We start from the raw sequence: 72,089 nt of genomic DNA on the forward strand, positions 1-72,089 counted from the left end.
TCAGTGTTCTTTCTGTGTTTAGAATTATAATTTGATCTAATGTGCATCTATCACATGTATTTGTCTATCATCTATGTCATTTATCTATATCATCTATTGTCTGTTATCTATCACTATGCATCATCTATCAAATATAGTCTGGGATTTTTCTATCATTTATCTTTCATCTATCACTGATCACTTATTTATTGTCTACAAATCTATCAATCACTTATCTTTATCATCTTTCTTTTGTCCATCATCTGTCTATATCATTTATTTGATATCTATCATTATCTATAAGTACCTATCCATGTATCTATTTATATCTTTGGTCTACCATCATTCTGTTCTCTAGTTCATAGAGATCTGTTTCATATCTATCTAGAGCATATCAATCTAGCTATATGTGGCTATCGTCTTATCTATCCATGCTTGCTGTTTACTATGTCTCATATATAAATTCTTTGTTACATGGCTCTCTATCACTATCTATCTATCTATCTATCTATCTATCTATCTATCTATCTATGATCTATCTATCATTTGTTGGTCTATCTTCCATATGTATAATCCAATACCTGTCATGTCTCTCACCAGTCTTTCCATCATACCACTCATTGATTGGTTGGTTTCCATAACCATTCATCCATAACTTGAACAGGTTAAATATCCCAGGTCTCAGTTTCATAATTCATAAAATGGGTAAGAATGGCTCATGGGGCTGTGAAGAGATTACCAATGTATGTACATGAACACACACACACACACACACACACACACACACACACACACACACACACTATCTAGAATAATTCTTGCTGGGTGGGAAGACTCCATTATTAACCTTCATTTTCTTCATGACCTCTTTTTCTCATTGCTCCTTCTGTTTTCTGTTCATACTAGTAATGCCATGTTGCCTCCCTGGGAACATTTCTCAGACTCGATCTTCAGTGAATTTCAAGCCCTGGCAGGAACAAAGCAGTTCTGCTCCACCCTTTCCATGGCACACTTCTTCCCCGCCTGTGGGGGAGACATGTGGATTCCTTCCATTTATAGTTTTTGTCTTGATTTCCTTCTTCCTTTACTGCTGTGGCTTCATGGACTTGCTGTTCAGGTTCCAAATCTCTGTAGGCTTCCACTCTGCTGGAAGCAGTGTTGAGTGGCTGGGAGGTAGTGGTGTCACATCAGTCATTGAAGGGGCTAGAAAACAAGGAGAGGCTATTGGTAGGTCACTACCTGATTTTTACGGCCTGTCAGCTTCGGATGATTCCCCCTTCCCTTTTTTGAGGGTGTTTGTGTGTGGTATGTGTTGTGGTATGTCAGTATGTGTATGGGGATTTATATGTGGGAGGAAGGCAATCAGTTTTAGGTGTCATTCTTCAGAAGCCACCCTTTCCCTTTGATAGAGTGTCTCAGTAGCCATGGGGCTCACCACTTAGGCTAGGCTGTCTGGCCAGTGAGCCCCAGGGATCTTGTCTCCATCTTCTGGCAACTGGCTCTTTCTCCATGGGTACTGGGGTTCAGGCTTCAATCCCAATGCTTCCAGGCAAGCACTTGTTCTCTAGCCCTTGTCGGATTGCTTCAAAGAAAAATTTTATTTTTCTGTGTAGCCCAGGTTAGTTTCAAACTTGTGATCCTCCTGCCTCAGCTTCCTTAGTGCTGGTAGTATAGGTTGGCACCACCAAGGAATGGCTTAAGCTTTACATTCAAAATTTTAAGATAAATGAAGAATATTTTATAACACATGAAGGTTGCATACAATAATGCTATTCTCCATAAATTTTTATGGGAACACAGCCACACTTCTCTGTTTGCACATCAATGTGGTGTTCTCAAGTGTGACACAGCTGAGTTGAATAGCTTGGACTGAGGCTGTCTGGCCTGCAAACCCCAAGTATTTACTGTCTGCCTTTTTCCAGATGTTTGCTGATTGCTGGCTTGGAATTGTGTTCTAAGTAATCCACTCCACCTCAAAAAATATTAAGACTCTGGATGAGAAGTGGTGTTTGAAGATATTATCTGAAGAATGCTATCTTTTAAAACAGTTTTTAAACATTATTTTATGTCCTGTATGGCTGCTTTGTCCACATGTATGTGATATGTGTGCAGTACCCTTTGAGGTCAGAAGAGGGTGTTGGACTTTCTGGAACTGGAGTTACAGACAGTTGTGAGCCACCTTGTGGGTGCTGGGAATTGAACCCAGGTCATCTGTAAAAGCAGCCAGTGCTCTTAGCCCAGGGACCTTTTCTCCAGCCCCAGGAACACCACCTTTCTCTAGCTGTGGTTGCATGTTTTCAGTATTTCCTGGTCCTTGTTTGTTGCATCTAATGTGTTTGATGGGCAGTGTATTAAGTTAGTTCACATTAAACTTCTGCGTCAATTGTCTGGTTTTGTGGACAGCTGTACAACCCGACATTGTCATCTTGGAGGACCGGGTTTCGTAGGATTCGATTCCTTGTTGGTGGCAAAGGCTTTGTTTCTTTGTGAACCACAGCGGTTTCCCTTAGTTTCTTTCATGGATGTTTGAAACTGGGCCTTTTGTACTGAATATCTTCACACATCTTAAAACAGAGAAACTTTGGGCTTTTCAGCTCTGCACACAGAAGGAGCCCTGGCATTGTCTTTCGCTCAGCGTGATTGACTCATTCCTTAAATAAAACTCCATTCTTTGTTCTCAGGGCCCCACTAACTGCCATATTCAAATTATTTGTTCTTGTCTAACACGACTTCAGTCTGTGCCAGTTATTTTGCAATCTCACCAACAATTAAGCGCAATGTTTACAAAGTAAATTGACACCTATTCTAGAAAAATTCTGCAAAAACAAAGAAGGAAATCCAAATAACAGAGTGGGAGAAACATGCACTCCATCAGGGTATCTTTTGTCTTGTACACATTGTGTTGCTGAAGACTTGCCCAAGAGTAGCACAGTGGATCCCTGCGATGTAAAGTAGGGGCTCTGCTGGCAGACAATTAGAAGCATAGATGTCACAAAAGGCCCAATTCTCATTTGGTGGGGGTCATGCCTTTCTTGGTCCATAAGAGCTAGGGCAGGGATGAGGCAGTGTTTTGGCAGTAGAGGCCCACTTTGCATTGTAGGAACGCTGTGCCAAGATTCTAACCCGAGTCTCTATCAGATGGAGTCCCGAACTTCCACACAAGGATAATGGAGCTATGTTAGGTTTGTGAAATTAAAACAGGGCGGGAATTTTGCTCTATTGTTTTGGGATAAGGTTTCATGTAACCCAGACTGGCCTCAGGAGTGTGTAGCCAAGGACAACCTTGAACTCCTAATTCTTCTGCCTCACCTCTGGAGTGCTGAGATCAAAGGTGTATGCCCCTGCACCCAGTTTACTGAGTGCTGGGGACTGGCTGACCCCAGGGCTTTGTGCATGCTAGGAGACTAATCCACAATCCAGTTGCACCCCAACCCTTCACATTAAGGGAAAAAAATAGAATCTTACATCTTTCTGTTATAGATGGAGCACTCCCCAAATCCGAAACCTTTCCAGCACTCATATAGTGCCTCAAAGGTAAATTCAATACCAGGAAACTTGGTTTTGTGTACAAAATTGTTAAAAATAATATACTTACATACAGGTGGCAGGTAAAAGGAATACATGTGGAATATAAGTAAATGTCATGCTTAGATGTGATTATCAACTCCAAAATATTTCCCTATGTACATGCAAATATACACAAAGCATGCTAGACTGCTAAAGTTTGAGCCAATTTTGTCTCAAGCATTTTGAATGAGTGATACTGAGTCTGTAGTGAGTGGAGCCCACCCCCAACTCTCCCCACCTCCATCCCACCCATACAATTCTTGGAACATGGACTAGTAGAGTGCTTCCTTTCTTCTCTAGACCCTGGTTCTCACCAAGGACCTGTTCACCCTTAGCTGCTTGCCCCTGTGTGGCAGCCAGCATCAGACAATTCCACTATGAGATGTTATGCAAACCTTGTTTTCTATATACATTCCGTTTTGGCATATTAGAGTCATTTACTCACCTGTGTACACACCCCTTGCCTCAGCTCCCCAAGTGCTGGGATTATAAGCATGTGCTGCCACTCTTAGACAAACCAATAAGCTTTTAACATTGTCCATAATAGATGTTTCCTCCCCCAGTAATCCTTACTTGCTAGTCATCAATGAAAGAGAAGTCTAATTTGATTGAACAGCTTAACTAGTTTTTATGGGAACATTTCCCTTAGTTTATTCTTTTAGATTTCTTCCCTTGCTTATGCTCTTTTCCAAGAAGACTTCTGAGCGTGTGCATGTGAGTCATTTGAACTCACACTGATGGTGACAGAGGAGAAAATGGGTCATATATTTGGGGCAGTGTGTGGATGTGAAATTGCAAGGTTTTGTGGCTCCCCTGTCAACAGGGCTTGAGTTTACTACAATGAAAAGTGTGGTCCCTTCTTTCTCATCTTGGCCAAGCCAGGGATCTCCCAGCTGCCCTGTTCTTCCCTAGAACTGACTCCGAGCACCTTACTAGTTCTTGGATTCCCAATCTAGGACATTTCCCCTGAATCCTGTGGCTCTTAGGCTCTCACAGACCCTCTCTCTCTTATCATCTAGACCATCAGGACATCTGGTTCCTTCTACAGGCTTAAGCTAGCAGTCAATATATGCTTCCCTTACAAGGAATGAAGGTTATAGAAAGGTAAACTGAGACACACTGCCTCACCTCCCCTATACCCAGGTTGGGTTCTGGCCAACCCAAATTGGCACTTTGTTGCTATTGAGAGTTTTATGAGACAGAAGCTCTTTCTTCACGTTCATTCCCCACTGAACCTGAGTTTCGTTGTCTCCCCACTCCTCTCGGAGTTCCAGCTGGGAATGGAGGTCAGAACACGCATGTCTCTCTGCAAGCTGTCCTGAAGTCTCCTTGTGTACAAAGGGCAGGGTTTCTCTTTCTTCTAGGAAGTTTCCCTTCATCTAGCCTCCTCCATCCCAGCTGGGAGAACAAAATGGCTGCCAGGGGGACTGTTTCCTGGGAGGCAGACTGAAGATCATGTCATTTACCCCTTTGAAGAAGGTTTTGGATTCAGCAGAGCTTTGGTCTTCGGGGCAGAGGACTTTACCCATGGTGGGTGGTTGTGAGTCCTGCTTAGAGTGGGCAGGGAGCAACCTGGATTGTCAAGAACCACGGCTGGCCTCATTTTTTTGCCGAGGACACAGAATGCTTCTGTCCTTGAATGTACTTTAGAGCCAAACACTCTGGAGCACAGGGAACATTAAGTACTCCTTTGTCAGATGATAACAACAAGACAGTTCTCCATCAAAGGGAATTATTGTGATTGAAGAAAAAGCCAGCCAATTCCTGGGGATTGGTCCTGGGAAAAATCTCATTGTGTACTGAAGTGAAATCAGGTTGGGGTGGATATCCAGGGCGTTGTGAAACACAAACTAGCCACGCAGCTTTGAGCTGAGCAGTAACTGTGAGCTACTGAAGAGATGCACCCTGACGTTTTTTCCTGTGGTGGTGGGGACTTTGGGGACTGGAGAAAAGGTGACTCTTCATTTTCCTTGTTTTTGCTTTCCTCCTTATCTTGGCTACTTAATGCCATTTCTAGTTCTTAATATAGCACAATGTTTTATATAGTGATGACCTACTGTGTGCTAGATTCTGGGTAGGACATGGAGAGAACAAGATTAAGTAAGTCGTGTTCTGTCCAGATGCTTGCTCAAGAGAGCTGGTTTATTGACGCTGAATGTGAAGGAGTGTTATCTTTGGGCACAGAGGTAGGATGATGTCTCCTGATGTCTGTAGACATGGGGCCCTGGGAGGGCAAAGGACAGGGAAATGCTAATATGTCTAGCTGGAAGGACCTGACACAAATGTGGAACATCTGTCTCAAATGCTGGTTTGGATCACAGTCTTCAAGATTAGGCTTAGGGTAACAGGATGACAGAGTCATGAGGTCATGTATGTATAGTGGGGTACCAGCAGGTATCTTTAGGATGAGTGCATCATTTATTATGGTGACTTGAGACACTCACAGTGATGGCCAGTAATGTTGTCCTAGGACATTTTATTGCCTTCTACTGTACATGTGGATAACACTGGACATTTTCACAGAGATAACTTGACTTTTTCATTTATTGTAATTGCCTTGGCAAGGGCGTGCAAGGATTACCTGTCAGTCTGTCAGCTCCGTATGTATTCCAACCCCCTTAGGAAGGCTCTGAAAATGTAACCCAAAGACTCCAGAGCATATTCTCAGCTAACCGTCTGTATAAACCTGACAATTGCTCTGCTTTTGTGAAGCCAGCCTGCTCAGCATGGAAAACTAGAAATACTCACTGACCTCAGAAGCAGCTGTCCAGGGTTCTTCCTTTCCTCTTCCCGGGAGGACTTTGTTCTAGTGATCGTCTCAGTGGTCTCCTAGGCTGGTTTCACCGGTTTTCCATGATTGCGATGGAATACTTGATAAAAATACCTTAGAGGAGGAAAGGCTTGCTTGGCTCCCAATTTCAGCCCATGGCTATCTGGGTGCCATTGCTTTAAAGACATTTAGAGATATCATGGCAGAAGAGTGGGGGAGAAATCCAGGAAGCAGAGAGAGAGAGAGAGAGAGAGAGAGAGAGAGAGAGAGAGAGAGAGAAAGAGAGAGAGAGAGAGAGGGAGAGAGAGAGAGAGAGGATGACACTTATCATTTGAAAGTGCAGTCCCAGCAACCTGCCTCTGCTGATTAGGTCTCACTTTTGAATCCTGTTCATCAGTGGATTGATCAAATGATGAGGTTATTAGCACCCTCATGATCTAGTAGTTACCTCTTACTTAATACTGCTTCCAGCTGGGGTAAAGCCTTTAGCCATGAACTCTTGGGGCCGTTTTTAGACCCTAATAGACTAGTCTTCTAGGCCAGGTATCTGAGCTATTGGCTTTCCTTAAGGACTGGGATTTAAACTGATCTAGTAGGTCAGTAAAACAACACAGGACATTTCTTAGTGTCCCCATGACTTCAGAGATCTCCCATTTATGCCTGACCTACTGCTCCCATGGTTGAAACTGACTTATAAGATCTTGGTGAAGCACACATGGCTTTTGCTTGTAGCTAATGTTTGGACATACATCTCTTCCATTTGGAACAGGAGGGAACTATTACTGGGAACATCTGTCAGCTCCTTCTATAACTCATACTTCATACTTTGCAAATGTCTTTCAAACTCGCTTTGTCTTTTAGCTGACTGGAAGGCATGTAAAGAGTCATTGGGTTCTTTTAGTGTAGAATATTATTCAAGCCCCATATAACCAATGTTTACCATGTATAAATTAAATTGGTGATATGTGAGTTTTTTTTTTTGAGATGACAGTTTCCCTAGGATGTATCCATATAAATGATTTTATTAGTGTCCATAAAAATGACAGAAGATATAATCACATCAAAAATTATTTATTTTATTTCAGTAGGACACTTAAAACTTCAAAATAAAGTGAAGGTGGGAAAAGCAAGATAATGCTTTTCTGGAATAGTCTGGAGTACCATAAATATATTCACAACATACTAAATTCAGGTGAATTCAGACAACGTTTAAACACTCTTATATTGAAAGCACTCGTTGTCAAGTGGTCAGTGCTAAAGATCTGGGTATGTTTCATCCCAGTGTACCATGGCTTTACGGGGTGGGGGCATCTTTCTGCTGTTGCTGAAAGAGGAACTAATAAGAGTTGGGAAATGAGCCAGGTGGTGGTTGCCCACACCTTTAATCCCAGCACTTGGGAGGCAGAGGCAGGCGGATCTCCATGAGTTCAAGGCCAGCCTGGTCTACAGAGAGAGTTCCAGGACAGGCTCCAAAGCTACACAGAGAAACTCTGTCTTGAAAAAACAAGACAAAACAAAACAAAGGAGTTGAGAAATAAAAATGTCATTCAGCCGATGTGTCTAGACTTCTGAGAAGGCACGTGACCATGGTGATTGTAGGCTTAAGTACAAGAAAGAGCTCTTTGAGAAAAGACAAATAGCTTTGAAAAGCAGACAGCACTGGTTTTTTTGGTTTGGGTCATTATCCCAGCACTTTCAGTCTATAGAAATTCTAAGGTTCCTCCTTAGTGATAAATGGATCATGGACACTGGAAGATTATAGTCTTCCAGTGAAACGTATTGCCATTGCCTTGATGATTGACATTCAAAGAGTTAAAACTGAATGGTAGTTCAGGCTTGTGATGGTGTCTTAGTTTTATATAATTGTTATTAGATACCTGAGCAAATTGACTTAAAAGAGAAAGATTAATTTTGACTTGCTGTTCAGAAATGCCAGTCCTGAATTAACTGGATTCATGACTTATGGGCCTGTGTGGGGGTAGAACATAGTAATGAGAGGTTATGGTAGCTCAGAGCTGGGCATCTGAGAGATAGGAAGGGCCTGGGGTCCATTCATCATCTGCAAGGGCATGCCTTCAGTGACTTACTTCCTCCAGCCAAGCTTGGTTGCCTGGTATGCATCACCTCCTGATACCTTCACATAGTGACTCTGTTAATGAATCCATTGAAGTCAAAGCTTTCATGAGTTGGAACAGGCTTTCTTTTTGGGGGGAGGGGCACCAATCAGCTCCCAAATGGTGACACAGAGACTTATTATTAGTTATGAATGTACAACCTTAGCTTAGGCTCATTTCTTGCTAGCTCTTACAACTTAACCTGTTTCTCTTCACCTATGTTTTGCCTCAGGACCCTTTATCTTTTTTTGTACATCTTACTTTCACTGCTTCTTGTGTCTGTCTGGTTGTTGCCTGGCTTCTGGCCCCGGGTGTGTCCCTCCCTTTCTCTCTCTTTTTCTTCTCTTTCTTCTCTCTGGAGCCTAGATTTCTTTTTCTATTCTCTGCCAGCCCTGCCTACCCCTCTCCCACCTAGCTATTGGCCATTCAGCTTTATTAGACCAATTGGGTGCCTTAGGCAGGCAAGGTGAAACAAATGCTACACAATTAAACAAATGCAGCACAAACAAATTTAACACATCTTTACATTGTTAACAAAGGCAGTAGAAACAAATGCAACACACCTTCACATAGTTAAAGGAATATTCCATGGCATAAACAAATGTAACAGATCTTTGCCTCGTTAATATACACAACCATGAGACAGTCTATCTCAAAAGTCCCCTTGGTTGGCAACCCAGTGTTTAACCCGTGACCTTTGGGGGAGAGCACTTCACAGCTAAGCCATAATAAGGGGTGTCAAATCATCCAGACGAAGCTAGATCCCACCATTGTTTTGGGTTGTGCCTACTCATGTGACCCATCCCTCATGGATGACAGACATCTGTCCACTCCTTATTCTGATCTCTCAGAAAGTTCTCTCTCGACACTGGCTCCAATAGAGGCCCCCCAAAAAACTTGTGAACCACAAAAAAGAGTTTCGTGTTTCTGCACTGATGTGACCACTCAGTGCTCCTCATGTTTCATTGGCTAAACTGACTCATGGCCACATCAGAGAAAAAGCCGATGGAGCAATGGGATCCTCTTCCTGGCCTGGAATGTGTCTTGAAATCTGCCAGTAGCTTCACTGATGACTGCAGGCATACTTGAAAACTTTGTTTTCCTTTACTTTAAAGTCCCATCCTATTTAAATACCACCCCCCCCCCAAACCAACCTGCCAAATGACCCATCTGTGTGTTTAGGAATCTCACTTTGAATTGATTGAGCTCACACCCATTCATCCCGTGTTTTCTGCAGTGGGCATTATGTTAAGTGACACCCTCCAGTTACTTGCTGTCTACACAAACATGCAATTGTCCAGTGAGTACTGCCCTGCAGATGGGTTAAATGTGGGATGGGAGTGGTGGAGTACATGACCCAGCATCTGTTTTGGGGACACTCCAGACAGCTCTCTGTCCTGAAGGGAAGTTTCTTGTGTTGTGCAGTCACTCGGTCTCCCTCTTCGGTTCTCATCTTCAAATGAAGCCTTTCATGTACTTGAAATCAATACTATTCTACTGTTTTCTTTCCCATGTACGGGGAGTGTATTTCTTTTCATTTCCATGGGTCCACTTTGTCTTCTTTCATGTTCCTTTTCAATTCCACTTTGCTCCTAGCTTAGATATAGAAAAAGCAGTAACTCAGGAAGTAAGGTCAAAGGCAGCCGTGAGCAATTCAAGGGAATGAAGGAAATGCAAACACAGCTTCTTGATAGCCCAGAGGGAATCTGCCCTTCTCAGACTCGGAAGGGAGGCTGCCCTGAATCCAGTGAGGGTTCTGCCTTTACTTTTTCTGTCTCTCTTCTAGGTGCCCCCTACAAAGATAAAGGGATCCCCTGGCTTACTCCCACTTCTGTACCTTACAGGTGACACAGGTGGGGACACCTTGACTTAAGGCTTTACTTGCCCTGTCTAAGTTAACACAGACAGTCTCCTGGTTTGTTTGGGTTTTGATGGGTGGAGAGTTGCGGAGAGTCAACTTGGAGTCATGCCTTTACCATCAGAAAAACATTTCCAATAATTTCTGAGGGGGCCTTTCCTTCACTGTTCCTCTCCTTCCAGTCGTTACCTGTTCTCTCCCTATGGTCTGCAGAGTCCAGCCCAGAAGGATTTGCTTCATCACTGAATGTGGCAGAACTCACTCTGGGGATGCCTCCTTCTTCATAGCTGATATGTCCTTCCATCAGCTCAGAAGCCTGCTGGTGTCACTGCTAGCCTTCCCCCAACAGAGCTTTAGCTTCTTTATCTTGGGAGTGCTCTTCAATCCAGGAGCTCTTGCTGTTGTAATTTATTTAAAAATGCCTCGAAGAGAAGTCACACCATGCAACAAGGCTCACATAGGAGGTTTATTGGAAAAGGAGAGACAAGAGGCAGAGAAGGAGACAGAGAGGGGAGCAGAGACCAGTCCTTGGGGAAAAGAGTGGTGGAAGAGACAGAGAGAGAGAGAGAGAGAGAGAGAGAGAGAGAGAGAGAGAGAGAGAGAGAGGGAAAGAGATGGGAGGTGGGCAAAGCCCATCTTTTATAAGGGAACATAGCAAATATACACAGGAGGACATGTCCTGTGAGCACCCCAAGGGCAGGCCAGTACAGATGGCTGAATACTAACACTTGCCAACTCCTCATGCTTCAGGGCAAGGTCCACCTACACATCAGACACACATCAGACAGTTCACCCTGAGTGCTGCAATTTACCTTCTTCACCAGCCAAGGTGCTATTTGGCTCTTCTGTTGCTGTATCTCATTTTGTTCAGAAGCTCAGGGAGGAGCAGGCATGTAATCAGTCCTGAGATTACGATGAAGTATCAGAGAGTGGGTGTCAGTAGCACTGTAGCAATGAGGGGCCAAAGGGGCCAGAGAGGCCACTCCAAGCATTCTAAAGTGGTCTCAGAGGTCCCTTAACCATAGAGGCTAACCTTGTTGAAGGCCCCCTAATGAGCTTTTCTAGAGACTCACTTTGGATCTCCTTCTGCCATCTGTTTAAGGCATGGTGGCATCCCATGGAACATCTGGGTATCTTTGTACAATTTCTGTACATTGTTCTAGAGCACAACACAATCTTCATAGTCTTTGTAGAGGTTGAGGGGAATAATTGGGAACACATCTATGTATCTATAGGTTCTTATCTTTCTGTATGTCTTCTATTTAAAATCCCATATGCTCCGTGCAATGTGGTTCTTGATGGGCTGTCAGTGTTCAGTGTTGGGGGAGCACTGCATAATTTTATATTCCATTTCCTGAAGACCCCGAGTTGCTTTGGAAAAGGAACCAGACTTTGTGTTTCTTTTCTTTCACTTGTAAAGAATTGCTTACTCGTTTTCAATAAATGTTAGAATGAATTACTGTAAGGCCACATAGGACTGCTATATTAGTGAGAACTTCTGTCTGTCCCACTGGAGCAGGGGGACTCCTGGCCCATTGTCTTTTCTGTGTGTAAGTCTTTTTTGGACATTTGCTTAGCTCAAGGCATGCTAAGCTTGTGCATTGAGCCCCATCTGTCCTATTGCAACTATACCCCCAGTCTCTTAACACTTACATTCTGACCTAGGATGGAGAGAATTTGTGAACAAAATGGTTTAGCAAAAGTCCTCAAAGGAATGGCCTATTTTCTGGACATTCAATTATGTACTCCATGTATAATGCTGGCACATGAGCAAATAGGAAACAAAACAAAAGAACTCAAAAACTAAAACAACACTGGATAAAAGCTTAAGAAGGACCTTGTTTCAAATTAGCTTATAGGCCAGAAGTTAAATATCAAGAGATGATTATTTTCTGGGCATGGTGCTAGGTGCCTGAGATCCTAGCACTTGGTCAGGGAAGGTACAGGCAGGAGGCTGAGGAGTTTGGAGCCAGCCTGTGCTACATAGTGACGTCCAGTCTCATAAAATAACAACATCAACAGCAGCAGCAGCAACAACAAAACTCTGCTTCCTGAATGAGTTGTGTTTTCTTCATTTTCGCCCTGTGAGGATTTGATTTTTTAAACAACTTAACACACCCTAGAGTCATCTAAGACACAACCTCAGTTGAGAAAAAGTCTCCATTAGCTTGGTTCATAGGCAAGTCTGTGGAACATTTTCTCGATTAATAACTAATACGGGACGCCCCTACTGATGGTGGCCCACTGGGCAGTTGGTAGGTCCTGAGTTGTATAAAAGCTTGAGCTGAGTGAGTCATGAAGAAGGAGCTATTGAACAGCATCCCTGCATGGTCTTTGCTTCAGTTCCTGCCTCCAGGTTCTTGCCCTGCTTGAGTTCCTGCTTCAGCTTTCCTCATGGATGGGGACTAGCAATTATAAGTCAAAGAAACCCTTCCTTCCCCTTGTTGCTTTCAGTCATGATCACTGCAATAGAAAGCAAACTAGGATGACTCTTCTGTTCATAGCTGCATAGTCTTAAGCAATGGATAACTGTAGGGTCTTGATGCCCATTGCCTTGAGCTCATCATGGGTTAGGAATTTTTGGGAAATAGAACTGTATTTTATTTGTTTTTGTTTTCCCCAAATAGTACCAAATAAACTGGAACTTTGTAAGGACTTAGAGGGAGGCTGGGCAAGTTAGGAAGCAGAAACAGATACAGTGAGCAAACACAACTGTTTCAAGGATCCAAAAGAAGCAGACAAAATTACAGAGCTGAAGGCCAAACAAATGGGTTCCTGGTGGTGGGTGTTTGGGCCAGGTCTTTTCACCATTTTGGTGTCTTATTACAGGAATTAAAGGTTCATACAGGTTGAAAAATAGCAAGGAAACTTTATACAAAAGCAAAGCAACAGCACAGATGAGAAAAATGCAGCCAGTGAGCAGTGGGACACTTAAGCAAGAATTTACTCAAGGCCTTGTCATTATTTGGGGCTTCCTATTATGGGATTCAAGAGAGGGAGTTTGACTACTAAGGGGAGTGGCACAAGTGGGTCTCTGTTTTGATTGCTAGACTTCAGTCATGGAGCCCTCTACTGTACATGTCCTTACCCAAATATATCTGATTTTAATCACACATGCCTGAAATCAGTCCAGGCCAGATTGGCCTATTGCCTGTAGTTCCTGGATGCATTCTAGGATGAGTTTGAATGGGAATGGAGGCAGGGGTGTCACCATAGGGTCACTAAGAATGAATAACTCAGTCCATTGTTGGAAGTGGGGTCATACACTCAGCTTGATGCAAATGGGGAGCATCTCAAGTTGTTATGTGCATTGTGCAAGGAGGGATAAGTGGGCACAGTCCTTGGTTGTCAAGTTCATTATTAAACTAGGGGTGTACGCATAGCCCAAGTCAAGTAATGTTCCATATTGCTAAACTATTCCCTATGGTGGTCAGCTTCAAATTGATGCCAAAATGTCCGTCTCTGTGCCTCAAGGAAGGCCCTTTTATAATAAAACTTCCTTCTTCCCATTTCCTCATCTATCCCGCTCACCTCATGGATGCAAGGAGCAATGAGTTGAAAATAATCATTCTTGGTGGGATAGTTTTACAGTAGAAACTTGTGGGATTGCCAATTATTTTATAATTAGGTGTTAGATTAAGTGTGTGAAGGGAAGAAAGTCGAGGGATGAATTTGCAAAGGGCTTGTAGCATCCACACAGGGTGCTGAGAAAGCGGCACCCGGGAATGTTAATGGGCACCCTGGAGACAAGTCTCCCAGGGCCTCACATACTCTGTCTTCCCAAACCACCTCCTTCCAGCTGTCACTTCACTCATTCCCATCTGTTTCTTATGCTCTAATAAACGATAGCACTAATTTATTTAGCACCTTTCATCAGAGCCCCCCAGGGCCGCTCGAGCTCTGTAGGGATCCACAGCCAAAGTGTGATGACTTTGGAGTGGACACATGGCCTGCTGTTTCTGGATGTCAGTACCAGACTCTGAAATAGGGCTTTGCCTTCAGGGAGGCACACCATCAATGGTGTGATTTTTCTGTTGCCCTTTTCAAATCCCTTTAGCCTTGAGAATGGAAAATACGACCCATTTCTCCAGGGCTGTGAATACCATGGGAGTTGCTTGCCATGAAGAGGCTAGAGTGTTTGTAGATATTTTGTGGTTGCTTCTGGAAATGTTTATTGGATTTCCCTTGGGTCTTTTGAATGTGTCCAAAGGGAAGGAGGAGTGTGCAACATTCATTTTCTTTTTCTCTTCTCCTTCTGTGATGCAGAAGATTGAACTCTGGGCTTTGTACACATCAGGCAAAGACACCCCTGCAGAGTTGTATCCTTAGACCTTTTTGAACATTTTATTTTATTTTGAGACAGGGGTTCTCTTTGTAGCCCTGGCTGTCCTGGAACTCACTCTGTAGACCAGGCTAACCTCAAACTTAGAGATCTGCCTGCCTCTGCCTCCTGAGTGACAGGATGAACATTTTACTTGAGACAGGGTTTCACTATATTTCCCAGGCTAGACTTGAACTTGCTCTGTATCCAGGGAGTTCTTGAATCTTCCATCCTCCTGCCTTAGCTTTCCTAGTAGCTGGGATTACAGGATTGCGCTATCTGGCCTGGTTTGTAATATTTTGTACTATTGAGGGTAATGTTAAACTCTGAGCTAGTCACTTGTGCCTCCTTTGATGCTTAGAAGCCTGGGAAGACCTGGGAGCAGGAAGATCAAATTAGCTGCCTTGACTGTGACCAATTGCTTTCAGACTTTGGATTTGTAGGCTGCTGCTCATTTGAATATTGCTCCAATTCAGGAAAGGGCATCTTTTGCAATATTTAAGTGAACTTTTCCATACAGAATTCAGAATACAGTAAGACAGTTGACTCAAGAAGTTAGGAACATGCATTGATTTCTTATAAACTGACACTTTGAATTTAGAGTTTTTGAGCCAAGTGCAATTTGTTGATGTTGACAATTTGTTGAATCCTGGAGAGGCAAATGCCAGAAGCTTTAAGTAACAAGCCAGGGAATCCCAGAAATGAGATAATGAATATGAACAAAGCCCACAGGTTTGAATCAGAGGGATTGGAAAGGTTGTGGGGTGGGATTCACTCCCAGGTACCAACAGGTTTCTAGCTTGCCATGGCTGATCCTTTTCTCTAGTGACAATTGTGAAGTAATTTTGAAAGGAAACACTTCGTGATATTGTTCTGGAGGGTATCAGGAAGAAAACATAGGCTTTATAGTCTTCAGGGATGAGTTGTTTAAGGTATGCCTTCCTCATCTCTGGCATGATGAGACACTGAGAGAGACAGTAAAGTAAAGCTGAAAGGTACCATGTAAGTTCTTCTTTCTTTGGAAGATTCCCAGGGCATAAGAAAGACTGACAGACGCTGATACATCTCACAGGCTCAGCTTTGTTTTATCCCATATTTTCTAAGTTGGTCATTGCCCCATGTTTTCTGTTCATTTCTTGCACAGTAGCTCTGTGCCATTCTTCCCCAGGAAATGATTTTGGAAGAAGTCAATGTACCATCATTGTTTTGGGAGCACATGTACCATGAATGGATGCTTTTCATATCACGTGATTTCTTTGATGCCACCAGAACTACCTGGCATGACCTATCCTTCCCCTTCCATGACTCTTTTTAATCAGAGGAACCACCAAATGACATACTCATTCTTTCCCAGGTTCTGGAGGCAGTGGTTGGTGCTAGCTCCTTTCTCCTCTTGTCTCATCAATTGCAAACCCCTGTCACCCTCTTTTTTGTTTTCACCCTCTTTATATGGGACAATAGCATGCTCCTGTGGAGAAAGCCCAACCCAATGGTTTAAGACTTCCAGGTTTGCACTAGGACAAATCTCTCTCAAGCAACATCAACCCCAGAGGGTCTGTAAGGGAAGGCATCTGCCTTGTCCCAGTATAATTTTAGAGTAACAAGTGGGCAGAATCAGTCCTGGAGGCCTGTGCTTATCAACCCCTTGTCTAGAATCTGATTGGAATCATTGCTATTCTTGGGGTTCTAGCCCCTGTCCCACATTATTTGGAGTCCTTGTTTAGTGCCTTATTGTGAACAAGCTATGTCCCTGCCATCTGTCATTGATGTTGCCTTAAAGACCATGAACCCAGGACAGTACCATATCTTTATCACTTTTCTGTGGAGTTCGCCTTTCTCCCTCCTTGGTTTCATTGCCTGAATTTCTTCCCCCTTTTCTCAAGTCATGGAGCCCTAGCTTGAAGCAAGACCTTAACCTACTGAGGTTTTCCCTGACAACTTGGATTTGACAAAATTTTCTCATTTATGGCTGCTCAGCTATTTGGGCCTTATAGCCTTTGGCTCAAAGTGTCCTGTGTAACTTTATGACTCTTTAGTTATTGTTTGTTTCTTTTACCACGCACCTGGCTCTTTAACGATGGTTTTGCATAGAGCCCAGACCCTGTTGTACTGGAAGTACTCTGTATAAATTTGCATGAATTAACAGTATGGGATTGAAATTCATTCATTCATCCATTCATGACCCAGTTTTCTGTTGAAGAGCTGGCACAAGATCTCTCACTAAAGTAAGGAATAAAAATTAAGTATTGACTGTGCTTCATGGTATCTACAAGAGATGTGATGCCCAGCTATAACTCCCATGGAGATGTGTCTTGCCACATCCATGAACTTTAATCCAAATGTTTGATTTCTTTTAAAATTGAATTTAGCTGCAACTTCCAGGTACAAAGTTTACAATAAATGTCAGTCAGGGATTCTTTTCTACTTGGGGGGCCTTTAATAAATGTGCAGAGCAGAACTCAACTGGACATGAACACCCAAGAGTCAAGCATTCTAACTTTCTTTAGTTTCTTTTTTTTAATTAAAATAAAAAAGCTAGCAAAGGGTGTCTTTTCAAGGACAGCCAACCTGAGAAAAGCTACCAAGTGGAAAATTCTGAGTTAAGATGCAATTGTGTTATTAATTGTGTTTTAGGGCCTTTTACAAAAGTCATAACATGGTGAATTTGAGATGAATAGTGGCTTTTCCTTTGAAAGTGGAACTTGGTGGCTGGCAGAAGCCTAATGTAACTGAACTATCATGCATTTCTGGGCTTTTAGGGAAGAAAGCTCTAGCCCAGGGTGATGAGGTGAATAGAGATTAGAGCCCCAATTCTAGGCTCTCATCCCCAGAAAAAAATAAAACCCAAACAAAAACTGCTTTAAAAGTAATGAGAAACACATGCTTGAAGGGCACAGAGATAATACAAAAGTCTCACTTGGGCTGGCACTGGGGCCAGTGTACACATTTTGGTGACAATGAAGACCTGTAAAGGGTCAGGCACAGAGTCATCCTGGAAATCAAATGTAGATGGGGAGGGGTAAGGGCCACCAAGCATCTGGGTCAGGCATGGGAGTTTCTTTTTTTAACATCTATTATTTTTTTTCAGAATTTAATACATGAGTACTATATTTACATTATTTCACCCTTACTTCCCTTTTCCAACTACTCTTGTGGTCACTACTCCCTCTCAACTTTGACCTCTCTGTGTTTAATTATTGTTAAATACACACACACACATGTATATATAAACACATATGTTGCTCATATGTATATGTATGCAGAGCTGATGATTTGTGATTGGATAACCCATTGGGGGCTGGTATCTGGAGATCATATATTCTTATTTTCTTAGCAGCCATTAATTGCCTTGTCTCTCCTCATCTAGGGGTGAGGTCTTATGAAATTCCCCCATCCACATTTTGAGATGTACTTTGGACCTAGGAGTTTTAGGATGTGCAGGGATTTCAGAAGTACATAAACTGTACCTTTGCAAAGGCCACCCTGTGTGTCTACTTCAAACAAGAATCCCTTTGATTTCCCATAGAGGTCAGCACCCTAACAACTGTCTTTTGTATTATGTATTAGTCAGGGTTCTCTAGAGGACTAGAACTGATGGAATGAATATACATATGGTTTCTTAGAGTACTGTATACACTGTGGTCCAGCTAGCCCAGCAACAGCTGTTTCCCAATGGAAAGGCCAGGAATCCCATAGTTGTTCAGTCTGAGAGGTTGGGTGTATCAGCTGGTCTTAAGTCTACATTGGAATCCTGAAGATGTTGGTTCTAATAATAGTGAAAGAATACTTCTTCCCTGACATTTTATGTGAGCTGCCACAAGAAGATGTGGCCAAGATTTAGGGTGGGTGTTCCCATCTCAAATGATTCAGTCAAGAAAATCCCATATAGGAGTGCCTATTTTCTTGGGTTTTAGTTGACTCCAGATGAAGTCAAGTTGACAATGACTATTATAGCCATTATACATTCTCTGTCTCCTATGTCTGTCATGTACAGTTGGAAGGATGGGTGTTCATGCTCACCATGGCTCTAAAATAGCAAACAGGTATTTTGACAGAGGCTAAATGTAATTTTGCCAACTTGGTTTTCTCAAACCTCTGACCATTCTGGGCTGACACAGGGTCAAACATGGTGCAGTTTTCAAGTTCTCATACCCGACACTACTAGGGATATGTTGAGCTAATTAAATACCCCAACTTGTCATGCCAGCTGTGATGGCTAAGAAGGATTACCATGGTATAGCTAAGGGTTCTATAGCTCAAAGAATTTGTGATTTGCCTAAGCCCTCTCAGTTGGGTATTAAACAGCCGAGTTGCAGAGACCTTGGAAAGGCTAATGGTGAATTTCCCCCAAGATAGCATAGATCTTTCTGTTCCCTTGTCCCTTTAGAATTGGCATCAGAGGCAGTCAAGTATGCTGATAGCCACATTTCTGGAAGCAGGAGTAGCCTTTATGTCAGCCATAGGGAAGGACCATGCTGACTTCACTGCTCTGAGGATTGGTGGCCTATGATGGAGGACTCTGGTGGAATTGTGTATTTTATCTGATAGAACTACCTTTGCTTCTTCTCTTCTGTCTTAAAACTGCCCAGAGTTAAGTTATGTAATTAGGATTTTGGATGCAGACTACTTGCACTTGAACCAGTTTTTCTACCTACCATGTCTCTGGCCTGGTAAGCTCATCAGACTCACCACCATCACTGCCAAGGAGGATGGTAAGAGTAGCTGGCCCCACAGTGAAGCACAAAGACAAAATGAGATAATTAATGGGAACTAAGGAGTCTCCAATGACCAGCACACTGAGTTCTGTTTGTTCATTTGACCAAGTCACTCTCTGGTCGTGCCAGTGTCTTCAGTAGTGTAACATGGCTCTCTTTATCATCAGAAATATCAGTGTGGTTCATGGTCTAGTCAGTTGCCACTGTTTAACAAAGCACCCTCAATCTTGGTACCTTAACAGTATGAGTTTTAAAAGCATGTGTAATGATGATACAGGGTCAACAGGCTAAACAGGGAAGTCCTTGCTTGGAATCTCAGTGGATATAACTAGATGCTGGCTGGGGCTGAAGCAATCTATGGCTTTGACTGGACTGGCTGAGGACTTGAAACCATGTCTTGCCCCTCCAGAGCTCTAAGAGGGACTCTCTCATGAGTGAGCACTCCCAGAAGCTGTGACACTTGTTAAGAGTCCTACCGGTCTGGTGCTGTGTCCTTCCTGCTCTGTTTCACCAGTTGGGGAAGTTATAGGGCCACAAGAGTTGAAGGAAAAGGAGAAACCCACACCAAAGACTGTTCTTGGGAATCTCTTCTCATCACTTCCATTTATAGGGGTTAGGATTGGTAGGTACAACCTGCCTGTTCAGCCTCTTGGATTCCAGGGTTAGAGTACACATTAGTCTAAGGTTATGTACAGAGAATCCAAGTCTTAAATTTTGTGTCCCAGGAATATTCTTTGGTAGGATGAAGTCCTTGGGGAAAAAAAATCTTAGTGTTCTGGAAGCTCAGGACAGCTTCCAGGTTGTATAAGCGTGAGAACCTGACTTGGAATGCCCAGACCCACCCAAAAAAATCAACAAGAAAAACCCAACTACTTGGTCTGGCCACATATGCCTGTAACACCAGCAGTGGGGATAGGGGTAGGAGTGGGGATTGGAGACAGGAAGATGGCTGGGGCTTGGTGGCCAGCCAGCCTACCTGGAAAAAAAATGAGCTTTGGGTTCAGTGAGAGTGTCTCAAAGAAATAAGGAAGAGAGTAGTAGAGAAAGTTTCAACTTTGTCTTCTAGTTTCCCAAATACATGCATAGATGTATTGATCTGTATACATGTAGACACACACACACACACACACACACACACACACAACACACCACACACACACACACACGAAAACACGAGAGAGAGAGAGAGAGAGAGAGAGAGAGAGAGAGAGAGAGAGAGATTGTCTAACAGTGATTCTCAAAGGGAGACATTTGCCTTCAGGGACACTTGACCATGGCTGTAGTAATTTTTGGTTGTCATAACTGGAGGCAGTGTTATTTAAATTAGCATTTAGTTGATAGAAGCGTGGGCTGCTACTATGTATTCTACAGTGAAAAAAATCCTTCTCCACACCAGCTCAAAGTATTCCCCAAACTGAGGCTTAGAAGTCTGCTTCGTGACTCACCCACTGTTGTCACTGTGGGACTGTTTCCCCAAGCCATGCGATGGAAAGGAACTCCCAGCTCCCACCACTCTGCCATTGGCAATCCACAGTATGACATGACAGCTCCCCAGCATGCCATTTGTCTTGTTGGCAGACATAGGGAGCACCCAGTTATGTGGGTGACTTGCTGGGGCATGGAGAGCAGCTCCCTTGCAATCAAGACTTACAGTTCATGATTATTTCATTGAATCTAACCCGTGTGGCTTGAATGTGTTAATCACTGTCAGAGCTCAAGTCAGGTTTCTTTAGTCATTTGTTATTTGTCGTTGTTTATCTCAATGAAATCTTAGCATCTCCTGAACATTGCTGAATAACCAGTTTCCAGCTCTTCTCTGTCTAGTAGATAAAGACCCAAATTGTGAGCAGTTAAAGTGGGAAAACAAATCCACAGTGCACCTTGGGAAGGGCAGTGGAGACATGAGCAGTTGGACATAGTGCAGTTCTCTGTATGCCTTCCCTTTGAGGCACTTGAGTGTTAACTGTCCTTCACTGCTCCAGTAGGGACCCCAAATGGAGCTCACTGGGACTGCTGCTCAGATATGGACATCTGCTCATTTAATGCTTTGATAAAATAGCTGATTGCAAGGGGTACACCACCCCCCTCAACAATTCCTTAGGCTCAGCTTTGCGGGTATCTTGACTGCACCTAATGTCAGGGTGTTGGCAACAGAACCTCTTGAATAGGTCATTTGTAAATAAACTTGCATGGCATGAAATCTGCTCACTATGGGAGAAGGTAGGAGGGTGCTGAGCCAATGTCTACTCACCTTACGAAAATTGCCTAGCCATGAACTCCCATGGAAATTCAAATCTGCATTCTCTTTTCTGTTTAGTCTCTGGCCACCAGAAGTGCTAGTTATGTCATATATATATATATATATATATATATATATATATATATATATATATATATATAGTGTGGTGTGTGTGTTGTGTGTGTGTGTGTGTGTGTGTTATATATGGAGATGCACATATATATTGTGCTTGTATGTTTGTGTCTACAGCAAGATCTCTGCTATACCATAAACAGTTGCAAATGATAAAAATAAATCACTATTTGTTAATGTTACAATGCAGCCTCATCCCCGAGATCTACAAAGAATGATTTATAGACTACAGGATCTGAAGCCTGACCCATTTGGGTCTCAGAAAGCACTTAAAAAATAAATTTACCCTGGCCTCTCTCACCCCATTTCAAAAAGGGTGACAAAGATGAAGTAATTTATAAGTCACACTTTTATTAATGCTTTTAACTTTCATACATTTGGCTTTGTTGGCCTCCCTGTGGCATTAGTGCAGGCCGGGGTTGAATGGTAACCTTTGGCATGTTGAGGGGAGTTTGGTACAAATGATCAACTCATAAATAGGTGCTGGGCTCTGCATTATCCTGCCATAAATTCACAGGGCCCTTCAAGTACATCAAGAAAGAGTGAGGTGAACTTAGCGTTCTGCTCTGAGTGTACAGTCTAGCATGGGGCTAATGAGTATGTGGCCAAAGGTTTGCAGAGCCATGTCCAGTGCTTTGCAATGGGACATGGCCTCTTGTTGGGAGGGACAGGATGCACTGTGCAATATAAGAGTCACAGGAACTGGGCCTGTTTGCAAGGGAACCAAATGGATGCTCCCAAGATATCTAAATGCTTTTGCAGACAGAACGAATGAGAAAATGATGAATTGATTTGAGCTTCAAAATTTACCTGTCAGACTGTGATTTTTTTAAAAAGACTGGCCATGAACAGGTGTCTGTAACATGAAAAGGTAAGAGATTGAGAAAGTTGAAAGATGATAATAGCCATCTATTTATTTGAAGTCTTTCAGAAGGAGTCTGGTGAGGTTTGTAAGATTGGTACTGACAGGAGATGGGCTGTCAGGACAGGATACTGTTGAGATGAAGCCATGGCTGCCCTGTCCACTTTCTGGAGGATACAGTGCTTGAGTCAATGTTGCTTCAATGGGGCTGAAATAACCGCTTCTTCCAAAATTGCACTGGATTGGGTTTAGAGTAGGAGACTTTGATACAGGCCTTTCCGTCACTGCACATATGTGAGCTTCATGCAGAGCCATCGGCCATGCAGTGACTGGGCTCAGAGCCTTGGATGGTCAAAGAGCCTCTTCCATCTTCATCTCCAAACACAGGTACCACAAGCCATGGTGTCAGTCTCTCCATTGTCTCATTTGCTATTATTCTTACATCAAGTCCTGCAGCTCCTGGGCCACCAAGGCCTTCAGTATCTCCTGCCAGGAATTAAAACAAAACAAAACAAAACATCTCTGCAAAGCCACCAGCAGTTTGGCTGCCTTTTTCTCTTCACTCTGCTCTGGTCACAGGCCTTCTCGAAAAGCTTCAACAGTGGCTGACTGGCTGCAGAATCAAGTGCAGTCTTCCATTTCTAGGTGTCAATGTTCGTGCAATATGTCCAGTCTCTATCCATTTTGTCTTTTCTATTCCAAACCATCCATTCAGGTTTGCTGGTGCCCACCGTAAACCCACTCGACACTTCCTTCTTCCGGCAAAGTCCTATTTCCTGTTAAGTCACAGCCTTTGCACCAGACTCAGCAGTAGCTCCCCTTCCCTGCTGCTCTTGCTTTCAGATTCCTTCTCTTTCCTCTCCTCCTCTCTCTCCCCTCCCTCTTCTCTTCCCCCATGGTCCTCCCCCTTTCTTCCATCACCTTCTTCCTCTTTCTTTGCTTCTCCTCCCCTTCCTCCTTCTGTCATCCACCCCTCATGATTCTCCTCTTTCCCTGTTGTGAAGTCCATTTGGGTCAGGAGCGAGAAAACTTTGAATGCACAAGGCCAAAGAGTAAATATTTTCAGTGTTTGTGGCCCATGCTGTCACTGCCCCATTTCAGCTTTGTAGAATGAACACAGTTGTCAGCCATTTATAAGTGAAGGCATGGCTGTGTTCCAATAAAACTTTATTTACTAAAAACAAGCAGTCAACTTGGCTCATGGGTCTAGTTTGCCACCCCTTGACCTAGATCCAAGCAACTCACTTTCTGAAGGCTTTGTGTCCTTGTTGGGTTTCTTGTCAGCTGGACATAAGCTAGAGCTTATCTTGGGAGAGGGAACTACAATTGAGAAAATGCCTTCATTCTGATTGTCTGTAAGCAAATCTGTAGGGCAACTCTTTTACTAATGATTGATATGTGTGGTCCCAGCCCACAGGGGGTGGTGTCACCCTGGGGAGCTGGTCCTAAGTTGTATTAGAAAGCAGCTTGAACAAGCCAGTAAATAGCATTCCTCCATAACTTCAGTTTCAGTTCCTACCTCCAAGTTCCTTCCCTGCTTGAGTTCCTGCCCTGACATCCTCAGTCAGGGCAGGAATACTAAATGAAGCAACCCCTTTATTCCCCTAAGTTGCTTTCAGTCATAGTGTTTTATCACAGCAATAGAAAGCATAGCTAAGACAATGCATATGGTAATCGAACACTTTCTTGTGTGCCTTGCCTTGAAAAGATATATAAGATCATGTTAAAAGCATTGTTGATGAATGTTTCCTGTCTTGATCATGCCTATAATTATATTTTAAGTGTCTCCTGTACAAGTGATAGTCAGCCAGGTATGTCAGTGTAGGAAAACACACACACACACACACACACACACACACACACACACACACACACACACACACACACACAGAGGCTTTATGTGTATATGTGTGTATGATTGTCTAGGTATAGATTTTCAATTTTTCTTATCCAACTTGGTTTCTATTTTATAGATGAAGACATAGACACTGAGCCAGGAAAGGCAAGACTTAGCCATTTTGGTTAATTTAAAAGCACTACCTTTCCCAAGTCTCTCAGTACTGTGTTGAAAGACATGGTGTTGTCTTTTATGAGGCTGTTTTCTCTGCCAACTAGGATATGGATAAACACTAGCTGAGCATGAGCTCCTTCTATATTCTTGCAGAACCCAGTGCCACACAATGTGGAGGGTGGCTAGTGAGATCCAGATAAAAGGGTTGTTATGGGGCTTGGGTGTTTGCTAGAGGTTTCTTGCTGCAGCCTTATGTGGATAAGTTCAGGTTTACCGGATGTGGGACGTGGTGGATTTGGCTACACAAACCCTTCTGGTCCCCAGTAAAACGTGTATTATTTCACTTATGTCTGAAAGAGGACTTGCCCTATTTAGAAGTGGGAGATATGAAAGACACAGTGTGATAGTCCATGTCATGAGGGGAATGAAGAATACAAGTCATAATGGTGGACTCTTGAACCCATGGCTTGCTTCCTGCACACTTTTCTTTCTCTAAGTGTCCCTCAGGTTTGTAGACATATCCCCTGTGTTGCCTGCCACTCATCCTCTCATCATACAGAGGTGGCCCCTAAAATTGACTAACTATTAACCTACTTCTAAATGTAGTAATTAAAAAAGCAAAAACCAAACTTCCTTTCAAGAGTTGGGAGCAATTTGAATTGACATGATATAAACTTTCCATGATAAAACCCTTTCTGTTAAACATGTCTATCTAAAGGGGGATCTTTATTAACGGCTGAACCATTTTTTCATGCAATCAAGGTAGCTTCTGACCCAAGAATGGCTATGACCATCCATATGATATGCCTGGGTTTACCCAAGCTAGAAATACTACTGCCTTGTGGTTGTTTTGTTTGTTTGTTTGTTTGGTTTGGTTTAGTTTTTAAAAACAATTGCTGTGTGCTTGATTTTGAGTTTGTAGCTAGAAGGTCTGGCTGCCCGGTAATAGCATCTGGCAATTGGCTGTAGCGTGGGCAGGGGAGGGAGAAGCTTTGTCTGATTTCATTTAAAAATGGACGCTAATGGAAAAACTTGAGGCTGCAGATCCCACTCAACTCCCCAGCCCTCTCTTCTTCCTGTTTTTAATTGCCAATGCTACTTGCAAAGCAGAATACCAGGGCAGCAGACCCCTGCACGATGATCAGGGAAGGCAAAATCACTTAGAACTTAAGAGTGATACCCAATAATAGAAGATTGAAAGAAATGAATTGCTACAATGAGTTAAATTAAATTCAGCCCAACTAATAGTAGATTAAGCAAACATTACAAATTAAAACCAAAGCTCCAGACAAACAAGGGAACAAATCTTGCCTGGAGCTGAGCTGCCAAGGGACCAGCTCCTAGCCATGATCTGTGCCCTATACTGGGGAAGGAGTCCCTGACTATGGAAAGAATTACTGAGTCTAGAGTCAGGGAAAGTGAGGGAGTTTTTGTCCCAACCACCAGGACAGCCGGTACAGTTGACTTCTGAATCATTGAAGGAGTTGTGACTATCATAATCATGACTGTCACTCAAGGAGCTTGGAAGGAGAATGTGGTTGTGTGTTTGGCAAAAGTGCCAAAAATGGGTGCGAAGAAGGCTGCAGCTTTTTTTTTGAAGGATAGGAAGGAAAGCTAAGTTCTGCTGGGCTCCACCTTTTAGTTTTATTGGAATTCTCATATCGATAAGTGTGATCAACTCATTTTTGTCTATGGAGAGAGAGAAGGATTGAGAAACTCACCTGATGCCAATCTCTGGCACACACACACACACACACACACACACACACACACACACACACACACACACACACACGTGTGTATGTGTGTGTCTGCAGTCACATATGCACACACATGAACATGGACATCTAGCACACACAAACACACACAGAACATTAGATGGGGTGGAGTGTGTAGCTCAGGGATAGTATGTTTGCCTAGCATATCAGAAACCTGGATTCCACCCCTAGCACTGAAACAACCAACCAACCTAGAAGAATGTTACTGGTTTCAAGAAAGCTTTAATTACCCTTTCCTGGTCACTGTCCAATGGGCTTGGCTGTCTTGCAGTTCTTTAAGCTATTGTAGTTGTGCACTTGGGAACCCTCGCTCTGCCAGTGCTAACTATAGATCAGACAGATGAGAAATATCTGGGCCAGAGAAGGAGTTGGGCAGGGGGAAATCAGATATGCCAGAGATGAGGCTACAGTAGGGAGTAGGGAGGACTGTAGTAAACCAGGGGTCTGCCCATCTGTGTATTGTAACATGATTATTACCCAAAGCAACATGGCCACTCCAGATTCATGAAGGCAGTCAATCTTCAAGGCTCTGTAGAGGAGGAAGAAATGTGATTGGCAGAACAGCAGTATGGCCAGTGCCACAGGAAAAGTTCAAACAGTATACTAAGAGTAGAAAAAGAAAAGGTGTTTGTTTTGCCAAGGAGAGGAATGGACCTGCAAGTATACAGAAGAGCACACAGGACAGGTGGGAGAGCATCAGAGATTTACAACATGAAATCATCTTATTATTTCTTGGGATATAACACCCCCACCCCCATTGAGTGCTGGGATTAAGGGTACTTGTCACTGTGCCTTAGAGTTTAGAAGGTTGTTGGGGGCTCAGTTTATGTTTGGCTCTCTCTACTGATGGAGAATTCAGTGACTGGAGAGGTCACATCCTGGAGGTGTGGTTTACGTACATGGGTGGGGATGGTACATAGGGACCACACACCTACTGGAGGTCAGAGGTGAATGTCTGGTGGCCTGCTCTGAGTATTTACTTTATTCCCCTCAGGCACAGAACCTGGAGCTAGGCTGGTGGCCAGCAAGCCACAGTAGTCTCCCGTCTCTGCCTTCCACAGCACTTGTTGCTGGCCGGCAATCAGCCATGCTTGGCTGGAGATTCTAACCCAGGTCCTTATTCTTGCAGAGCAAATGCTCTTACCTGATGAACCACCTCTATAGCCTCTAGGGCTGGGCCCCAACAGAAGATCTCACTTTCTTGTTAGGAGTCAACATGCTTAATATGGGAGGGGAGTCTGTGGAATTAGGGCAATCTGGAAAATACAAGGCCTGTTTGTGCAGCAGTAGCCTCCCCTTTCTAGACTTGCTCTCTCCTCCTCCTCCTTCTCCTCCTCCTCTTCCTGCTTCTTCCTCTTCCTCTTCTTCTTTGGTGAGGGTGTTGGGGTCAAGTATTGCAGTATGTAGGTTGTAAGGAAACATGTTAATTCCCTTGAATTCCTGCTAAGCAGTGCAGCAAAAGTCCAGCTTGGCAGTGGGCTAATCTAGGCAGAACTGAACTTTGTTTCAGACTTAAAAAGATGTTAGTGACTCCTAAAAACAAAAGGCCAGATTGATGCTAGATGGGTGGAGGTTTTTTTATTTGTTATTATTATTATTATTATTATTATTATTATTATTTGATAACCAGAACTCAAAGAGAAACTCTAAAATCTCCTCTACTGCTCCCTGAGCACATTCAGCAGCCCAGACTCCACAGGTCCTTAGGAATATTCACATGAGACACATGAGAGAAAACGCCAGGTTCACAGCCTTCCCACCCACTTTAAGACCCATATCCCACTGACCCCCAGTAAATGTGCCTCTGTGAATAATTTAAATGATGAAGTTGGCTTGGCAGAAGAACAACCCATGAAATAGAGCTGGGTAGATCAGGGTTCACAACTCCATGACCCCTCAAGACCAGGTTTCAGAGCATCTGAGTGACTGATGGACTGCCCAACCCCACGGAGAGGACTCCAAGCCCCTTGAATGGAACTATCAGACAGATCCCTTTTCCCCTTGTAGGAATGGGCAGGCTTTCAGGAACATTTATTTTGAATGCTATTTCCCAGAGGTGGGTTCATCTAGCACTGTATCTGCTCTGGGAAGCTGACCCTGTGTTATATACAGCTTGGATGATTCTGTCACTGACAAGAGGTTTCAGCCTCCTGAATAGCCTTAAAGAGCCTTTTAATTCCCCCTGGGAGATCTGCTGGTACCTTAGGATGGTGGCAGGGTCACCTCCATCTGACAGCTGAGGAAAGCAGGGATATGCCACTTGATGCCTCTTCCCACCTTTTCATTAGACTCTGGCTCTTTAGGAAATGTTGTATGAACTGTGCTTAAAAATGCATTGCAAAATTGAGAGCACGGGAAGAGGGGGGAGGAGGGAGCTACAAGAATGAGAAGGGAAGAAGAGGAAGGATGCAGAGGTCATGAGGGAGCAGAAAGGTTGAGTCAGGGGAAGAATAGAAGAAAGGATATGTGATAGGTAGGGATTTAGTAGGGGGGGTGGTAGGGGAGGATGGGAGGGAGAAGGGAACTGGGATTGTCATGTAAAACAATCTTGTTTCTAATTCAAATTAAAAAAATGACTTAAAAATGCATTGCAAAACCAAATGGAACACAGAGTGAACCCAAGGCAGGACACAGACACAATGGAGCAGATCTATCCTGCAAGCCATCAGCCACGCTATACATTCTGCATCTCTAAGGGGCAGTTTGCTGGGACCCTATTGACTTGTGGCTGTCCTGAGACCTTAGCACATTTTCTGTCAGGTTCTATCATAAAGCTGCTCGGGATGCTGAGCTGTTACCCTTGTAGCACTATGAGCTAATTTTTGCCTCTTGATTCTGCCTTTTCTCCTGGCTTTCTGGAGACTCAGGTCAAAACATCCTTTGCTACTTCTTCTATGATAAGTTTACAGGGTTGCATGGCACATAACCCAGTGTGTGTTTCAAGCTTTTATCTCTCATCTTGGCTCCTCCCATACTCTATGCTATCTTCCAACTATCCAGCTTCATTTTATTCAACCAGCATTGAATGAATTCCTGGTAGGCATTCTTGGGCTGTACATCTATCCTTTCTTTTACTTATCCATTTACCCATCTACCTGCCCACCATCCATCCATCCATCCATCCATCCATCCATCCATCCACTCATTTATCCACCCACTTACCCATTCGTCCACCCATCCATCCACCCCCCATGCATTCATTCATCCATCAAACCATCCATCTTCTCTTCCCCTGGAATATTATATATAAGAGGTCTCACTTTCATTATCTGTTTTCACACCTACCTCTTATTTGTGCATTTAAAACCATTTAACAGCAATAACCATTACAGTTATATTTATAAAACAAAAACCTCAACAACTCTCACTTTTTCTATCATCTTTGGATGGCTAAAATTAAATTTTTTTGTAACATTCATTCCTTTATTGGCCTCCCAAGGAGAAGTTGTTTATGGGAGTGTGTACTGTGCAAAGACACCCACAAGCCATAGGTAGCATTTGAATAGTTTCTTTCATCTTCTTCCAAAGTCTTTATCCTGAAGTGTTCTTGAGAGGGAAAATGGACTGTTCAGGTGGTCATTTCTTTTGGCCTCTATCTTCTCAATATATGGGTTAATATTGGGAGTGGGTTTTTGAGGGTGATCTCCTGGGCATGGAAGTTAATCCTCATCTGTGATCCCCGATCCTCCATGTACAGGCAATGTAATTTGGAACACATTGTCATGGACTACAAAAGGGCTGCAACAATAAAAACAAGTTCATAGAGATTTCTGGGAAGATGAAGCAGTGTGTGCATCTGAGCAGTGTACCTGTTATGATGTCTCATTAAAGGATGTATTGGAAAGAAAATGAAATGTAAATGTCCTAAGAGAAGAAGTGGGTAGATGAGTGTCTTCCTTCAGAATGCAGGCAATTTTTAAAGAGCAATTATTAGAGTCTATTGGTACCATTAACTTCATGGTCATACTTATTTACAAAACAGGAGTCTAGAAGTTTCCTAAACTTGGATGTCCAGAGATCTGAAAATTTTCAGGAATAAAAGGAGAAGGGAGGGAAGGATGGAGAAAGGGTAAAGACAAATGAGTTGATAGGTACCAGCACGTACGTAGAAAAGACTATATAATAATTAAAGATAATGTAGGCATCTAAGTTGGCTTTTGAAGTGCCCAAAGCTCAGACACCAGCTATCACTGCTGCTTCGCCTAGAGTCACATGAACTGGATAACTTCTGTTTCAAAAAACACGGCATGGAATACTTAGGCATACTTGTTAAAACAGTTCTATGACAAATATTTTTAGTTGTAGTTGTTTTACTCATGTTGATTCTGTTTCTAGATTAAAAGCCTGTGATGTTTCTTGCACCCTCCTTGTCCTAGTACCTGGTGATAGAATGGATGGATAGAGCATTACCATTTGCTTGGTTAAGCTCAAATTTGCATATTAGATACTGGATTCCATGTAGTCCAGGACCCAACAAGCCCTCATAGAGTGTTAGAAGCTAAGTCAAGGCTGGAGAGGCTTGGGAAGTAGAACCTAGACCAGTAGCTCTTTTTGGCCTCATTTTCTTTTGGCCTTGTTTTCCCCCAAAGTAGCATCTTTTAAGAGATGTAGCATACATCATGAAGATTAACTTGATGATTTATAAGCAGGGGGGGAGGAAGCAATCAAGATGCCAGTGATGAGATGGCTCTTGTCTTGTGTGCCCCACCTTCTAAGCTGATGTTGTAGGATATTGTAAACTGAGAACTCACCACTAGCCCTATCCTGCCAGAAGCTTGTCCTTTGTGTGAAAACCTGAGTGTGTATCTGCAGGAGAGCAACGCCTCTTTCCCCCAGATGGCCCTAAAGCCATCAATACACTCAGCTGACCTCAAGCCATGGCATCAGGATGCTGGGATCTTCCCTGGTTATGTGTCTGACTTCTACCTCTCTGTTGATCACATACATATCTCAGTGCTCTGTACCAGATGCTGCCAATGTCCTTGTGGTTGGTTCACTTTCTTCTTTCATTCCTGCCTCTGACCCAATGTTACTTCTCAGAGGAACTGTTTCTTACCACCCAACCTCCAAAAATGCCCTGTTCCCTTTGTCTAGATCTCTGTACTTTGCTAGACTTCCTCCCCACTGCCCCACCACAAAGGCACCTATCTGTGCATCTGTCTGTGGCTGGCCTCTCTACTATAACATAAGCTCCATGGGACTGGGGTGTTGAGTAGCTGATCCACGGCTGAATCCAAGTGCTGGAGCAGGGTCCCCCACTTTGTAGGTGCTTGGCACCTTTGCTAATCAATAAGCAAATAACAATCAGATATTTTTTTTTTTTTTTGGTTTTTCGAGACAGGGTTTCTCTGTGTAGCTTTGGAGCCTATCCTGGCACTTGCTCTGGAGACTAGGCTGGTCTTGAACTCACAGAGATCGGCCTGCCTCTGCCTCCCGAGTGCTGGGATTAAAGGCGTGCACCACCACCTCCCAGATAACAATCAGAATTTTACCATCTGCTCATTCTGTGACTAGTGACTGAGCATTTACAATGTGCAGAGATGGAAGGGGGTGGTCAGAATGTATAAAAACACATAGCTACACACACACACACACACACACACACACACACACACACACACCCGCATGCTGGCACACACACCAACACACACACAAGCACACACACTAACATGCCAGCACACACATCTACATGCCAGCACACACACCAAAATACCATCACCCATACCAGAACACCGACATACACAACAGTACACATACCAGCATGCTAGAACACACACAAGCACACACACCATCATGCCAGCACACACATCTACATGCCAGCACACACACCAGAATACCATCACCCATACCAGAACACCGACATACACAACAGTACACATACCAGCATGCTAGAACACACACAAGCACACACACCATCATGCCAGCACACACCCCAGCACACCAGCTACACACAGACCCTTATGGAAAAGTCTCACAGGTGTAAGGGTAGAACTCTGGGTGAGATATTTTCTCAAATCATGTCAGACAAGTAGCAGGTCATGTAGTCTAATGTTAGTTACTCACTGGTTTCAGAGCTGAAACCCCAGATAATCATGTCCTAAGGATACAGGCATCACTGCATTATGGTATGCATGTGCATATACTCTCTCTTCTTGGCATGCATGGCTTCACAGAGTTTAGAAAACAATAAAAATGGCTTTACAGCAACATTCCAAATGCCAGAAAGGCAAAACGTTCCGTCTTCCTCCCCAAAGGGAACAGAAGCAGCTGCAGTTTTCCCAGGTGAGAGCAGGCATTCTACAAGACCCATATATTTTCCAAGAAGCAACTCGCATTTTCTCAGATGCTAGAAGTCTCTAAAGGGCCTCAGAGGGTTGTAAATTATATAAAATACTAATCTGTTTTTTTTTTTAAAGAGGACAGAGAAGTGTGAGGATAAAGCTTTTCTTGGACCCCAAGTAATAACTTCCTCCAAGCACATTTAATACATGTTTTTGTAGGTTTAGCATTCATTCATTCATTCATTCATTCATTCATTCATTCATTCATTCATTCATCAAACGTTTGTTGAGAATTAACCTCATGGGAGTAACCTTAGTGTGCTGTGGGGCCACTGGACATTCTTATGGCAAAGCAGCTAGAACTTGGTGTAAGTTTGTGTTGTTTCATTCCCTGCCTTTCTTGTTTTTCCATTTCTATTTTATCACTGTTATTTTGCTACATTCTAACTATAGGTAGTCATATAATAGCCAGGCATATAAACATGTGCAAGAAAAGAGTCAGAAACGACCTACCTTTTCTCTAACTTCCCACCACCGTCCAATTCCTATTCTTGGTGATTGATGGAACTCTTTCCACACGGTTATTTCCCTTTACCCACACAATCACATATGCACCTGGAGAACTTGCTTCTTGTTTTGTTCCAAAGAATTTAAATATATCTTATATATTTGTTTTGCATGTGTGGGTGGCATGGGTGCACGTGTGTGTGTGTGTGTGTGTGTGTGTGTGTGTGTGTGTGTGTGCGCGCGCGCGCATGCGCGCGCGCGTGCTCACGCTGCGCGCACGGTGATATATATGTGAAGGTCAGAGGACAAGATGGTTCTCAGCACACATTTTGGGTGTGTCACAGCCAACTGAAGCTTCAGGTTTTGGGAGGGATCTGACACCTTTTTCTGAATTCTGCTGGTACTCAAATGACTGTGCACATACCCCCTACACACACACACACACACACACACACACACACACACACACACACACACACACACACACACAAATGATAAACCTTAGTTGAAAGATTAACAGGACTTTTCTGCTTATTAGACAGCTGTGGAAACGGGAAGAGGGAAGTGAGGTGATGTGCCCACAATGAATGCCATATTAGCAGGGTAAAAGCTTGAATCCATATGCCCGGTTGTCACTGTCACATTAGTCTTCCATCACCTTCCTTCTACCTCCCCCCCCGCCCCCTGCTTGCTGTAATTAGCTAAAGGCTAATTTTTGGGTGGTGGGACAGGATCTGTTGTCACCCTTGCACATGTCCCTTTAGCCTGCTTTCCTCCCAGGCAGGCTTGCCTTGTTTATTCATTCAGAAAATATGAACTGGCCCAGTAAATACTTATGGACTTCCCTTGTGCCAGTTTGACTCATTAAGGTACCAGGAGTGGGGAACTGCATCTGTGACAGAGATTTTGTTTTACCGGTGAGGGTAAAAGATGCAGCCCCACGAAAACAAACAAATCCCTCTTTAACAATTCTGCTAAGAACATGTGTTCCATAATTGAATATAAGCAGAAATAAAAGGCACCTGGGTACAGCTTGTTCCAAGTTCTCTTTCATTAGAATCTAAGTGGTAACATTCGTTTCCAGGCAGTGCCCCTGCTGTTGGTGCTGCTCATTATTGAGAGGGTGTAGCCACTGCACTGTGAAGGGGGGTGCATGGGTTTGTAACTACCAGGGCTGGGAAGTGGCTGGAGAACTGAGACCCTTTAGCTGATGGGTCTTTTATAGTGTCACTGTATCAGAAATCATTGTCAGCAAGTACAGCGTCTCAACTCTGTGGTCTACTATCGTACAAAGGGACAGAAACATTTTTCTTCTTGGTGGTGAAGGCGGCATGAACTTCAGTCTTAGAGATGCTGCCTGCCCTTGCTCAGGTACTTGGGGGCAACTTCAGCAAGGCAGCTCAGAGGGTGATGTGGTCCAGGTCCTGTCAGACAGAGAAGCCAGCTGAGAAAGCAGCAGGGGCTGTAGCCTTGGAGGAGCGCTGAGGTTTCATTATTTTGATTTAAGCTGGCATGAGTAGAATTTGTGGGTGGGCTTCAGAATGGGGAAAGAGAAAAAGAAAAAAATAGATCATAAATTATAGTAATTATTTATGGACCAACAAAGGGCACTCCAGCCCCATGATCACAGCCACTGATAAGTAAAGGCTTGTGGCTTATGAGGCTGGAGTCCTCTTCCAGTTGTGATGGCTGTACAAACTATTGCTGTTATTGATGTGTGTGTGTGTGTGTGTGTGTGTGTGTGTGTGTGTGTGTGTGTGTGTGTGTGTGTGTATAGCATGTATGTAATTGATAACAATGGACACAACCAACACTGGGGCCTTTGATTCTTTCAGTGAGGAGCCTGAAATTGGATTGACCTTCAACACCCTCCATCACTTAGTGGATAAAGACTCAGGACAGTCTTTGTGGGTTGTCCTTCTCTGTCACTTGTTTTGAAGGTTTCAAGGAAGTGTGTTCCTGTTCTTTCATGGGGTGCTCTGGGCAGGGTCTTTGCTACCTTGAGAGGATTTTAAGAAACGAAGCACGCGTGAAACCTGGGGCTTAGTTTTTCAGAATAAAAATGAACACTTTCCCTCCTTTTTGCACTTTTGCAGATGAGGATGCTTCAAGAGAGTGTCAAAGAAGCTCCACCCAGTTCTACCTCTGCTACCCAGGTGCCTCATAGACACAGATTAATGTCTGAGGTTTCCCTCTCGAAGTGTGGACCTATGGGTACAGCCATCTTGTAAACAAGATGGCTACCTTTTCTTTTCTATGGTGTCTTACTATCTTCAGAACTCATTATAGTTATTACTCATTTAATCTTCACACTAGCCCTTCTACCTAGTTGCTTGTGGTCCTTTTGTGAACAAGAAGGCTGAGAGGTACATGGTAAGGTTTCCAGACTGAGGACTGCCTCATCATCTGCCATCCAAGGGCTTGTCTCACAGGTTCTCAACAGACACATGAGGAGCTCTGAGAACATTTGGTGCTTGGGGAATATTAGAACACAGGGACAAGCTGTTGCATTCTGTTGGTGTATTTCTGTTGCTTCATATTAGCGGATAGTTTGAGGAGCCCAAAGAATGTGTGATCCAAACTTCAGGCAGGAGACTGTGTGTGTGTGTGTGTGTGTGTGTGTGTGTGTGTGTGTGTGTGTGTGTGTGTGTGTGTGTGTAGGCTAGAGCCAAACTTTAGAATTGCTTATCAGGTACTCTCCACCTTTTTTGGTGAGCAGAATTTTTCATTGGCATGGCACTCATCAGGCACACAGCCCCAGTGATCTGCCTTTGCCTCTCTCTTTATCACCAAGACTGCTAGCACAGAAGGAATTTTAATGTCTGGCTAGGATAACTGCACTTAACTATGGGTAGAAGGATAAATATTTGGGATGCAGTTAGAAATGATGTTGGTTTAGGAAGATAACATAGGTTGTTCAATCTCAAGTAGTTTGTCCTGGAGTTGTACATATGAGCAATATTAAATAGATTCAGTAGGTTGTCTGTATGTATGTATTTGTGTGTGCATCTATCTATCTATCTATCTATCTATCTATCTATCTATCTATGTATCTACCTATCATCTATCCCCTGTCTCTCTATCATCTGTCTGTGTATGTATATGAGTATGTATGTATGTATGTATGTATGTATGTATGTATGTATGTGTGTGTGTAGGTATGTATACATCTATCTATCTATCTATCTATCTATCTATCTATCTTCTATCTAATGTAACAATAATGGCTAAAGAAGCAACCATGAATTTGGATGGGATAGGTGGGACTCAGGAGGAGTTGGAAGGATAGAGTCATAAGTATTATGTAGGTGTAATGCTCATGTGTGAAATTCACAGAAAGATAAAAATAAAACAACAACAGCAGCAGTTTTTTTCTCCTGAAGATGAATTTAGATGCTGTCAAGGACCATTTGTTTTTCTATTCTATTATGTAAACAAGTAGAAAAACACAAATAAAACCCAGTATGGGATGGATGATTCATTTGAACATTACAGTAGTGATGACCATGGTGTTAACATTCTGTACTTGGATGATGTCAATAACTGAAATATCAGAGCCTATAATGGTTATTGAGTTTTCAGAAAACTTCCCCTATTTATTAACATTTTTGATATGCATAGTCATTCACACTATTCTAATTTTCAGATGACTCTGAAGGTCTGGTGCTAAGCACAATCCTCTTGACTCACCTGGTTTTTCCTTCCATACCCACATAGATCTGAGTCTACCACTGCAGCAGGTGGCATCTGACTTTTATTGTTACTCAGTGAATCATGCTCAGAACATTTCAGCCATCCTCATGCTCTCACAGGGTCATGGTGTCCCCCAGATGGGTATCTTCCCCCAACTGTGTATCTTCTGTTTTTGGAGACAGGGTCCCACATAGCTTTAGTTGGCCTTGAATTCACTATGTATCTGAGGATGACCTTGAACTACTGATCCCTTGCCCCTACCTACTGAATGCTGGGATGCAGGCATGTGCTACCTCATATGGTTTTATTCAGTGCTGTGAATTGAACCCAGAGCCTCATCCATATTAGGCAAGAACTCTTCCAACTGAGCTACATATCTTGGACCTTAGACTTGGAGGAAATTATAGTTTGCTTTTTGACAACAGTAAACATTCACCTGGTAGCTCTTGATGGGCCCTAGTTTTTGTTATTCTGGAAACACTGTTGACAGAGGCTATGGCCTTATGGAACAGATCTCAAGACCAGTGGTTTACCGGGTCTTTGAAATTTGGACCAATTCTCAGTCTCTGTTGGCTGCTAGGACTTGCCTGTCACTGGCCGACAGGCAAGCAGCATTTAGTTTCTTTCCATGTCTCATTTCTCACCCTGGAAACTCTTCAGCACTCAGGGCTACTTGGCAGGCCCAGTAAGGCAGGGGTTAAATTATCCACAGGATTTCACGAACAAGCCATAAGCCAGTTTTGGGTTCAGTTTACTATCTCTTTATGTGGCTGCCCCTACTCCCTCCCTCAAGCATGCATTATCTGGGCTATTATGGAACCCATCTGCAGAGGTGCCATGACCTCCAGCTGACCTCGACCTGCTGATGCCCTGCCTTGCACACCAATTACTAGGATATGTGGAGGCAACCACAGCCTTTCTGAGTCTCTCTATAGCTTATAGCTGTGTTAGACCCTCATGTCCTTCCAGTGGCACTGGGCAAATTCTAGAGCCTTCTGCCATTTCTCTTCTTATGTGACATGTGCTCATTCCCAAGTGAAAACTGCAGAGCTGTGGTCGGTCTCTCATATTGGAAAACTGTAATTTTCCACTGCCTGGGCTATTTTCCTTGGATGCTGGGCTGTAAGAGACAACAACAAGAATATGATAAGATTAGTCATTTCTTTGCTACCAGCCACATTGCTTTCTCCTATTGTCAGGCCATCTAGAGTTTAGGTGATGGGATACTTGGAGCCTCTTTGTACCTTTGCCTGAGATTTTGTCTTTTCTCTTGAGTTAACAATGGCTGTGTCAAAGGCTGAATGGCTCTGGTTGTTTTTTATACTATATTTTTAATTGTTTCCAATAACAAATAATAATGCTTCACTTTGCATTTTTGAAGATGTCAAAACTTAGGTATCTGGTATATAATATGATGATGGCATTCTGTACTTAATTCCTTCTCTTAGAAATAGCCCACCAAGATCTCCTGTTTCCTCTCTGCTGGTTTATGCGAGGGTTGTGTGTTACCTGTTTATGAAACTCTCAGGCGGATGAGGTTGAATCCTGTGGGTTTGCTGATTTTGTTGAAGCAAAGCATAAGCTGCCACATACATTGTAACTGGTATCAGCACTGCACAGCAAAGACCTACAGGACATAGAAGGGGCCCTGTGTCTAGGTAGCACTGCAGGGTAGCCATGCTCAGAAAAGCCTTGTAACTTGGACCCTTTAATGTTTGTCTTCAGGAAACGAAACTCTTGATGAAGTTTTGAGTTAGGGAGGATTAATGTTCAACATGAAAGCAAGGAAGAGAATATTCTGGAAGCGACAGAAGTGGCCGCAATCTCTGCTCTTTAGGATAGAGAACTTGGCACAGCTTGACATTCTTAATGGGCGTGACCACAATTAAAAGAAAAACCTTTGTATGTGTGCATGTGCATATGGGTATACACATTCCTGTGTGAATGTGGATGTGAGCATGTGACAGAGTGAGCGTTAGGTCAGAGGAAAACCTTGGATCTGTGTCCTTGCCCTGTATCTTGTTTGATACAGAGTCTCTTGTTCAAAACTGTGCGCCAGGCTAGCTGGTCCTTGTGCTTGGGGGCATTGCTTGTCTCCATCTCCCATCATTTTGTAAGAACACTGGGCTTACAGAAATGCACTAGTGTGCTGGCTTTATGTCAGTTCTAGGGATGTGAACTCCATCATTTTACCCACCAAGCCCTTTCTCACAGCCATATAACTAGGGTTTCAATAGCATAGATAGACTTTCTATCCTTCCTTCCTTCCTTCCTTCCTTCCTTCCTTCTTTCCATCCTCTTTCTCCCTCCCTCCCTCCCTCCCTCCCTCCTCTCCCTCCCTCCCTCCCTCCTCCCTTCTTTCTTTCTTTCTTTCTTTCTTTCTTTCTTTCTTTCTTTCTGAGACAGAATCTTATTATATAGTCCTAGCAGGCCTGAACTCACTAAGTAGACCAGGCTGGCCTCAAACTCACAGAGATCCCCTACTCTTCCTTCCAAGTACTGGGATTAAAAGTGTGTATCACCACATTCTACTATTCCTATCATTATTTACCAACCAAGCCCATATTTTCATCCAGGAAACACACACTCTAGTTTGCTACTTGCTTGAGATTGTTTCTCTCATTTTAGCCCTGACTATGGCAACACAAGCTGTTATACAGGCTGTCTGGGCAGTCAGCAGGTGGACCCTTTAAACACAAGGAATAAATTGGCTCTGTTTAAACCATGAGTTCCTAAACAAAGCAAGGTCATGGGAGTCTTTTTGGGCTCTGGATTGAATTTTCTTGGCATGTGTATCTGAGCCAGATGCTTGGGCGTGCATGACCTGCCCTCCCAGACTCCCTGCTGGGTCAGAGCCTGAGACCTCTCCCGTGTCTCCTGCTGTCCCTTGGGCAGTAGCTCATGACACACAGGCCATTTATCCTTGAGTATGTGTGTCCTCAAGCTAGTACCTACCACACTCATCAAGTCCCTCTTCAGGAGCTCACTGCTTTCTTGCTAATCAAAATGCAAGCATCTATCATGGATGCATTTATGAATAGAACAAGAAGGCAGGATTTTCAGAGTCTGGATATATGTAGATGTGTGTGCAAGATGACCATGTGTGTGCATGTCCAAGAACAACCTCAGTGTTGTTCTGCTTTGGTTTTTGAGTCAAGGTCTCTCATGGATCTGGAATTCATCAAGAAGGCTAGGCTTGGCTGGACATAAGCTCTAGGACTCCACTTGTCTCCTCCTTTCTAATGCTGGATTACAAGCCAGAGAAATCACACATGGCTTTTCACATGGGTTTGGGTATCTCAGGTCTCAGTCTTCCAGGGCTAACATTATACCGAGCAAGCTATCCTGCTAGTCTGAAGTTATTATTTTTATGAAGAACAAATGGGCTTCCTCCCTCACTTACCTAGACACTGGGCTTAGAGAACCTTGGTTCACCTTGGTGTTATTTTAACTTGAAAAGTGAAGATTTAGATTTTGGATTATGGCCACAGAGATTTCTGGGTCCCACACAACCCATGTTTAAATGAGATGAGTATCTAACATACAGCCCATTATATAGCTTCTTCACCATGCAAGGAAGATACAAAATAATTGGCTAAAGAGAAAAGTATAAAAAATGGCTGCATCTGAAGCTTCAGAACCTAGGAGCCACTTGAATAAATATGATTTTGCATGAACCATTTTTAATTAAAAATTTAAAAGATTTATTTTAAAAATGTGTGTTTGTTTGCATTTATGTATGTTCGTCATGTGTGTGCAGTGCCTGCAGAGGCCAGAAGGGAGCATCAGATCCCCTGGACTGGAGTTACAGATGCTTGTGAGTGGTTATGTGGTTCCTGGAAACTGAATCTGTATCCTCTGCAAGGGCAGCCAGTGCTCTTAAACACTGAGACATTTCTCATATCCAGCTCTGGATAAACCATTTTTTTTTGTTTTGTTTTTTGTTTTTTTTTTTGGTTTTGGGGCTGTTAGTTGCCTCATCTGTAAAGTGGGCTTCATATACCTCCACCAGGATTGTATTGTGTCATAAATTCAGTAATGGAATGAAGAGGGCTTTGAATAAAGACCTTGCAACCTGAAAGTGCTGTGTCCTTTACCCTCTATCCCTGATTCTTTCTTGGTTTCTTAATTACTAGTGTGCCTTTGCATGATTGGGATTGGGACTAACGTGTGTCCTAGTGAGAATTTTTGTGAAAATTGGGAGCCTCTTGGAGACCTCACTGATTTCTTCCCCATATATCAATAAGCAGCTGTGGTGGAGAAGTGCCAAAAGGGACCCTGTGACAGCCTTGTGGGCTGCATCAGAAGGCTGTCCCTTCGACCCAGTGCTCTATCTACATCCTCCTACAATTTGAGTTCCTCATTGAGCTTTGTCCAAATCCAGTTTCCTGGAGTCTGAGGAAGACCATAGCCACCCAGTTGAATCACTTTCTTGTGGCCTTTGACCTAAAAAGATTACATTTCAGTGGGTAGGTAGGTGAGCAGTACATGATCGGGCTGCTGTCACAGGGCAAAAATCATATTTTTATGTGATGTTGCTGCATTAAAAGGGCCAATCTTGTGTCATGTAACATGTGAATAATGGCTGTAGCCTGTGATGTCAAAATTTTCCACACGCCTCATAAATAAATCCAGCCACACCCCTCCCCCAGCCACTACCCAAAGGCTATTCAGTTTAGAACCTCAGCTTGCATCCCAGATTAAGAATGCATTCCGACTCAAGGTTAAAGGTACAGTATCCCCTTTCAAAAGGCGCATGTCAATGTCTGCTGAAGATAATAAAAAAATAACATTGGAAACAGGCTCTCACTTGCTAAGGGTCCTCCTCCTCCTCTCTTCCTTTTTCTCGTTCTCCCTAAATTTGCCGAATCTTTGGGGAGAAAAAACAAAGATACCATATTAGATCAAGACTTGATGATATATTCTTTAAAGAAAATAACTTCAGTTAAAATCCCCAGGGAGGGGAGAACATCACACACCTGCTTCATCCAGTGGTCCTCAAGGGTGATGAAGCCAGACACATGACAGCTGTAAATAGTATCACTACGGAGCCCAGTGATGCAGTTTTAGTCATCAGAAGTGTGTTTTCATTTGGGCCATGTCAGCCTACATGGGAAACCTGAAATACTGGTGGTGTTTGCTGAGGAGTGGCTGGCTGCCTTTCCATTGTCTACAGTGACCAGCCCAAGTAGCTTCAGCAATCTGTGCCCATCTCTGGGTATCAGTCATTGCCTTTCTTTAAGCAGTACAAGAGTAAAAGCACGAAGGAGACTTTCTGCAAAATCCACCTTTGACCAAGGCTCTCTTGTAGAAGCCAGTCTGTACACCGCCCCCACCCAGAAGGACAGAATGGTTTGCTTTTGTTGCTGTGTTTCCATTTCACAGTGAATGAGGAGGAGACGGGCAGGCATAGGGTAGCAGAGAACCAGGGCAAAGAACAGACCAGGAGAGGAATTTGGCTGAACGTCCCTGGAAGCGGACCCCCACCCCCGCACCCCGCCCTGCAACCGCCATCTCTCCCTTCTCTCCCCACTTTACAAACAAAGGCGGCATCTTTTCAGATAATGCGGCGCGTGTCAGAAGTGAACGTTCTGGGAATGTGCGCGGTGACCTGGTCTGTTACACAGACGCCAACCCCAAACCGTACAGAAGTTGCTACATCTGTTTTGGCTTTGTTCGCAGCACAGAGGGGCGGGGAGTGCACTCCATGGTCAAGGGCCAAACTACATGTCATATTTCATTACCTTCATTAGCTACTACACAGAGAGCTGCATTCACAGGAAAGGTTGGCATTAACTCTTGAGCCGCCAGCCTTTTCCAATGAGGGCTTTTCCCTTCATCCATAGGCCTCAGTTCTCCATCCCTTCGAGCTGTGGGCGCTGATTGAACTAAACTGTAAATCAGCCTGGAGCTCCATGATTTCGCCCTTTTAACTTAAAGGAGGGGAGCTACTGTTTTCTCCTAGGTAGCTACTACAGGCGGGTGGAGCATCTGGATCCCATTAGGGGGAATGCTAGTGTAAACCCAGTGGGGGAAGGCATATTTAGAATTAATAAAACTTTCTTCTCTGAGTTTGTCCACAGTTGTCCTTTTCTTTTCTACTGCACATTACTTGTGTGATTTAGGGTTGCCGGCTCTCTTTTCCATTTCAGTGTTGAGATAAGATCATGTTTATTGCTACCCAGCTATTTCCGTGGGATTTTTCTTGGCATACTTTAGTGAGATGACACTGTGCTCACATGGTCACCCCCTCTCCTCCAGGAAAGAAAAGCCTGTTTTCCCATGTTGATGTTACATTTCTTGAGGCCCCATTTAACGGTCTGAAATAAAAGTGGGAGCATAGATAGAGCAGATCTTGAGAGTCTATGGCTATGAAAGCCATCTGCTTTTGCAATGCCTGTGGGGTATATCATGATGCCACTCAAAACCACCTGCAGGCAGCACATGCTATTATTTAATATTATGAAGAATGGCCCATTGGCCGACATAGGTCAGCACACACCTGGATGGTGGTATTAGGGAGCCTGGAATTTTGGTTCTTTATATGGGCCCTGCCATTGATTTATCGCCTGGCATTCTTCCATCTGTAAACGAGATGGTTTGCAAGCTAAATGCATGGTGATCACATTACCAGGCTTCTGGGGGCTCCAGTGACTGCATTGCTGGATGTTCTGGAAGCCCTGGCAAGACAATGGTTTAGAATCCTACACCGTTTACAGCATGCCCTCACTCTTTGGTTTTCATTAACAGCTATTTGAAAGATTCAAGCAAAGGGGTTTCCAAGCCTGATCCCCACACCACCGGAGTGGGCTTTATTAAAAGTGCAAATCCCTAGGATGAGGAGATGGCTCAGTGAGTAAGAACATTTGCTGTGTAACCATAAGGACAGAGTTCTGATCTCCAGCCCTTGTATAAAAAGCCAGATGTGGCTACATGTGCCTTAACCCTAGTTCTGGTGAAGGTGTGTGTGTGTGTGTGTGTGTGTGTGTGTGTGTGTGTGTGTGTGTGTGTGTGTAGGATGTTTACTTCTGGGTTCTGCTGGCCAGTAAGCCAGCCTAGTTGAAAGTGGCAAGCTCCAGGCTCAGTGTGAGACCCCAACTAAGGAGAATAAGGTACAGGGCCATAGAGGAAGGCAATGGGTGTCCTCTGACTTCCACACGTGCATACACACAAAAAATGTTTTAATTAAAAAATACATTTTAAAAGGAAGGAATGTAAATTCTCTGCCTCCATGAGACTTAAGGGACCAGAAGTTTTGTGAATGGAACAGCTCTGAATCATGCTGGGGTTGAGAACTCCAAGCTATACATTTGGCCTCATGTTCTCCAGGCTCAGCTGAAATGGGTGTGAGAATGGAAGTTTAGCTCCAAGAGACCCTTTCTGAAAGCCACGCTCCTTCGGAAGGGATCATGGGTCACTCATGGAAGACACTAATATAGGATTGCTTTCTGGTTTGCAACGAAAGTCACAATTTCTGCTGCACATTGTTGGCACATTTCCTTTGGCAGTTCACTTTGTAGATCACTGTCTGTTCTTCTCTTGAGTGTGGTTTGACACCCCAGGAAACAAACCCACAATACAAGTTAATATCCATCACCAGAATAGGGCCATCGAGCTCATATTTGCAGGTTAAGTGTGTGTAGGGGCAGAATGGTGACATAGAAGGTGTCCAGGTTGTCTCCTGAGTTAGCACACTAGAATACAGATGGGTGCTATGCTGACTATCTTTTGAGGCACCCGAAGGAAGAGGAATCACAGACATAATTTTAAAGGTCAGAATTGGTGTCCGTGTCAGGATCATAAACACTCATCTTTTATAATCTTACCACTGTTGACTCATAATGTAAAGAGTTATTATAGGACAGACACCCCACTATGTAAGCTGATTTTCTAAACCCACAGCAGCATGGAAATTGGTTTTTTAGAAGCTACCTGTGCACAGTGCTGCTGTGTTCCCATAGTGATTTCCACAAGAGAAACAAAACAATAAACAACAAAATGCTAATTCCCTTTCTCATCTTCTTTTGTCATTTGAGGTTTCCATAAAAATTCAGGACACATCCTGAATTTGAATGATGGACCACCCATGAGGGCATTTTTTGTTGTTTCTATTTTTTTTTTCATCTCAGCATAGACAATCCACTTCTTCCTCCTTTCAATTTGTCCCTAAGTTTGGCCCTGCAATGAGGCCTTTTGCATGGTAAGTTTCGGCCTGGAGCAAATTTTTATGGATGGATTATAAACCCTTGAAAAGAGGGGTGTATAATGGAGGCACTGACCCAGCCTTAACTCTAGCTGTAAGAGTGCAATGCTGTAATAGACAAGGCAGAGCAGCAGAGCACTGCTTTTAATTCGTCATTTAGTTGCACTAAAGAGACGAAAGAGGCCTTGTTTACTTCTTCCCCTCTGCTTCTGAGGCTTGCAGCCGTTATTTTGAAATGTATTTTACAATAAAACCTCAGTGGTGATGCAGCCCCAGGCTTGAGTGTCCATTCTAGAAAGGGTGAGGGAGGGAGACAGGGAAACGGAGAGAATAGAAGCTCAAGAAACTCGGATAAGAGGAGTTTTTGACTGTGCAGTTCTTACCTGGCATTGGTTAGTTTTATGTTTCTTTTGTCTTTTTTAGGACTTACCCACTCTTCTGTCATGATCCAAAGATGCCCCCACCTCTGGTCCTCAGGTCCTATTTTGACATTGCCTCACCATAACAGCAATAAAAAATGCTAATGTTTGAAGTATCTTCCAGCACTTTTTATTTCTGACATCAGGGTGTTTGTGAGCAGACAGGTTATATAGTCTTTGAAGTCATTTATGTCACAAGTTAAGTTTCTTTTTTCCATGTCCCCATTTTGTGGACTGAGAAACTGGAACGGTTGGGTACTGGTGTGGAGTTTGTAAACTGAGTTTAATCCTAACTAAGACTGTCTGCAAAGATTCTACTCTTGAGGGCAGTCAAATGGACAGAATAAACATTAAAAAAAACAATTAAATAATGTGATGATAGAAGCCTTGAAAAGTTGGTTTGCAACATTGGCATTCATTGCCCCCACCTCTGGTTCCATGGTGTCTAGTTTTTTTTTTTTTTTTTTCAATACAGGGTTTCTCTGTGTAGCCTTGGCTGTCTTGGAACTCACTCTTTAGGCCAGGCTGGCCTCAAACTCACAGAGACCCACCTGTCTCTGTCTCCTGAGTGCTGGGATTAAAGGAATGTGCCACTACACCTGGCTGTCTCTAGTTTTTAAAGGTCTGAGATCACAGGGTCTCTGCATACACACGTACTGCATAAGTCCCACTGGCTGCTGTTCTCTGGGTGATTCTGTGGAATACTTGATCAGTGACACTACCTTCTTCCTTGTCCAGGAAGTGTTGACTTTGGCTGGCGCAATAGGAAGGCTCAGTATGGCAGGTAGGAGAGTGAGGCTCCATTCTTTCTCTCTGGGAGTCAGACAAGTTTGCATCCCTTTTCAGAAGATCCTATGTCCTATATGTAACCTTCTCCCATGGGTGACAGTTTCTGATAACTGTATCCTCACCTGACTCTTTGAGGCCCAGAGCAGTATTTGCTCCTGAGTTATTGCTGGACTCAGCGTAACTCAAGCTGTATTCTTTCAGACCAGCCTACATTTCTTTAAACAATTCATCCACGAAACCTTCCCAGTTGTACCATTTGAATTGTGCAATTTGTTTTCTGGGGGTATATGGCTGGTACAAAAACTGTATAGAGTCCATGTACATACACACACACACACACACACACACACACACACACACACACACACACACACACACTTTTAAAGGAATAGTGTCACTGTTTAAGCCGAAAATTTATAGAGTAGGTCTATCCAATGTTGGTATTTGTGGTGAGTATATTATGAAGTCACTTCTTATGATTCTTAGGCCAGATAAGGCATCCATCATGCAAAGCGGCAAGCCCTAGAAATTACATCAGATTTACAACATAATAAACTTTCATTAAGATGAAGCTACGTGAAACTTATTCCCCTTCATTCCCAGGGCTAAACAAATGCTGCCTGAATACCTAATGAAGCCAGAGCTTTCTAAAATGGTAGTGCTGGTGCAAAGATGTTAGAAAGGCTGAAATCAAGGGCCATAGAGTGTGCCAGTCCCTGGGCCATCCGGAGTGTCAGAACATTACTGATATTGTCACCATCAATTTCTGTCAGTCTTCCAAAATGGGGCACGGGAGGCCACTTGCTGAGGCTGCTCTGTGTTTGCACCCACCATCCAGATTCCTGAGTGCATCTTCATCATTGCTCAGCCTGGGCTTTATTGAAGGGTTTACACTGCTTACTGGCTTTTCCATTTGATATTGCACTGGATAAATCAGTGGTGATCATTGTTAGCATTCCAGACAGAAAATGCTCCTAAGGATAGGATGGAAGTGCTTCACCAGAGAGCATCTCAGAGAGGTCTTAGTGCAGAAACACAGCATCCTGGATACAAGGCCTTATCTCTGCAAGCTCTCAGATTTACTGACATAATAGTTAAGGCTGAAAAACAAAAAAGCATAAAATCCTAAATAATAATAATTTTTTAAAAAAATCTATAGGAGAGGACGTGATGGCAAGAGAATTTTGGAGGCCAGAGAGCAATTGAATTGATGGGAACTCATTTAGTGGAGGTCAGGAAGATGGAGGTACCTGCTTGAAAGTAGAATGCCAAGAAATGAAGTAATTTGAGGGATGGAAACATGGGGAATTTGGTTATTGGAGGTAGAGACTGCCTCCTTGGGTGTGGATACAGGTGAGGATAGGGTTGGAAGTTTCATGAAAGGCAGCTGATCATTTAAACTCTGGTTCTCCTAAGTAAGGACCCCTCTCCCCAAATTCTCGAGATGCTTGCAGCCCTGGAGAGGATGGACAGGGTTTCACAACAGCTGAGAGAAGGATGTTGTTCCGTGCCCCGTGGGTTGAATACTGTCCTCAGACCGAGTGATGAGGCCTTCTTGAGCCACCTGCTGCTGCACTGCCTTATCTCAAAGCTTCCACTCCAAGAGAAAAGATCTGCAGATACCTTAGCTGTGGTCTCAAGTACTGGGTCCCTTTCTTTTTTTTTCTTTTTTTCTTTTATTAGTTCAAATTGGGAACAAGCTTGCTTCAGATGTCAATCCCTCTCCCTCTCCCTCTCCCTCTCCCTCTCCCTCTCCCTCTCTCTTCCTTCCCTCCCCCCAACATCCCACCTGCCCCTAGCCATCCCCCCTCCACTCCCCAGGCAGGGTAAGGCCCTCAAAAGGGGCTCCCCAAAGTCTACCACATTATCCTGGGCCAGGCCTAGGCCCTTCCCCATGTGTCCAGGTCAAGAGAGCATCCCTTCATATGGGATGGGCTCTCAAAATCCCTTTTTTTTTTTTTTAAGACCTTACATATTTAATACAGTGCGTTACTGGGTCCCTTTCTTAACACAAAGACCACCAGCACCATACAAAGATTCCAACAAAATATGAGTTAGCAGACTTCCTCTAGTCATACAAGGAGCCATTTGCCATTCTGATAGAAATAGAAGAGAGGGGAAGAGAGATGAACTCAGAGGAAACTAACGGTACAAAAAAGCAGAAGGAAACCTAAACCTAAGTTAAGGTATTTAGACAAAGAAGATGCCATGCATGTGAAATAAGGAATAGAATAATGTTAAGAACCGTCTTCAAGATGACTAACGTCCATGTACCCAGGCAACCAAGAAATATGACTGACATTTCATAAAACGGGGATCAAACATTTGAGAGGAAGGCAATGCCAATGGGAGCATCATTGCTATGCTCGACAGAGGCTCTGGAAAATAGATAATATTAAATAAGGAGTAAAAATGTAATTTCCAGTGTGGAAGTCTAAATGACTGCCTAAGCATTGGTTTAAAATTCACCTATCCTGTCTCTTTTTGGTAACAATGGAGAGATTAAAGGAAAAAAAAAAGATACAGGAAGTATGATAAAGAGGCACATGATATTCCCAGGAGGGTCCCAGGATACTTGCCAGGCAGAGAGTTTAAAACAGAAATCCAGAATAATTTTAAGAAACAAGCCTGATTCCATATGTCTTTAATAAAACAGAAACTATTGAAATATACTGTGTACATTATATAACATGTTTAAACGTATTCTTAGGAAATTCACGATGTGGCAGAGAACTGGGGGTAGATTAATAATCTGTAGAAAACTAAGAGAAAAAAGCAAGTCTGAGTTAACTCTTAGAAAAACAAAAAGTTGTGAAGATAAGAACTGTAATTGTGATAAGCCTTGTGACTTGTGTGTGGGTACCTTGTAGACAGTGAGTACTAACTTGAAAATGGTTACATAGCTGCAATATATGGGGGAATGGTGTGCACGTGCTGGCATGGTGTTCTTTCAGCTTGCAAACAGTTTGGGTTCTCATATTCCACACTGTGAAATAAAAACATAAACACCAAAGGGGGAAAAAAAGGAAAGAAAAGACCATGGATAAACTCTGGAGGAACAGATCAGAGGCAGAGTACTGATGTAAAATAAGAGAAAGCCTAGTGACCTAGTCAGAAACATGGAGGCATGGGCTGGGGTGATGGCTCAGCTGGTGACATGCCTGCCATGCAAGCATGAGACTCTAAATTTGATCCTAGCACCCATGTAGAAGCAGGGTGCAGAAGTGTGTCTATTATCCAGGAACTGAAGATGTGGGGACAGGCATGTCCCTGTGATTGTTGGTCAGTCAGCCTAGCTGAACTGACGAGCTCTAGGTTTGGCAAGAGACCCTGCCTCATAAAAATAAGATGGAGAGTGACTGAAGACACCTGGTGTTGACCTCTGACCCCAACCTACACAAAATGATGCTGTATTACAAAATAATACAAAAAGAAACACAGAGTCAAATACAAAAAGCAGGAAGTTGAAAGTGTGTCCCTCTGGATGCAGGGCTCAGGAGTGTGAGGTGGGTGAGGTAGGAGGCAGATATTCCTGGAAGGATTTTGGCTTGTAAAAATGATGTGCATGTACTGTTAAATTAAGTTTTCAAAACATTTCTATCAGAGAGGATCTCTTTTTCCTTTTGGTCACAGTTGAGATAGAGTCCTGGCTATCAAGAATAGCTTTTTTTTTTAGATGCCAGATACTGACTTGGGAGCACTTGACATGTACAGTCTCATCCAGTCCTTTCAGTCCTGCAGTGTTGCTTCTTTCATTTCCCCCTCGAGGTGAAGGAACAGAAGAGGGGTTGGATAATTGGTTGTATTCTCACAGCTCTGTATGATTAGAGCCCAAATGCTGACCTGACTGTGTCCTTTTCTCTATTACTATCTATCTTCTTGGGATTTTCTCCCACTACTACTTTGAGTGTAGTGTGTGTGTGTGTATGTGAGTGCGTGTGTGTGTGTGTGTGTGTGTGTGTGTGTGTGTGTGTGTGCATGTACAAGTGCACATGCAGACGTGCTTGCATTTAGAGGCTTATTACCCTACTTTTTGGGTATTATTTCTCAGAAGCCATTCACCCTGTTTTTTGAGACAGAGTTTCTCACTGAAACTCTGGGTCTCACAGATCACACTAGGCTGGCCTGCCAGCAAGCCCCGGGGATCTACTTGTCTCCAGTCCCCCAGTGCTGGGATTCCAATCACTCTTGACTTGATGTGGGTGGTTGAACTCAGGGCCTAATGCTTGTGCGGCCAATGCTTTACTGATGAGCCCATCTCCCTAGCCATCTGTTACCACCTTTACTCTTGTTGATCTTCCCAGCTGGAGGACACCCTTTCCCAGCACTCATACCGCCCTCCTTTCCTCACTTCCCAAACCCATGCTGGCTTTGTCAGGACTCTTCCTATCAACAGCATTAGCTTGGTAGAAATACTGTCAGCATATAGCTTATAGCTTATCAGAAGATTTGTTAGATGCATGTTGGGTGTTGGGCTCATGGAGAAAGTGAGGGATGTGGGTTTGGACAGGGGAAGGTGCTGGATGGAGGTTCCTGTTGATCCTAAGGGAACTCTGGAGTTGACTTGTTCCTTTAGTGACTGCAGTCTGGGAGAGGGGTGTTGGGTCTTTATAATTCCACACTAATTAGTCTTTGGATACAGGTTGCACCCAAATTGGCTTTATTTATCCAGGTGCTCCCCTCTTGTTGCTGGAGGTTCTTGCCCTGCCAGGTCCCACCACCACTTCAGAACGAAATAAGCACACAAAGACTTAAAATACTTATTAAACTGTTGGCTGATGACTAGGGTTTCTTATTGGCTAGCTCTGTCTTAATTATTAACCCATTTCTGTTAATCTATGTATTGCCACAGGCTGTGGCTTACCTGTAGTCCGGCATGCTGCTCCTTCGGTCGCAATGCATCTCCTCTTAGCCTGCTCTCTCTGCCTACCTCTCCCAGAATTCTCATTGTCTCCTAACCCCACCTATCTTCCTGCCTCTACTGGCTATTGGCCAAATAGTGTTTTATTTATCAACCAACAAGAGAAACATATGTACAAAAGGACACCCCCATCACCCTCTTTCTCTCCACACCCCACCCCTTCCCAATGAAATCATGGCTGAAACTTGACCTATGCTCATGTCTCAAGATTCAGGTCTGTCAAGAGACAGGAGTGGCATGTAAGATGCCCTTAGTGTAAGAATCGACTAGAAACAGTCACTCTCTAGAGATCAGAACCCAGTATTGGCCAATGGAGATAATGATCAGACTCTAGTTTGGCATTTTCCCAGTGCATGGACACATTTCTTCATTTAGAAAATGGGGAATCAGGTTAGAGAGGTCCTTCCAGATCCAAGTTTCCATGAGTCTGGTTTTAATCTACATCAGATGCACGTGCTTTTTTCTGTGAAGGATCAAATAGTAAATACTTTCATCTTCATAGGCCACACAGTGTGTGTTGCAAATGAATGCTGCCACTGTGTTTGACACAGCTATAAACAATATGTAAATAATGGGTGTGACTTGCTAAAATGAAATTTTATTGACAAACACTTGCAGCTAGTGAAACAAAAATGTGAATGTAAGGCCACAGCAACACTACCTGGAAATGTGTTAGGAATGTAAATTTTTAGACCCTCCTCAAGGCCGTCAGTCAGTCAGGAGGGATATGTCCGCCATGAAGATATTCAGTTAGATTTCTAAAATTGTTAAAATTAGCTTGATTACTAGATCAGGTGACATTGGCAGCTGAGTCAGGAGGATTACTCTTATAGGCTAGCCTGGCTACGTAGTTTGAAGCCATTCTGGGTTATATAGTGTGATCTTGCTCTGACGTCCATACTGAAAGAGCATCAATTTTCTCAAGAAAGGAAGGAAGGAAGGAAGGGAGAGAGAGAAAAAAAAAGAAAGAAAGAAAGAAAGAAAGAAAGAAAGAAAGAAAGAAAGAAAGGAAGGAAGAGAGAGGGGCTGGAGAGAAGGCTCAACAGTTAAGAGCACCCGAATTCAATTCCCAGTACCTTTGGGCAGCTCACAACTACATATAACTCTAGCTCCTGGGTTATCTGATGCCCTCTTCTGGCCTTCATGGGCACATGTACTCAGGTGCACATATACATACTTTACCCAAGGAAAATCTAAAATAAAAGTAAAGAGGAAACCCCAGTGAGTCTGGACTGACTGCAGATAAAGAGTTCTCTTGCTCAGGTGCCCATCAAATACACTATGGGGCTTTAAGACCCCAAATTATACTAGTCTTGTCTTTCTAAGAAACAATGCCTTTCTCTTTTGTTCTTCATAGTCATCACTAACACCCTTAACACTGACTAAGCAAAAGTTGCAGTGTTTATGGGTAGTCTTCATTATTATTTCTGTTATAGAGTAATTGGTACTACCTTTCATGGGTACCTTGGGACTTTCCTGTAAATAGTAAATAGTTGTCTGCAAAAGCAACCCCTGGTTATGAGCAGCACTTTATACTTTTGTGACAGGCAGTCATCCATATATCCATCTACTGTTTATGTGTGTGAAAGTGAGTGAGTGTGGGTGTTTGTGTGTGTGCACATATATGGATCCAGAGGCCATCTCAGGTGTAGTTTTTTAAGTGCCATCCACTTTAGTTTTGAGATCTATCTCTCACTGGCTTGGAGCTTACTGGTTCAGTTAGGCTGGCTGGATTGTGAGCCTCGGGAACCATTGGATCTCTGTCTCCCCAGGTCTGCAATTACAAGCATGTGCCACTGCTTGGTTTCTTTATTTGGGTTCTGGGAACTGAACTCAGGGCCTTGTGCTTGTGTGGCAAGTTCTTTACAGGTCAGGTCTCTCCCCAGCCCCTTCCACTTTAAAAATACAATGTTATTTTCCAACTAGAAGACATTTACAAAGATTAGTCTCTATTGGACCTAAGTTGAAAAGTCTTCCTGGCTCATAGCTGTCCCTGATGGATGGCCTAAACCACCTCAGTCAGAACTTGGAGGTCATCATTTCATGAGACTTGTTCTTTGTTTTTGAATCAATAAGGGTGTAAGTCTGGTTTTGATTTGACTGTTGACTAGTGCTTCTGGCCCTTCGATATTCAGTTTAGGAGCGATAGTATATCCTGGGATATGTTTAAGAAAATGTCATGAGATATTTTGTGACAGCATGAACATCATATAGTATACCTACACATACCTGATGGTACAGGTCAGTCAGCCTGGTGTCTTAATGCAATCAAGAGATATAATAAATACCAGACATCTGAAGCTGTGGCCAGTGTAGCACAACCTATTATTCTACTGTAAACCCCTATACAAGAGTAGAAGTATACCCTAAAGCAACAATAAAAAGTATGGGTAGTAAAGGATATAATCCAGTAATGTAATTGTTGCAGTTATTGAGTATTACATGCTATGTATAATTATATTCACTATAATTTTTTATGCAATGGGCAGTGGAGTGGGTTTATTTACAGCATCATCACCATTAACGCCAGAGTGACATGTTGCACTAAGATGTTATGATGTCAAGAGACAACAGGAATTTCTTTTAGTCCTACTCCAGTACTGAAGGAACACCTTTGCATAGGTGATTCATTCCTGATCTTTGCATTGTAAACATTTTATCTCACACATGGCACTTTTGACAGAGTACATGGAGAGAAGAATGAATGACCATTCTCCAGGGTATAAGGACTCGACAGGTAACCCCATTCTTAGAGTTCCTTTTCCTGCCACACACACTGGAGTGAAACATTGCTACCCTGGTCTCCTTATTGCCAATGACCTTTTTGCATCTTTCTCCCCATCCTTCTCTATTTCTTCCTAACCTCCTCTGCCTCCTCCTCTCCCTTTGCCTCTTCCTCTACCTCATCCTCTTCCTCCTCATCTTTGTTGTCATGTTTTTCACAGATGAAGAGCACTTATCACTAACTTTTGGACATCTATTATGATTGGATCATGTTTCATGCTAACACAGCCTTGCTGTATTTGCTGATTTCACTGCAGTAGCCTTTGAATGTGTGCATGGAAGCCTAGTCAATACAGGAGGCATCATCAGGATGCCCTAGCTGTAAAGTTGCAGATTTTAGGAGACTCAGGAATGCTGTAGCCTATACCAGTCTTCAGAACTCAAACCACCTGGTGGGGCCCCTACTGGACGTCACTCTGGGACAGGGTTGAGGACACTCGGGCTTGTTTTAGAGCAGATGACTTCACCTGGTTCTAGCTTTCAGCCACAGGGCTTGCTGGTAGCATCCTCCTTTTCTATTCACTAGTTAGCTTTGTATTTAGAAACATTATGGTTAATATCACATAGAAGAATCCTCACTCGAACCTTCCCACAGGCTCCCACCTGAAGGAATTTTAAGCCCCCATGAGTTCAGCTGTGACTTATTAGTCATTCTTTTTGTACTGACATAGTTTCCATGATTATCTTTTAGAGGCTTATTTATTTCTATTTTATGTGTGTATTTGCCTATATGTGTGTCTGTGTACCACATGTGTGCCTGGTACCTTCAGAGGCCAGAAGAGGATGTTAGATTTCCTGGAACTTGAGGTACAAGTGGCTGTGGACTGCCATGTGGGTGCTGGGAATGGCATCCCAGTTTTCCGTAAGAGCAGCCAGTGCTCTTAGCCACTGAGCCAGCACTCCAGCCCCTCTACTATAATTTTTACTAATTGATAAAATTTTACCCTGTTATTTTACTTTTGATTTTCATGAATGAAACTGTAAGTTCCTGGAAGGTAGGAGCTTGCTGTCTGAGATTGGTAAATTCTTTGGCTTTTTTTTTTTTTTCTGCCAATGCTGTTACGGCACAGATAGTAAACGAACCCCTCTCTGTTCTCTCTCACTAACATTGTCCCTACTTCTCATATATCAAAATAGTTGACCCTAACTTGAAGATGAAGAGCACACATTGCTGGTACAATTTAGGGGATTATCATGAGTCTAAACCTGCATCTGAACGACATATTTTTCCAAGTGTTTTCATCAGTCACTTAATACTTATGAAAGCTTTGGTAAACAATGAAAGGTAATTAACAAAGACACTGGAATCCCACAAAGCAGTTGCCTTACCTATCCCTTGGTGACAAATAAACAAGTGTGGAAATGGATGCATAGCCAAGATAGCAATAGAATGGTTCTTTTTGGTTGGTTGTTCATGTTTTTGAGACAGTGTTTGCTATGTAGACACAGCTAATCTGTTACTTACTATGTGGCATTAGCTGACTTCAAACTTGTAACAACATTCCTGCCTCAGTCTCCTAAATACTGGGATTACAGGCAAGAGTCAAACCTGGCTCCTTTTGAGAAAGAGCCTGGCTGTATAATGCCCTCTGGCCTTGAACTTGTGAACTACATACGTTGGCCTTCTAAGTGCCTGGCTTAGTGTTTCTTAGACCAGAATTACCACACCACATGGGAAGTTTCAGCACCTGGTTCCTTTTACCCTGCACCTATGTATTTAGCATCTATGTATTCCTGGGTATGGATTTCTGAAATCTCCCCAAGTCCCTTCGGCACACAGCAGTTGGTTTTGCCATCTTATAACAGTCCATCATTTTAGGGTGTTTGGGAGGCTCTTTTGGCAAAAGAATAGCCCTGTTTTGCCCCATGCCCTTATGGTAAACTTGACATGTTCAGTTTTTAGGCTTTTATTTTCTTACCTACAAACTGGTGATGATAGGGTCTCCAGTCACAGTAGGTGTTAAGAGACAAAGCACAGGATGCTAAGGGCCCAGCACTGTAACTGCTTGCTCACTATCAGCCTTTGTCTCCATTCTTAGGGTACTCTTAACTGTGCTAAGTAGATGGAAGTCAGCTTTGTTTAGGAAGCCTATTGGTGCAGAGAGTGGCAAGGAACAGGGGTCCTGGTCCTGCACATAATAAGAACAATAATTGTGACACAGGAGCTAGGACAGTGGTTCTCAAGCTTTCTAATGCTGCAACCCTTTAATACAGTTCTTCATGTTGTGGTGACCCCCCAACCATAGAATTATTTTGTTGCTATTTCATAACTGTAATTTTGCTACCATTACGAATCATAATGTAAGTATCTGATCTGCAGGATATGTGACCCCTGTGGGGGTTATGACCCACAGGTTGAGAACCATTGGTTTAGAGTGATGGTTCAGCAATTAAGAATGCACACTGCTCTTGCAGAGGACATGGGTTCCGTTCCCAGCTCCCACATTAGGTGGCTCACAGTCACCTGGAACTCCTGCTCCAGAGGACCCAGCGCCCTCCTCTGGCCTGTGGAAGCAAATGTGCTCATGTGCACAAACCCTCCCAGACAAACACACTTACACATAATTAAAAACAAACTGAAATCTTTAAAAGAAATTGTGAGAGAGTTGCAGTCACTAAGATCAACATGTCGGAGGATATATGCTGCTGCTTACAAGGCCTAGCAATGCCAGCTCTTGAAATACAGGCATGCAAGACCCCTTGTCAGCAGCCAGAAAGGAAGAAGGGACCCCTTTCCCTCTGATGCTCGTTTCCCTTCCAGTGTGAGGGATGAGACTAGTTGGGTCTCTCCGTGTGCAAGGATGAAAAATCCCATGATGCCATGCCTTCCAAAAAGAAAAAGAATAATAAAGGCAACCAGGCCTACTGATTGCCTCTCTGGACAGCTGGCACACCTTAGGAAGTGAGAGGGGTTGAGGCAGGAATGTAATAAGGCCCAGGAAAGTGGCAACGTGAAAGGAATGACCTTTATTTGCAAGCATGGCTGAGATTTACAGTTTATTACTGATAGCTTTTATAAAGAGCCATTCAGTTCAGAGGTGAGAGGTTTGTCATCTGGAAACGCAATTAACTTTACCTTATCCCAATCCCCCTGGCCTTAGCATGAGAGCAGTTCTCCAGCATTGCAGCAGCATTGCGCCCCCCACCCACACATTTTCATTTCTGTCTATTGCATCCCCGGGTCCCTGGCATTAACACCGTTGCATATTTTTACTATTATTATTTTCTATTATTGCTACTCTCTGACAGTGATAGCCAGAAGGCAGTTGTGTGGATTTTTTTTTAAGATCTAAATTATTTGATTTTCTGAAAGGGGAAACCTCAAAATAGAACGCCCTTTTAAATGACGGTGGTTAGAGGAGCACACAAAATGAAGATGCACCCGTAGTAGGTGTCAGAAATTAATTACAGGAATGGAGAAGTTGTATGGAGGGAGAGGTGATCTTTTACATGGTGGTGGGAACCTTTGCAGTGGAGGCCTCAGAGCACACACATGTCCAGAATGTACGCCCCACAACAATATCAGCGAGATAAATAAATAAAGGATGCCAGCTCTCTGCAGCCTGCCCAGACCCACAGACCTGTGAAGGAAGCACAACACGTTTGAAACATGAAAAAATAAAAGGGATTTTGGTGCCCCTGCTGTGTGTGTATGAGAAGTCCCGAAAGGTCTATTTTTGTTTCACAGATTCAGTTTTACGACCCTCTCTTGTCTGTTAAGTCAGGGCTGCAGAAATGTAAGAGCCAGACACAAAAGCAAGAATCTAGTATATTTTTTTGCCAGTTGGTTTAGGTTATTTGAAATATAGTCTAGTATATTTTCCACACTTAGGCGGCTGCCAGATAGATCAGAGGAGGGAAGTGGCTCAAAGGGCCACAGTCTCTGTGGAATTGTGAGAGAAGAGCTGGGATTCTGATGGGGGCTTCGTTCCTTGAAGATACATTGTCTGAGGCTCTGGCCAATTCCCCCTTTCTCCAGAAAACCTCTACACCTGCCTTATAAAAACCCAAATGGAGGGACTCTTTTTACAAATTTCTAAGAGCCTATCTGAAAACTGTTTCCTCTGGGGTGAGGTAGAGCCAAATAATTACTACCCCTGCGTCTTTCATCCCCATTTTATTGTGGCTATTATTTGCAGCTGTGTTAGAGGTTAATATCCCTATTTTTCCCCTCCACTGCCTAAATATAACTGGGGCTCAGCACATCTCCAAACCAGGTAGTGAAGGAAATAGCATCGCCTCGGAAAGAGGCTAGGATTAGCCCATCTGAAATGAGGGTTTGGGGCCCTCGGGTAAGAATTACCCGGCTGCTGTTGATAGCAGATAGATTTAAACCCATAGTGTTTCTTTCTTCAGCTGAGAGAGGTCGGGTGAAAAGATTCAGAAGGTGAACAGAGCATGAAATAACGCCACAATAGAATGGCATTGCTAAGGATAAAAGCATCCGAGGGCCATCTTTAATGAGAGGAGGGAAAAGGAAAGCCATTGCTGTTGAACCTCCTTAGAGGACTCTTGGAAGTCAAAGCAGGGTTGAAGGTGCTTCACTTGAGGCTTGTGCTAGACCTGTGAAGGGCATTCTCAGCTGCTCTCTTCCATGCACGCACCTTTCAAAATTAAACCCAGGAAAGCTCACATTGTATACCTTTTGTAGTGCCCCCCCCATCTGTATGTATGTCGAGGGTGGAAGAAGTGGCCTTGAACGGCTCTTGTACCTGGGCTTACACTGGGTACGGGCAAGAAGGTGAGAGAAGGTAAGGGGTATGACGTGTATTTAGGAGGTTGAACCTACAGGATATGCTTTGTTATATAATCAGGATGAAGTGCTTGAGGACTCTGACCTGGGGGACGCACGAAACCATCCATGGATTCATGGCACTATGGCATCATTAGGAAGTGGCAAAAGTAGAGGGTGAGACCTTGTTGGCACAAGCAGGTCACTGTGGAATGTCTTTGGGGATTCCATCTGGTTTAGCTCTCTGTCATTCCCTTTAACCTGCTTTCTGGCTGTGAGGGTGTGAGCAGCTTTGCTTTTCTAAACATTCTGAAACCAATAGTCCCAAGTAATTTCTCTTTTAAATGGTTCCTGCTAATGTTTTGGTCACAATGAGGAAAAGTCACGCACAGTGTCTGTGACTCTGTTGTTACCCTGCTGCTTCTTACACAGAGGTTGTGTTTTCTTAGGGGATTCCTGGAGGCCAGCCTCCTTACATTCTTTCTAATCTCCATCAATAATGAATTCAGGGGTGTAGGTAGGAGTCACCAAGATGGTGAGCCAAGTGCTCATCTGTAGAAAGAGCCTAGGACATGGTATTTAAGTATTTCTGGTTACTCAATCAGGATTCATGCAAAGTCATGAGTGTGCCTCTGCTGACTAGTGTGGATCTTGAAGCCAGAAAGAGGGACCATAAGAATAATAACCCCAAATCTCCTTTTGAAATCTCCTTTTGAATTTGGAAAGTTTTGGGATCATTTCAAACCCTTACCCACCCACAGGATTTTTTTGTAGCCCAGGCTAGCCTCAAACTCACTATACAACTGAGGGTGGCTTTGAACCCTTAATCCTCCTATCTCCACCTCCTCGGGGTTTCGATTACTGGCATGTGCTACTAGGCCTGATTTCTGAGGTGCTGATGATTGGAACGAGGGCTTCATGAATGCTAAACAGGCTCCCTACTAAGCCACATCCTCAGCCTACTCTTCAACTTTTAAAAGAACTGCAATTATTTAATTTTAGTTTGTTTAACTTTGGGGAACTTTTAACTTCATGCAGTTTAAGTACCTCCATGAGGCCGATGACTAGCACAGCAATCAAAATGGATATAGGGGCCCAGAGTCCTTGATGCCGGATATAGCACCATACAGCCACATTCCAGAGCTGAAACTAAACTCAGCGGCTTGCTGATGTTCAAAACAGATGCTCTGTCATCTGTACCCACAGTTCAGAGTAACGTGGCCAAGATGTCTTGAGATTCTCATAAAGCAGAAACTTTCTAAAGACGGGGCTGACACTTATAAGGGTTGGTCTTAAAGGGGTTTTCTTTCTTTTTTAAATTGGTATAAAATGCACAGCAGTCACACAACTATTGTGTTCTCACTTTTGCTTCATTATTCAATAGATGACATGAATGGCCAAGCTCTAATGCAAAACAGGCTTCACACTGGATGACTTTGTCGAACTCTTAGTTAATAGAAATGTAAGGTAGACTAGTGTTATGAGGTCTTCACCAGACATGGGTTTAAACCAATAGAAAGTCTTTATTAACCAGCTGCCAGCTACACTGGGTGTTTGAGACCCCAGTGCACTCCTGAGCTTTTCTTGGGATTAGCTTTTAAGCTCAAAACTATGTCTGTTAACTGAGGTTGACACACCCCAGTTAACAAGAACAGTTATCCAGAAGTGGAACTTCAAAGGCCAAAAAGCAAGGCTCTCTCCCAGAACTGTGGACTTGGAAAGATTATTAGGTCTTTGTTATCCTTTTGGCAGGTGGTGCTGTTCATACACTGGGTTCCAAGGCCTGAATGGTACTTCCATCATGGTGTCAGTTGTGCTAACATGTGGGGACCTGGTACACTAGGCTATGGTATTCTATTACTCTGGCATATAAAATGCAAATTTAACTTCAATATTTACCATATAAAATGCAAATTTAACTTCAATATTTACCATATAAAATGCATTTACTTCAGTATGGCCCTGTTTTAAGTAGAGAAACATTTGTAACTAGGTGTGCATGTATGGGGGGTATGTGTGTATAAAGGCTAGGCGTCAATGTTGGCTGTCTTCTGCAATTGCTTTCTACTATATCTGTTGAGAAAATGTCTCTTACTGGACCTAGAGTTCAAGAATTGGCTTGATTAACTGACCATCAATGCCCAAGGACCCTCTTGTCTCTAACTCCATAGTGCTGGATCAGAGGCATGTGTTGTGATGCCCATCTTTATACAGAGATGCTGGTGCTCTGAGTTCAGGTCTTCATGGTTGTGTGTCAAGCACTTTACTGATGGAGTCATCTTCCCATGCCCAGATTTTACTCACTATTCAGTGACAGCCAGTTGATATACATAGATATGTAGACTCTCACATAAAGTCACAACCAAGAGACTAATTGACTGGCACCAGTTAAGAATAAGAATGAAGACATGGGGCCATGGGCTGAAAGTGAGGAATTGCTTCATCTCGCCTCACTGGAAAAGAAATATTCTAACCACATCTGGAAACTTAGCTGTGGTTCATATCCTGACAATGTAAGAGAGAGAGAAACAAAAACACAGAGGAAATAAGAAAGACCACAAAAATGATCTGAATGTGGAAGAACACAGTTGAGTGGACTGGAGAAGTCATTTATGTCCTCCTTGAAGAAAGGACTCCACGGGGAAGTGACCACGTCCTGTAATTACCTTCAAGGTAATTGCACAAACGAGAGAAAAGGATTAGTTTCTCCTTCTTCTGAAATAGCAAGAGCAGAACCACGACCTACAGCTGAGAGAAGCACTAAGGCCATTAGTCAAAAATCTCTTGTAGCCAAGAAGCACTGGACAGCAGACAGGGCTCTCAGGGGAAGGAAGACAGGTTCTGTCACAGAGGTCAGGGACTGATAGAATGAGGTAGTCATAGACATAAAAGGAACATTGGACCCAGGATTTATTATGGTCTGTGAATAATTGGTATGATAGGGCTGGAAACCTGCCTTTGGTGTAGCTGGTGTGTGAGGCCTTGGAGGAAGGTGAAACCACAGCTTTGTATTTCTGCAGATATGCCAAATTCCCTCCTGACAAGTTGTTTTAAATAGGCCCTGAGTTTGAAGTTTCATGTGGCATGACTCCATTTGCTTACCAGCTGCTGGTCTGGATTCTTGGTTTAGCAGGGTGGTTTTACTGTGAGAGCTTGGCTGAGAGGAGCCCTGATGCCTAAGTTTGAACACTGTCCCTAGATCCTCTCGCATAGGGAGAGACCATCTAGTACCAATCAGAACCTTCTAGAATTGGTCATGGCCATTTTAAAGCTATGTAGACAAGACAGGGCTTTGGTGACTTTAGTAGATGTCAGCAAATGTTTGAAGCCACTCTTCTCCTTTCTTTCTTTTCATTCTTCTTCTGGGAGAGTTGATGGCTCCTTTCCACTTTCAGTCTGCTCAACATGGTATATCATTCTCACCCAGTTTCTCATATCCCACACCTATGAGGATTTGTCTTGCTTGCTTACCTGAGGGGTTAAAACTGAAAGTGACCTTTCACTCAGCCTCTGTTTACTATCTTGGTTGGAGTAATTCACATTTCTAACTCGTTGGAAATGTGCTCAATCCATCTTCAAAACTCTGCTTCCCGAGGACTCGGGGAGCCTTCCCTGGTGGCATTCACTTCCTCACTCTTTGGTCTTTCTGCAGGTCTCAGAAGGAAAAGTTCCCTGAGAAGACATTGACTCTGGTCGGTATACCAGGTGGAAACTTGATCTTGATGAGAAGGTGGAGTGGAAATCCACAGGCAGTTTCTTCAAAACCTTTCAGGCAAGTGCTGGACCTTTGAGAATTCAGTAGGACCTGCAAAGTGTGTGACTGCTAAGCCTGTCTTGAATGATGCTTTTGATTTGGCTTGGTTTCTACTGGAGACTTGGGAGTGCAGAGGTGCTTCTCATATCTTTCTTTGCACAGTGCTTTTATTTCCATACTAATTAAAGGGGTTAGTTTTCAGTAAGGCAGAGCTCAGCATCATCCTCACACCCAGCAGCCAGTGTGGTCTATCTCCCTCTGTTAGAAGACAAGCTCTGCAAGGTCGACTTTGGTTTTGGTCTTTGCTTCTCTGAAGTATAGCAGTTAGAACAATGCCAGACACCCAAGAGGCTCTGAATAAACATTTGTTAAATAAATTAAAACAATATGTTTGCTCATGATGATCATATTTATGAACCTAAGGAGGTCAGAGTAAGGCAGCTGGTGAGACACACCCAGAAATGTTACTAACATACTGTTGTGGCTTCAACTTCTAATTTCTTGATGTTTGTGTTGTGAGCCCAGCCTTTAACAGATGAACTATTTCTTTATCCCTCGGCTTCTAATTTATAAGGTTCACAGACAGTCAAGGAGATCTTCTAAATCCTGATGCCTCCCACTCTTGTCCTCTATAGATGATGGGAGAAGGTCAGATAACTATGGACACATATTCATACTGTTTAATTTCACAAGACTTAAGCCCGGGGTCCTCTGTGTCCAAACCAGTTGTCAGACCAAAGTGCAGGCATCTTACCATGTCCTGTGAGGAATATCCTTACTTGAAGTTGACACTGAAGTAACATCTTCATTAACAAAAGACCCATGGCTTCTGTATTGCAGTTTTCTCCAGGTTTTTACTCTGTACTTTTGGGGTGGTTATAATCTGTACATTTCATCTTAAAGAATTTGAAAAACCCTTTAACACTGGAATTTTTTAAAGAAAAAAAGAGAGGGCACACATTTGTACTAAGATTGTTGTTGTTGGTGGTCATGGTAACTTCGTGATCCAAGTGAGGATGTCAGTATGTGATAACTACAGGGTATATTTCTAACACTTGGAGAGGGGTATTATATGGTTGGTGAGATGGCTCTTTGAGTAAAGGTGCCTGTCACCAAGCCTGATACCCAAGTTGGATCCCCAGGAATCTACTTGATGGATCAGAGAACCAACTCCTGCAAGTTGTCCTCTGATATCTGCTAGCATTGCATGTCATGCCTGGTTACCCCACAAAATTTAAAAATATAATACAAAAGTAAACTCTGTTACTAAACTTTATGCTTTTAAATGCACTAAACATATCCTAACCCCCTAAAAGCACAACTTTCTGACATGTCACATCTGATGGTTTAATCCAGTGTATTAGGGAATTGCCTAAGCTGTAGGGTACTAAATTAATTCATTTTGATCATCTTCTGATTTATATAATGAACAATTCTATTCTATCATTTCACAGTTATTTTTATATTTTATCACCTCCCCCCACCTGAGCGTGTGTGTGTGTGTGTGTGTGTGTGTGTGTGTGTGTGTGTGTGTGTGTATTTGTACCAAACCCAGGCAATGTGCTAGGCAGAAAGATGGCAACATGCTAGGCAGAAGGACTTTTGCTTGTTACAGAGCCAGTGGATTTCCACAGTCATGAATACATGTGTTCATGTTCCTAAAAAACATTTTTCCTTAGAATTATAGCTCCTAAATACCATGCTTGTGCATGATGCAATTTATTGCTTCAGACTTTTAGACATGCCCACACTCTGTAAACATTTGCTGATTGCTTTCTGGTTTTTCTAAAATCACTTTGATGTTTCTGATTCTTATCATTTTCTCTTTTGAAATTCCCGTGTGTGTGTGTGTGTGTGTGTGTGTGTGTGTGTGTGTGTGTGTGTGTGTGTGTGTGCGCGTGTGCGCGCGCGTGCTCTCGCGCACGCATGCACATGTGTGTTTAAGTGAGGTCACAAATAAAGCTTGGGTATAGGTCCTCACCGTCCACCTTCTTTGAATCAGAGTGTCTCTATCTCTCTTAAAGATGCATTTTTTATTTATGTCTGTGTCTGTGTGGGTACGTGCACATGCACTGAGGTGTCCATGGAGGCCAGAAGAGGATGGTGGATTCTCTGGAGGTAGTTACAGGTGGCATAAGCCCCCCCCCCCCAAAGTACTGAGTACCAGGTTCAAGTCCTCTGTTTGTATTTGTTTGTTGCATGCATCAAGCTGGCTGGTCCACAAACTGGCAAGTCTCCTGTCTCCACCTCCCATCTTGCCATAGTAGCACTGGAATTGCAAATGTGTGTTACAGTGCCTGGTTCTACACGAGTTTGGGGTTTCAAACTTAGTTCTTCACATTTTGCATGACAAGTACTTTATCAGGAGTTATCTTCCCAGCCCCCAAATTTACATTTTAATGGTTTTCAGTAGCCATGTTGTATGTATTTTTACATGTAGATTCACACACACACACACACACACACACACACACACACACACACACACCTATAGACTCTATGTGTGCGCACACTTAATATATCTGTCAACTATTTGGTCAACTCTTTACTTGGTTCATAGTGAAAGTGGAACAATGATCCCAGTGGCTTGGTTGTAGGATCAGTTCTGGTCTGGGCATTCTTGTATTAAATAAACATGATCTAATGTTTGCTGAATGCCAACGTTTTCTTATCATCTTGGCTTTCCCTGGGAATTTAATGTCCCCACCTCATTAATCTTCGCACTGAGTTGCTGAGAGTAATTTGGATCCCGTGTCTTTCTTGTTGCTACTGTGCCATGGTGTTTCTGCCACATGTGCTGTGCTGACCTTTCCTCAAGTTGGTCAGGCTCGTTAGGTGGCTTTCGTCTTTAGAGCAATATCTCTGGGAAACTGAGTGCTCAGGCAAGATCAGTAGAGCTAAACATTATCATCTTGGCGATCAGATGTCCTCCTTCTCATAGCATGAAGCATTTGGGAACCCTGACCACCTCTAACAGAGCCTACAGGCTCCTCCTTTGTCCACTATCTTTCATTTCTCAGGAACAAGCTCTGCCTTTTGCACATGTCAGGGGAGGGTTCTTTGATTTGTGGTTCTTATGCTGTCCCCTCTCCAATGATTTCTATTTCTCTCCACTTAGCAGAAGCTCTCTATCAGACCTTGTTCTGGGTTTCTTTTACTCAGTTCTTGCCGATACAGGATTGGTGATGATCAATAACTGTGTGCTTCTTAACCCCATGTTTTCATCTCCTTTTTTTCCTAGTTTCTGATTCTACATAGCACTATTTTATTTTGGGTTATTTTGGTGGCTCATCCAAGTATCTAAGTTACTTTTGTAACTCTTACTCTTTGAGAGTTTTGTAATTATGTTTTGTAATTATGTTTTGTTTGATAATGATGCCTGTCTACCCACTGTATTAGTCAGGGTTCTCTAGAAGAACTAAAGTTATGGAATGAATCGATATAGATATAGAAAGAAGATTTCTTAGAATGGCTTACAGCTGTGGTCCAACATTAGTAGTCTACCAACAGAAGGTCCAACACTCCAGTAGTTTCTCAGTTCATGAGTGGATGTCTCAGCTCGTCTTCAGTATATACTAGAATCTCGAATGCCAGTGAAGGAATAGACTTGCTAGTTACAGCAAGGACAGGCAGGCAAAGAGAAAGCACAATTCCTTCTTCCGTGTCCTTTATATAGTCTGCCAGAAATAGATGTGGCCCAGATTAAGGACAGATCTTCTACCTCAAAGATCTGGATTACAGGTATATCTTCCCGCCTCACAGATCCAGACTAGAAGAGAGTCTTTCCACTTCAAATGATTTAATTAAGTAAAAATTCTGTGCAGGTGTGCCCAGCCATTAGAGTTTTAGTTCATTCTAGGTGTAGTCAAGTTGACAACTAAGAATAGCCATAACACCCACTAGTACATAATTATTGATAACTCAGGAAGGTAGTTACCTTATATTCCATGATGTCTATAGTTAACGACTTCAATAACAGTGTCTTAAAACAACACAGACCTATTACCTTACACTTCTGGAATTAGAAGTCCGAGTTGGACTTCACTAAGCTAAAGCCCCCCCCCACCAATGGCTCTAAGAGAGACTGCTTCCTTGCCACTGCCAGGCTCTATGTCTACCAGCATTACTTAACTTGTGGCCCCTTCCATCTTCAAAGCCAGCATGTCTCAAAGAGAACATTTGTAGCATCACATCCCTCTGATCCCAGTTCTCAGCCATCTTTTTCCATTTTGGAGGATGCTTGCGACTATGTTGGATCATCCCAAAGCTTATTGGGTCATTTGATTGACAATCTTTCTTTTATATCTCTTAAGCCTTCCCTGATAGCTCCCTGGATTGTCGTGTGTGGACATCTTTGGACCCATTATTTTGCCTACCATAAGTGACTGTTTACACATAAAGCCATCATTTATCTCTAGAGCTTGAGCTGTGCTCTGGGCAGGGGGTTGTGTTAACCACTGGAGCCAAGAAGAGGTGACTCAGTTGGAAGTGTCTCTGTGTTTATGGGATAACGGAGTTGTTGACATATCAGCAAATCTCCAGTCAAGATACTTTCATTTAAACATCTTTTTGCTTTGGTAAAGAAGCAGTTTGTGTGGTTGAAAAGGTTGCAATTCTCCTTTTTATGTTTTAAGCCACTTTCTAGCTCTAATAGGTTTTTGGATTGTCAGTGATTGTCTGTATTTGTAGAAAACCAAATAGCTGTCTATTCTGGAACTCTTGCATATAGATATAGATGCTCAAGCCCATTAAAATTTGAATAAGAATGGTAGCATGGAGCCGTTAGTTCTGTAAGCATTGATGAATCTGTGTAATACACTGTACATTGCAAACTAACATAACACCATTATGAAATGTCATTATGGCATTTTCCAGGTCATATTTTCAATCAATCTAAAAGAGCTCGTTAGGAGCCTAGCGGCTTGAGATGGTTTTGCTAGGTGGCTTATAGATTAACTTAAATTCACATGAAGTTTATGATCTAAGGCAGATCAGTGTCTGTTAGGAATGGCTTTGCTTCTGGCCCTGACTCTGTTTAAGTAGCTGTGCAGCATTGGGGAATGTTTGGAGAATATTGGCCTTAGATCCCAAAGTACAAAGTGGAAAATATTTGCTAATAATATAGTCTAGGGTTAAGGTTGCCTATAAAAATATAGGTTGTCTAGTTTAACTAGAATTTTAAGTGAACAATGAGGAATTCTCTTTTATTATATGGCATTAACATAGCATGTATGGAGCTGGGCGTTGGTGGCGCATGCCTTTAATCCCAGCACTAGGGAGGCAGAGGCAGGCAGATCTCCAGAGCGAGTGCCAGGATAGGCTCCAAAGCTACAAAGAGAAACCCTGTCTTGAAAAAACCAATTTATATATATATATATATATATATATATATATATATATATATATCTTGTATGTACTAAAAATTATTCATTTATCTGACCTTCAAATGTAAGTAGGCATTCTGTATTTGTATTTGGGAAAATGAATGAATTTATGGTATATGATGTCTCTCACCTTGGCCCTCCCAATGTTTCAGCTAGATTTCAAATTTTCCCCATTGCAATGCTGGCATAGATAATAAATTCCAAGATGTAGTGATTAGGTTTTTTTGTTATTATTGTTTTTGTTTTTGTCAACTTGAGGCAAGCTAGAGTTACCTGGGAAAAGAAACCTTAATTAAGAAAATTCTCCCCCAGATTGGCCTGTGGGCAAGTGTGTGAGGGAATTTTCTTGGTTAATGATTGGTTAGTGAGTGGGAGGGCCCAGCTCACTCTGGCCATGTTCTTCCTCCAGCATCTGGCAAGCTTGCCATGGCTGTATAAAAAGCAGGCTAAGTAAGCCACAAGGAGCAAGCCAGAAAGCAGTCTTCCTTTCTTACCATTTCTGATCCATTTGCTGCCTTTAGGTTCCTGTCTCCAGTTCCTGGACTTCCTCTCAGTGATAGACTCCTACTTAGAAGTATAAGATGAAATAAACCCTTTCCTCCCCAAGTTGCTGTTGGTCATGGAATTTATCAAACAAATAGATAGAAACTTAATAAAAGCAGAAGTTTGTATCAAGAGTGGGGTAATCGATAAATATCTGTAGGATTAAAGAACAGTTGATGTCTCTATCCTCTTCATTATGTTTCTCAAGTTTAATGAGTCTATAAAATGTGCCTAGGAATAAAAGACAACAGGTATGTGTGAACAGGGACAAGTGTCTTTTGACAACTGGAAAAGGGTTGGTTTTCCTTTTGGCCTTAGGAAGATGAAGCTGATGTTTGGTCTTTATCTTTTCTACAAAAAAGGGTAAGCTTTCAGGTGAATCTTTGTCAGAGGAGTGAGATACTGGGGAATATTCAACAGTCATGCTTAGTAAGTACTGTGTAACAGTATAAAAGTAACACTGAATAATACATAAAGTGTATTTTATTTATTTTTATATTTTAAATTGATATATAATGCATCATGGTCACACACCTCCTTTATCCTCACTCATTCCCCTCTACCTCCCCCCCTCAATTCTTCCACCGAATTCTCACCTCATTTGATGTTTTTCTGTTTAGCTTTTGGTTTTGCTTTGTGAACCATTAGGTCACTCACCTGGTAATGAGTGTGAGGCTATCCACTGGAGCATGGGTAACTCGCCTATGGCTTTATCACTGAAAACAGTGACTTCCTTTCCCCTCCACTGTCAATAGTTTCTTTGGTCAGTATAGGGCCACATGAACCCTCATTATCCATGACTAAATGTTGAAAGGCTTGATCTTATATAGGCCTTATGAAGGCAACTACAGCTTTTGTGAATTTATGAATACCATGACTATGTCTACTCAAGAGAGCATTTCACAGCCTCCCCTGGATCATCTGCCTTTTATGTTATTTCCCCCACCTGTGTTGTTCTCTGACTCTTGGAGGGGTGGCCTGTTTAAGGACGAATCTTAGTACTTTTCTTAGGCATGAGTCTCTGTATTAACTACTTTTTGATCAAGGCTCAGGAACAGCACTAGAATATGTGCAGAAACAAAGTATTTAGGAGGTAGTTTGACAAATTGCCATTTTAACAAAACAAATAGTATATTCACCCCTAGAGTATAATGATCCTTACCAGTTTGGGGACTTTGATAAGATCTGTGGCACTGGGCATAAACTCCCTTCCAAAAAACAGGCCTCAATCAGATGTCTGGTGGTTACCCCCATAGCAATCACACCACTATTTCAGGAGTAAGCCTTGCAGACTGGTATACTAACAAACAAGACCCAAAGCTGGAAGACCATGGTTGACCTCTTTCCCTGAGTGTCCTATATGACAACTTTTGGTACCAGGATTGATATGCTTCCAGCTGTTATAGTATTGTCTCTGTTTTCTGCAACCAAGGTATTTAGTGTCTTCATCATTAGGTTCTTTCCATCCAGTTCTGGTGGGCTACTAAGCCCACAATCTGCAATGGTCCAAGGACCTCTGGTATCTTCCTGGCCAACAACTGCTGTTGGGGTGTTCATTTACTATCCCATTGTTTTTGTTTTTGTTTGTTGAGACAGGGTTTCATGTAACCCTAGACCACTCTGGCCTTGAACGTGTGATCCTTCTACCACTGCCTCACAGGTTTGGAGATTACAGGCATATGCCACTATGCTGAATATTTGTTGGTCCTAGGTTTTATCATCCATGTTAACTCAAAGTGATTAATAGTGGCTAGCAGGAGAACTTTTGTAGAGAGAAACTGAAAGTTTTATTTATTGGGTACTGGGTTCTTTCTGTTTATTCATGTACTTGTGTTTTCCTCCCTTCTTTACTCAGCTTTGTGCCCCAGGGGGCCAATTGGCATGAGTCAATCCTTGGGAGTCCTTGCCTTCTGGCTTCTAGTTGAATTTGATAAATGGGGTAGAGATTTCATCAAGGGATTGAAGAGTGGGGGGAAAGTGAGGTTGGCCCTTGGTAAATGGTCCATGGTAGGTTGCATTCCTTTTACTAGAGGCCCTGGATCTTTTCAGGTATATTTGTTTGTGTTCCAGTTCTTTGTGGGTGATGGGGATTCCTCCTGTTCTGTGCATGCTAAGGTATAGGGGTAGTGAAGGCTCCCTGCTGGTCTTATCCCACAGTATATTCCCTCTTTTCTTCCTCTCAGCCCTGCTCCCATCTTTATATTACCACCCCCAGTAAAGTCTCCTCAGTTACTCCTTCTGAGTGTGTAGTCTGCTTCCTGCTGGGGCTCTGACTGTTTACATTGGGTGATGGTGCTCACAGAGGGTAGAGCGGGCATCTGAGACCATGTAACTCAGAAGGAGTAGAACTGAGTCTGAAATCCAGAATCTGCAAATGAATCTTAATAACAGAGGGAGAGAATGGAGAGACATAGGTAGCTCCATAGAGAACCTGATGATGGGCCTGGGAATTGCTGGGAGATATTCTAAAACCAAGGCTGTATCACCATGAATTTTACACCCCTGTTTCTGTTTTCAGGAAGTCAGACTAGGTATACAAAAGCTTACTTTTGATCTTCCAAAAACCTAAGAATAAAGCTTAAAAACAGGGATAATCTCTACAACAGTTTATGATTCTTGTCAAGTACTCTTTTCTCTGCAACACGTTGCTCCTGGTACTTTCCATCTGTCTTCAGCTTTTGAAGTCCAGATAATTTTGGCTCCCCAGTGAAGATCCTCCCACTAAGCAGGAAGGTTTTCTGATATAAGACCATTACTGGTATTGGTACTGACAAGAAGAATGGCATGCTCAATGCCATACAGCTCCCCTGTCTGAGATCAAGATTGTGAATGACCTGGGACAAAGTCTCTTTTCTTGGATTAGAATATATCCCATGAGCTTCCTTTGCCACCAGCTAACCATGGCATGGCAGATAAGGGCAATCCATGGGAACTCGTGCCACAAGTGGTCTGTGGTTTTCTTGAATGATAGATGCTTGGGGCTGCCTGGCTTATTATCATACTTCTACACACTCCTATATGTATCCTGAGATCATCCCACCTTTTGCTTCTCTTTCTCTACTAAAATCATTTCTCCAAAGCTTTCATTAGCCTCTGGCTCAAGATCTTCCAAATTCCTGCTTTAGACCTTTTGTTATTTGCTATGTTGGAATCCATTTGTGACTCCAAAAGTACAAGCACTACTAACCGATGTGGATTGTGGTATGGATATCAAGGGGATGGTATATTGCATCTGCTTAGGTGAAGAAGGGTATGATGATATCCCAGAGATGAGCACACCTGAAAAGGCTCATGGGAAATGTGTAGGCAGTCCCCCCTGGTGCTGTTACTGAGATACTTGTTTGAGCAGATCTATAAAAGTTTCAGTGAAAATCACTTAAAACTGTGATGCAATGAGCCAACAAATTTCTAAGGACAGGTAAGGATTTTGTTAATTGCAAGAAAAGTTGCTGCTGCATGGTTTAATTTTAACTAATTTTATAAAGCTGTCTTTTATTTCTGCTGTTACCCTGGGGGACTTGAATGACATTGAGACAGAATATTTTCTCCATAAAGAAATTGCCTTTCTTTTTAAAAATGTAGGGCTGTTTTTAATGCACGAATATGTTCCTTGTTCATGTAAAAAGTGGGTGCTGTGAATATGTGTGTCAGGGGACAACTTCAGGTGTCATTATCAGAAACTCTACCACCTCCTTGGAGACTGAGTTAGTCTAGAATTCACGGATTAGGCTAG

Source organism: Cricetulus griseus, chromosome 3, assembly GCF_003668045.3.
Source record: "Cricetulus griseus strain 17A/GY chromosome 3, alternate assembly CriGri-PICRH-1.0, whole genome shotgun sequence".
NCBI lineage: Eukaryota > Metazoa > Chordata > Mammalia > Rodentia > Cricetidae > Cricetulus > Cricetulus griseus.